The sequence below is a fragment of the Nuphar pumila genome, chromosome 16 (genome assembly GCF_984573655.1).
Source record: "Nuphar pumila chromosome 16, dmNupPumi1.hap1.1, whole genome shotgun sequence".
Taxonomy (NCBI): Eukaryota; Viridiplantae; Streptophyta; class Magnoliopsida; order Nymphaeales; family Nymphaeaceae; genus Nuphar; species Nuphar pumila.
Genome location: NC_143264.1, coordinates 61,908,791 through 61,980,879, shown reverse-complemented (window position 1 = coordinate 61,980,879; position 72,089 = coordinate 61,908,791). Strand labels below are relative to the sequence as shown.

The following is a 72,089-nucleotide window of genomic DNA, read 5'->3' as shown; positions in this document are numbered from 1 at the left end:
AAATTATTACATGCTCACATTAGACTTAAGTCTTAAATACAACTCTCCTCAATTTTAGGGATTGAATGCAAAACAATGTATGCAAGTGTATGCTTCTCTTCATTTTAATCTATCTCTTTAGGACTTGCATTAGAGCCATCTGATTTCTTGCATGTTGCACATATTTTGAAAACCTCCTTACCTATATTGTCCCGGTCTTCACGTTGCTGGGCTGTCTCACTGAACCATAGTTCGGGAGAGAGCCTCACAACTGGATTACTTATTTGGGTTCGCGCCCCCCTACCACGTACCTAAGGGCCATAGTCCGAGGTATATCGGTAGGTGCTCAAGGATGTTGGGAAGCCATTACCTTAGAACCGGAGGAATATTTCTATGCCACGTACTTCAAGCGTCAGCTTGAGTATATCGGCGTATCTTGATTGGAATCAGATGATCTGAACCCTAGAGTTAGGATTAAGGTCCTACAAAGCCATTTCAAATATTGCATTTAGAGTCAGCTTCTAGGGAGTGCTATTTGTGCATCCTTGTTTGATTGGTAAATTATGTAATGTTTTATATCTCCCCTATATATATTTCTAACCCTGGGTATACATTATTCAAAATCTTCTCTTTATTTTAAAACCTAGGTGTATTTTCCTTTTCTTCTCGTGATTTCTTCTAAATTCTTTTTGATCCTGTCTGCAATTCTTTAAAATTTTTCTTTTCTATATTCCATTCCTTACCCTCATTTACAATAAAAACATCTTTTGTCAGGATATGTCCTTTTCAAAATTTATCTTTATTTCATATTTTTTCTTGTATCTTTTTTCAGAAAAATAGTGCGGTTGTCACAAATTCTGGTGACAACCCGATCCCTCGTAATGGGATGTTTTCATTTTCAGATTATGATTTCCTCCTTTATTAAAATTTCTTCTTAGATCTTTTTTTCTAAAAGACCCATTTATACTCTTCAGAGAGCATCAACGCTATCAGTTAAGTCAGGCAAAGCTCAGAGATTACACTGCTCTAACATCCCAGTTATAAGCAGAAAGAGTAAGGAATGGATTCTCAAAAGTTTGTCAAAAGAGGGGTTCAGGACAGCAAAAGTGAGATCGATCCTGCGATATATCAATTATTCAAAAAGATGATGGTGGAGATATTATCTGAACAAGCTGAAGCCAATTGCGGAAAAGCTCCCAAAGAAGGAAAGACACCTGTCGCCTTCCCTCTGACTGAACACAGCCACATCAGTGCAGGAAACTCTAAAGCCAGCAGGATCATCCATCAAGGCAACCAGGGCAGCTACTTGGGAGAAAACAAAAGCCAGATTGGGAAATATTGTGAAAACCATAATAGACCTCTTCAATACAGTCCTCAGCAGAAAGGCAAGATGCAGGAAGAACCAAAGCGCAAGGATTGGAGCAAGGATCGAGATTTCACTCCTTTAGATCAACCGCTCGACACCATCCTCGAATATATGATGGCCAACAGATTACTCAGGCTCCAAAAAGCTGCCAGCCCTTCCACAGTCATGGGAAAATATATAGACCAGTTCTGCAGATACCATCAAGTAACAGGGCATGACACTGAGCATTGCTTCATCTTCAAGAATATCGTTCAGGATTGCCTCGATAAGAATCTCTTTGTCAAAAACGAAGAAGAAAGGCATCCAGATCTCCTAAACATGCAAGCTCAGTCCAGCTATCAGGCAGGGGTCAGCACTCAGTGGAAGTCAAGCAAGCCTAAGAAAGCAAAGCATGAAGGTTGGGGTTATGACCGATAGCTTACCCCCCTAGGCCAGCCAATCAAAGAAGTTCTCCAATACCTACTCGAGAAAGGCATGATCAAACTCCCAAAGCAGGATGATCCCTCTGTCACCAAGGGGAAATGGAAAGATCGCTTCTGCAAGTTTCATCAAGCAAGGGGGCATGACACAGAGCGCTGCTTCGTCCTCAAAAACATTGTGCAGGACTACATTGATAAAGAGCTTCTGGTACCAGAGGAAGGAGAAGGGCAGACTGCAGTTCCGCCCGAACCATTTTCATACTACTCAGAGAATTGAGAATGCCAAGAGTTTTTCGCTTTCATCCCTATTCTGTCAGTCGCTTTGTAGGGGCAAGTCAGCCCAGTCTTTGTGACTTCTTTCTAGTTAAAATACTTGTAAATATTCAGTTCTGTCATCAACTTTTGCTTATCAATGAAATGTCAATTTTCTTTATATCTTTGATATTCAATACTTTCTTCCTTTTGCTATATTGGGGCATTAAAATTTCTTTTTTTTGGGACAATCCTGACACCATTCATGAGAGAAATGATATTACCTATGAGGGTCTTTTCAAACCCCATGAAAATCTTAGTTCAAATATTTTATTATCACCTTTTTCAAAGATCAACCCTTGTGTTGATCCTATTTTTCTACAAATTTATTTTGAATCATGGCATTTCAAAGATCAACCCTTGTGTTGATCATATTGATTTCGAAATTATTGCATTTCAAAGATCGACCTTTGTGTTGATCATATTTTCTAAAAATTTGGTTTTCAAAACATTACATTTCCAAAAGATCAATCCCTTGTGTTGATCTCATTTTCTAAAAATCTGATTTCATTTCATTCAAAGATCAATCCCTTGTGTTGATCTCATTTTCCAAAAATTTGATTTCATTTCATTTAAGGATCAATCCCTTGTGTTGATCTCATTTTCCAAAAATTTGATTTTATTTCATTCAAAGATCAATCCCTTGTGTTGATCTCATTTTCCAAAATTTGATTTCATTACATTTAAAAATCAACCCTTGTGCTGATCTCATTTTCCAAAAATTTGATTTTATTGCATTCAAAAGATCAATCCTGGTGTTGATTATGTTTTCCAAAAAATGATTTCAAATCATTACATTCAAAGATCAACCCCCGTGTTGATCATATTTTCTAAAAAAATTGATTTCAAATCATTACATTCAAAGATCAACCCCCGTGTTGATCATATTTTCTAAAAAATTGATTTTGAATCATTGCATTCCAAATATCAACCCTCGGGTTGATCATATTTTTCTATAAATTGATTTTCAAATCATTGCTTCAAACAATTTAACCCTCATGATGATCTCTCATGAATGATCCCCTTTCAAAGATTAGCTCTCGTGGTTAATCCTTTCTTCCAAAATGATTTTTCTCATCATCTTCTCTCATTTTAAAAGATCCCACATGCAGGCAGGATCAAATTCTTTTCTCAAACCTTTTGTTTATCCATTTTTTTATCAGTTTTATCAATTTTTATTCATTTTATTATTATTTATCCATTTTATTTCGCCTTGATTCTTATTTTCAAAAATACCCTTTCAGGTTAAGGGATAAACCTGATGCCTCTTTCCCATGAGGTATTTCTTTTCCTTCTTTTTCTTTCTTTCTTCCCCCTTCAGGTTAAGGGATAAACCTGAAACCTCATCCTACGAGGTCTTTCTTTCTTCAGGATAAGGGATAGTCCTGAATGTCTTTCTCTTTTAAAGTTTCATTAATATCTGCTAAATCTTGTTCTTCATTCAATTTTATCAATTTTATTAAGTTTTAATTCTTCCAAATCTTTATCAAAGCCTTTTATCAGCTTTTGCTTAAATTTTATTTTCTTCCCATTCAGGATAAGGGATAATCCTGAAACCCCTCATAGGAGCAGCAATGCTACCTGTGAGAATTATTTCCATAAAAATTCCTTGATTCTTCTCTTTCGTCAAATCTCCCATCAATTTCTATCTCTTCTCATTTGTTCTTTTAAATTTTATTTTCTCTCCAATCAAGATAAGGGGGCAATCAGATCATTCAGTCCCCTAAATGGTCATTCTCAATCCCAGGTCCGGTCCTCGCACTGGCAAATTTCCAAAACTCAATCTCTTGTCAAAAACCCGAGTTTTCACTCGGGCTTCTCCCTTTATTCTTTCGTTCGAAGTTCTGAGTTCCGACCAGGACTTCCTTTTGAATCCAATCCTCGCATTGGAAATCCTTCATCTCTTTGGAAATCCGAGTTCCAACTTAGGTTTTTCTTCTATTATTTTCAGTCGAAGTTCTGAGTTTCGACCAGGACTTCCTTTTGAATCCAATCCTCGCATTGGAAATCCTTCATTTCTTTGGAAATCTGAGTTCCAGCTCGGGTTTTTCTTCTATTATTTTCAGTCGAAGTTCTGAGTTTCGACCAGGACTTCCTTTTGAATCCAATCCTCGCATTGGAAATCCTTCATCTCTTTGGAAATCCGAGTTCCAGCTCGGGTTTTTCTTCTATTATTTTCAGTCGAAGTTCTGAGTTCCGACCAGGACTTCCTTCTGAATCCAATCCTCGCATTGGAAATCCTTCATTTCTTTGGAAATCCGAGTTCCAGCTCGGGTTTTTCTTCTATTATTTTCATTCGAAGTTCCGAGTTCCGACTCGGACTTCCTTTTGAATCCAATCCTCGCATTGGAAATCCTTCATTTCTTTGGAAATCTGAGTTCCAGCTCGGGTTTTTCTTCTATTATTTTCAGTCGAAGTTCTGAGTTTCGACCAGGACTTCCTTTTGAATCCAATCCTCGCATTAGAAATCCTTCATCTCTTTGAAAATCCGAGTTCCAGCTCGGGTTTTTCTTCTATTATTTTCAGTCGAAGTTCTGAGTTCCGACCAGGACTTCCTTTTGAATCCAATCCTCGCATTGGAAATCCTTCATTTCTTTGGAAATCCGAGTTCTAGCTCGGGTTTTTCTTCTATTATTTTCAGTCGAAGTTCTGAGTTCCGACCAGGACTTCCTTCTGAATCCAATCCTCGCATTGGAAATCCATCATTTCTTTTCCGATTCTCAACTCGGGTTTTTCTTCTATTATTTTTCGTTCGAAGTTTTGAGTTCCGACCAGGACTTCCTTTTGAATCCAATCCTCGCATTGGAAATCCACCATTTCTTTTTCCCCTTCAGGTTAAGGGATAAACCTGATGCCTTTTGCTGACGAGATATTTCTTTCCTTCCTTCCCAGTTCAGGATAATGAGATAAATCCTGAAAACAGGCCACCACACAGTTAGGATGTGACGATCCATTGAATTCAGAATCTTTCATCAAAATTTTACTTTCTTAGCTCATCTTATTTCTCAAAATTCTCAATCATATGTTGAGCTCATTTGGAAAATTCGGTTCTCGCGCCGGTAACCTTCTAAATTCAGTGCTCTGATCAAATTCTTTCCTTTTACAAAAATTCAAGATCTGACTTAAATCTGATGTATTTCCAAAAGATCTAGCATCTCACTGGTCATGTATTTCCAAAAGATCCAACTTTCGTTGGTCATGTATTTCCAAAAGATTCAGCTTTTGCTGGTCATGTATTTCAAACGTTTCAGCTTTCCGCTGGTCATGTATTTCAAACGTTCCAGCTTCTGCTGGTCATGTATTTCAAAGGTTCCAGCTTTTGCTGGTCACGTATTTCCAAAATCAAAAGACTGCAACTCAAGGTCTCATCAAAATCTATATTGAATGATTATTTCACAAAGAATTCATGAAAACTTTGCCAATTTGCTAAAAGCATTTGTTGATTCTAAATATATTCTCCACGAAAAGAATTCTCTCAGATTACCTCCTGTATTTTCTTCCAAAAGGTGAAACTTTTTGCGAAAAGAGGTAAAATTCAAATATTTTCCTGTTGATCAACCAAAAGGATGTAAGAAATATCCTCGATATGATCAATAAAAGAAATCTTCAATGATGTTGAAAAGCCAGAAGCGAATTGATATTGATCTTGGCTATGGCGCGTGTTTTAAAATGACTTTCTGGCAATCAGACAGTGGAAATATCTGAAGCTATAAAAGAATCCACTCAACCCATATCTTCTCATTGTCGTTTAAAAAGTTGCAATCAAATATCCGCAAAAGGGATCTCTCAATTGTCGTCAAGATGAAGGCGAATTAAGCGAGTGGATCTCCGGGGCCAAAGAAGATTTGAAACATCTCCAAGATGACGGAGTTTGTGACAGATCCTTCCAGGGAAAGTTCGGATCACTGTCGAGATGAAGGCAGATGCGATGAACCTACCGACAAACCCTAAAAGATATTTGATTTCAGCTACATCTAAAAGACCTCTTTGAGCCAATATCATATAGAATCCCTGAGATAAAAGAAGGATCAGAACATCTCCAAGATGAAGGAGTTTGTGACGTACCCTTCCCTGAAAAAGAGAGAAAAAAGTCAGGACATCCAAATGAAGGATGATGTGAGAAACCCAGAAAGCCCAATGACTCAAAAAGAGTGCAAAAGATCATCATGGGAGGACACCCATATATCAAAATGCCAAAGTTGCCAAAAGTCATCTTTTCTCATGCAAAATTCTTTTATCAATATCTTTTCATTACTTGCTTTTATGAAATTAAGAATATTTTTTTTATTCTCATATTAGGGAAATGGATAGCTTCCTTGAAGAAAATCATCAGTGCTAAATTTTTGAATTTGACTCTTAAAACCGAGGAGTTAACCTCATTAGAGGAAATACTCTAAGTAAAAGAGGAAATATCTTTGTACATACATGCACATTTAGAAGCATCTGAATCTACTATGATTTTATCTTATTGGCAAAACTTCCTAGCTATTCCAAGAATTAAATAAACATTCAATATTCACTTTGATGCAACCTAGCGTTGTTTATATTTCCCAAAAAGGGTTGCCTCAGAAGTATTTCTTCCTGTCCCATCACGGTTTTCTCATTAACGAATTCCGTATGGATTACCCCCTCAGGATAAGGGTCAAACCTGAAATTTCTGCGAAAGATTCTTTGATTTCAAAAGCTATTTCAGTCTCAGCAATGAGACGCCCAATTTCTTCCCCTTTTCAAAGCTTTAGGGATTCTATATTTCCTCCTTTCGCAAAAACCCCTCTCGAATTTGTTCGTCCAAATTCCGAAGGTCCCATCGTGCTTTCTCCATTTTTGAGAAACCTGTATGATAGATTTCCCCCACTCAGGATAAGGGTCAAACCTGAACCACTTGCGAAAGATCATTTGATTTCAAAAGCTATTTTAGTCTCAGCAATGAGACGCCCAATTTCTTCCCCTTTTCAAAGCTTTAGGGACTCTATATTTCCTCCTTTCGCAAAAAAAAACCCCTCTCGGATTTGTTCGTCCAAATTCCGAAGGTCCTATCGTGCTTTCTCCATTTTTGAGAAACCTCTATGGTAGATTTCCCCCACTCAGGATAAGGGTCAAACCTAAACCACTTGCGAAAGATCATTTGATTTCAAAAGTTATTTCAGTCTCAGCAATGAGACGCCCAATTTCTTCCCCTTTTCAAAGCTTTAGGGACTCTATATTTCCTCCTTTCGCAAAAAAAACCCTCTCGGATTTGTTCATCCAAATTCCGAAGGTCCCATCGTGCTTTCTCCATTTTTGAGAAACTTGTATGGTAGATTTCCCCCACTCAGGATAAGGGTCAAACCTGAACCACTTGCGAAAGATCATTTGATTTCAAAAGCTATTTCAGTCTCAGCAATGAGACGCCCAATTTCTTCCCCTTTTCAAAGCTTTAGGGACTCTATATTTCCTCCTTTCGCAAAAACCCCTCTCGGATTTGTTCGTCCAAATTCCGAAGGTCCCATCGTGCTTTCTCCATCTTTGAGAAACTCATATGGTAGATTTCCTCTCCAGGTTAAGAGTTAACCCGGAACCTCGCTTTGCGAGGTATCTCTCTTGCAGGTTTGGGTTAAACCTGAGTCTTGTTCCAATGAGATTCCTCGTTTTGACGAGATGATTTCTTCCAGTCCCATCATAGCTCCTCCCATCAAGAAATTCATGCTTTGTATATCCATCGAGGATAGAATCCCACTTGAGCTTCATTTCACAAGACCTTTTCCAAAATGTCCCATCAAGGTACTCATGTATTCCTTTCCTCGTTTTCAAATTCATTTTTGATATATCTTCGACCCATCCAGGTTAAGGACTAAACCTGAATTGTTCCAAAAAGAGTATATTGTCTCACCTATGAGACCTGATCAAAATTTTGATTTCCCACCATTTCAGAATTTCCATCTAAAGTCCCATCACGATTTCCTCATTTTCTACTCAATCATATCATCTTCGAGGATTTCGTCTCCCCAAAACCATTCAGGATAAGGTTTCAAAGCCTGAAAAACCATATTTTCAAAATAATTCTTCCACACCCAGTTCAGACCTGCTGACTGGGGCATTTTTTAAAATTTGGAGTGTTGTCTTTGCCACTAAGCTCGGCTCTCAACCGGCTTAGTAGCAAAGAGGGGCATCTGTGAACACCCCAAATTTTTCAAAGTTTTGTAAAAATGGCCCTTTTGCCCCTGACTCTATTTTCTGAGAAGATCGAAACGATTTCAAAGCTAAATTTCAATTATTCTTCAGATTTCCTGGATTATAATTCACGTTGACATGTTCAAAATCAATTCCGGATCCGAATCCAGTGCTTTAAAACCATATTTCTTCAAAATCCGGATCAAAACCCATTTCTGAAGAAGTTTTCTCAAAATAGCTTTTAAATTCTCAGAAAAACTCCCTTTTTGTAAATATTTTACAAAAACACAAAAAAATAGTTTTGACCTTTGGTTTCTCGTAAAACTCTAGGATTTTTATTCTAAAAATACAAAAAATGAAAAATAACGCAAAAAAACAAAAAATTGAAAAAATTACGAGAAAAGCAAATGAGTTTAAGCTTTCTAAATCAATTTTGCTAAAAAAAAATCGTTTTAAAACCCTTTTTATGAAAAACTTTTTGAAGGAGCCTCTTTTTGGAAAAACCAAATTTTTTTTACAAATAAACCCCTCCAAACCCTTTCTTTCTTCTTCTCCTTTTCTCCCCTTTTCGGTTTCTCATTTACAAAACCCTTGAAACCCCTCTTCTCGGACGGCCTCCTCTCTCCATCACCCTCCATCTCCGAACCCCCTTTCTCCGCCATCGATGCCTAACGGCACCTACCTCTCGAACCTTCTCTTCCTCCTTAAAAGGGGATGCACGAAGCCCCATTAAAGGCATCCGTTCTCACCCCTCTATTTGGCATTCTTCTCCTTGCTTCTTTTTTATTTTTTTCGATCGATTGAAGAGAACCCAGTACGAAGCCAAGCAAGCCTGGTGCTCTCCTCTCATCGGCTGAAGGAATCGGATCACTCTTCACCCCCGCACCCCTTGTGAAGGAAACTCCGCCCACTCTTTCAGACTACCAGCATACCAGAAACTCTGCAGCTTCAGGTAAGCAACCATCACCCTCCTGCAACTTCCTGTGAAAATCCCTTTTCGGATCTATTTACATCTCTCAGTTTTAATGGGGCCTTATTTCGATCCTCTTTTCGTTTCTTTCTTTTTCTTTTTTTTAAAAGGAGCATCGACGTTGGGGTCGGCCTGCAGGTAGTAGGTGCGCCCCATCCATTGCGACATTAACAGGAATGATTTCATTCCCACATTTCATTCTCCTTCTTTTGTTTTATCTTTTTTTTTTTTCTTTGAATTTCAATAATTTAAACCTTTTTTTTTATCACCATGTACATTGGGGTTTCAATTTATGTGCAACTTTGTTTTGATTTCTGTTCCTTTTCTTTTTTCTCGCTTTCGATTTCTTAGTTGATTGCCTTTTTTTTATTATTCGATATATTTCACTCGTTTTGCATAAAATTTTGTTACATCTAAGTGTTCATTACACTTGAAAGTGTTCACGATCATTTCACTTTCCATTTCCTTTGTGATACCCCTCTCATCAGCATTTTTTTTGGGCGTTTTATTCTGTGCATTGATCTAAGATATCATCGGTTTACATGTGGTAATTCTGACCATATCTCATCTTTAATTCCCAGTTTCTGTATTTTACTTATCGTTGCATTTTGAATAGTCTGTTACCTTGCATAAATAGGTTTAATTGTCCTATTTCCTATTTAACCATTCATGATACAATATCTGCTGTAAGAATTTAGTTCACCGCGTTGCTCGTCATGGAAGTCTTCATCTGCTGAGGGTGGTTACTAAAATCACTTGGATTCCATTTGCTTTGTTTTTCCTTTTTGTCATTTTCTCTTTCATGATCATTTATCACAGGAAACATTCAGGACTGACCTATTTCTGTTGATGGCTCCCCCTTGTTCCATCGACCCTAATTGTTGCTCACTCTATCTTTAATCTAACATCAATATATGTGTAGTTGCATCCCTCAATGTCATACAGTATTACTAGTTGTCATCCCTGTGTTTGCATCCACCATTACAGTAATCAATGATAACTGGTTTATAACATCGTCACCCATATGTTCATTCAACATAAAAAAAAAAGGAGGTTAGGTAGATGAGTTCAGTATACGCCATTAAAGACTCATTGGATATTGGAGTCCACATTTTTTTTTATTGTCGTCCTAAGCACTCCTTGAACAAAATCTCAAGTTTATGAAAGACGGCAGTAGTAAATATCTATAAATCTTGGTGTTGAATTCATCTTTTTGTTATCTTATGGAGGTTCAACTGCTGTTCTGTTCATATCAGTTGTATCTTAGATTTACTAATATTTGTTCAAAATTAAGCAGAAATTACCATTGTGAAATTGGTGATTGCAACTGAATTTTGTGTATATATAACACATGCCCCTTTGTGTTAAACTGTTGAAATAAAGTAGGGTGCATGCAAGAATCACTCCCCTCCATGGTCTTTTTCTGCGTTAAGTGGTATCACACTCATTTAGCCGCAGGTATTGATCTCCAATTTATAATCTTCTCCACCGCAATACAGGTTAAGAAGGAGGGTATCTTTCTTTACCCCTTTGAGTAATGGCCCTCATGACCGCCATCAGGTTCGTGTTGTTATCATGTGCTACAGAATATAGAATTTCCTAAAAGTATTTATGCAAATGGAGACAAATAGTTTGCTCGCACTCGCTCTTCCCAATCAGTTTGTTTTCAAAGACAACTATATGTTGGAAAAGGGGAAGACGATTCCTTTGTCTCTTGGTTTTGACTCTTCCTCGACTTTTGAGTTTGAAGGATTGGATTATTTTCCCTTACTTTGTACAGAAATAGCATAAATGATAATTTTAGTCTTGATCATATCCTCGATAATTTTTTGGAAAGAATCCCGGCTCACATTGGGTAATTTCGCAACACTGTCTTAACATCAATCATGTACTTATGCTTGTGTACTGGGTCCTAACCAATAGACTAATTTATATATTGACTGTGTTCAAACATATTAGAAAGAATATCTCTGCCTGTATGACCTGTACAACTCAGTTTTGAGATGATCGCTTTTTCTTAACAGAGATCAAATGGAAACTTGAGATTTTCAGAGGATCCTGGAGGCGTGACAGTCTCAATCATGGTAAGGATACCAGCTCGAATTCCAAACCATCTTACTAAAGGCAAAGTTCATTGGTTGCTGTGAATATCTATTTCAAAGGCTAGTGTATGATACAATCACTAAAGCAAACACAGTGGGAGAGTAAAATAAAAATAAAAATGAGAAACCGAAGTCTTTGATGTATTTAACCTGTTGCAGTTGGTATATTATTTTATTGCTCTTTTGTCTAGGGCCATTGATGACTCCCTTTATGGCCGTGGTGTTTTGACGTTACCTGTCAAGAAACTCCAACTTGCGGTTGAAATATTATTATGCTGATCATTTACTAAATTCACGACTGCATTGGTTGCAGTTCTCTGCTATATTTGAAATTCTGTCAACTCCCCGTTACATAGCCCTTTTTCACACATTTACTCCTGCATTATTTTGACTTCACACATTGTGTATTATCTCATTTTGCTTTTCAATTTGTTCCCTTGTTCTTTCTGTTTGGTTCGTCTAACCTACATAATGATTGAACTATCCGAGAGTCTGCAGAAAAGGAAGGTTTTCACTCAATGATTTTAACTAGTTCAAAGTTATGCTGACAAAGATCAAGAACTATTGCTGTTATGCATGTTGCAATTGCTATATCCTTCTACATAGGACTGAACTGACATGAAGGCACCAACTCCAAAGGAATGCTGACATTTTAAAGAGCCAACTGGATTCAGGGCTGCATCTCAGATAATAGAGAGTCGTGTTCGTGAGTTTGACAAATTTGAATGCTTTCACAATCCTTTCATAGTCTTTTGCATCTACACCCCTGTACAACATTGTACCCATAGCAGGTTTGTACCATCTTCATTTATCATAACACTGCTCTGTCCCATTTCACCTTACATTGCAAATATAATGTCATTGTCCTCTTAACTACATCTCTGTACATCATTTTTTTGAATTCAGTATTTAATTGGTTGAGTATGTCAAACATTTTCATAATATAGGCCATTCATCTTCTTTAGCGTATTGTTATGCAAATATATGTCATATCACCCAAGTTTTCACAGTGAGGTTCTGTATATATACACCATATTGAAATTCCACTAGAGGGGGGGTGAATAGTGAAATATGATTATGATCGATAAAATAAAATAACTAAGTAATAAGGCACAACACATAAAACACAGAAGTTATACTGGTTCGGTCAATATCCAGACCTACATCCAGTCCCCAAGCAAACCACTTGAGATTTCCACTATAACATCCGAGTCACCGGATAAATAGTACAACACGCTCTTCCCAAGAGGTCTTCTTCTCTCAACAGAGAAGGGGCACACCCTCTTCCCAAGAGGTCTTCTTCTCTCAACAGAGAAGGGCAACACCCTCTTTCACAGAGGTCTACTTCTTTAAACAAAGAAGGAATACAGTGGATAAACAGAGTTATAATACTTCCTATAGAACCTTCAGAATGATATGAATGCACGAATGAAGGATTCTAAGAATGTTCTGTTTGTCACTCAGAGGATACTCTTTGTCAAAGAGCTGGACTTGACTTTTTCTCTTTTCTTTCTTTTTCTTTTTCTCTTTCTTTTTCAAGGCTCTCTTTTCAAATCACGAATAGAAATTTTTTCTCTTTGTAAGCTCACACGTCTATTTCATTCCTCTTGTTTGAATAGTTTATGTGTGTGTGTTTATATAGCTTATAAAAAGTAGTCGTTACATTTTGAAATTGTAACTTTTTGAAATGTGAAATGTTAGGTCATTTCAAAAACATCTTTTAGAGAAGTTCGAGAATGACTTTTTCCATAAAGGTGAAATAGAGGGTACACTAGTTGTTGTAATATTTTCAGGTAATACATATTTTATGTAAAAAGTCTATTTCTTACAATAGTACATTTGAACGTTGGGTTGTAGTTTTGTCTTTATTCTAATTAATGATTTGAGGTACATTAGTACTTCTTTACTTTAAATGAGTGTAAGTACTATGAGTGCTTTGAGATATTTATTTGTACATAGTCATGTCAAGTGTATTCTTTATGTAGTGTATTTCAAAATCTCCAGAGAGAATGAGGACCAAAAAGAAGGTCGACATTCTTTGGGAAGGATATTTAGAAAGGATTTGTTACAGAAGGCATTTAATGCTTTGTAGAGAGAATGATGACTTCAAGTAAGTCGACATTCTATGGTTATGAAAAAAGGTAACTAGAGTCCTTTCAAAACCATATTTTATTTGTTTTTCTTATGTGTAGCCGATTTATGTTTTTGTCTTCTTCTTGTATTAAGAAAACATTTCATTAGAGAAGATAACTAAAGTCTTTTCAAAAACATATTTTATTTGTTTTTCTTATGTAGTCGATTTTATGTTTTTGTCTTCTTCTTATATTAAAAAAAAAACATTTCATTAAAGAAGATAACTAAAGTCTTTTCAAAAACATATTTTATTTGTTTTTCATATGTAGCCGATTTTATGTTTTTGTCTTTTTCCTACATTCCTTTTTTTTTATGTTGTCTTGTATATAGTGTAAGGTACAATGATAAAATGTCTTTTTCATAAAAGGTTGTAAGAAGGTACAATTATTATATGACAAAATGTCTTTTTCATAAAAGGTTGTAAGAAGGTACACTTATTGGTTTTCAAAAAAGAAGCTTTTTGAAACTATCGTATACTTTTATGATATAGTATGTATAAATGAGTATGTAATATGCAAAATGCAAGTTCCTGAAGGTTCTGTTACATATGACTCTAAAGAAGAAAAAAATCTTTATCTTGAGGTAGCCGATTTCTTCATTTGAGCTTTAGGAAAGCATGGCTCATCAAGCTTTTTTTCTTCAAGGAGTATGATCGCACCATAGTTGTACTTGAACAGGAAGTCTCCATCCTTATTGGGTGAGATATCCTTGCATCAAATACTCGTTAGATTTAAGGCAAAACATATTCAGTCATAATATAACATTATTTCAAGAGAACATATTATCATATCATATAAAATCAAATAAGACAGTGTATCATATTATGTGACATCAAAACCGAGTTTCTCAACACATATATTACATTTTCTCATCATGTTGTCATGCAAACACATGGTATGTCATTTAAGACTCACACAACATGTTGTTGTATATTTTTTTTTATATATCACTTGAGATTTATATCCTGCCATTTGCATGTCATATACTGACACCTCACCCTGTATGGATATTCAGTATGGCTGAGCATTGACATTTCATTTCTCATGCATCTTTGCTCTAACTATGTATTTATATATCATTATGAAGGTACATTATCTATCTTGGCATAAGTATGTCACTTAGGATATATATATATATACTTCCAGTTGTTATGAAGGAGCATTTTTACAATATGGCCTAAGCATGTTATTCAAGCTATACATGTATAACTGCCAGTTGTTATGAGTGTGTCATTCAGGATATACCTGTGCATTCTTCATTTAACATGAACATAGTATTTAAGCATGTACATATGCATGTCATTACCCAACATTTCATAAGTCTCTTACACATTCACCCTTTCATTAACATACACATAGTTAGATCGATCATGATATCTTCCATTTCTCTGTATATTTTGTATCTTCATGATAATTCAGTTTCGCAGAAAACACAGGTTTCTTTTACAAATTAGGAATTTTGATTTCCACCCAAATGAATTAATTAGGTGCTAAATTTCACATTTATAGCTTAGATTAGAATGTATAAGCATGTATATTCTCTTCTTTCATATTATTTTCTCTTTTATTCCAAAAATGCACAAATAGGAACACGAATGACACGTGCACCGTTTAGTAAGAGGTAATTGATACTAAGTTGATGATCCACATCAATGGCCATAGTCAGGGTGTGGACAAAACTTAGCATTTTTATCTTTTACAAAATAACACTGGATCCACACTAGATCCATTTTTCAAAAGTCATCATATTTTCCTAAAATATTTTCTTCTTTTATCAGAATTTAACTTAAAATTAATTCAAAATATATGCCAATGGCCATAGTCAGGGTATATTGAGGGTTAATTTTATTTTAAATTCTATAAAAGCACCAAAAAGATATTTTATCCTTCATTTGAATTTAGATATGACTATTATATAATACACTCAATGACCATAGTCAGGGGTGTATTATATCATTAATCTTATTTAAATTCATTTGAAGAATGAAATATGATTTTCAAATCCAATTTCAAACTTATTCAAATTCATTCATCATTTAGGGTAGAATTGTACCATATTTTTCAAAATTCCTTTTCCAAAAACCCAAGTGATTATGAATATCCCTTCTTCAAAATTCTATTTCTATTTCCAGATCTACCTCAAATTCAAAGTCCAATTTAACTTTGAAATTTATTTGTATATTCAAGATTCAATTTCTAAAATTCACTTTTCCAAATTCAATTCAAACTTAGAAATTCTTGATTCATCCTTTAAAATTCCATATTCAAACTTCGAATTCAAAGACCAATTTGACTCTGAAATTCATATTCAAAACCAAAATCCATTCTAGGATCCAGAATTCCACTTCTACTTGGGATCTTAGACTTCAGATCCAAATTCATTCTTAGGATCCAGAATCCAATCCATCTTGGATCTCAGATTACAGATCCAAAATCCATTCCAGGGTCCAGAACCCAATTCTACTTTGGATCTTAGACTTCAGATCCAAATTTCATCTTGGATTCCAAATCTTGAATCCAATTCCATTTAAAACTTCAGATCCAAATTTCATCTTGGATTCCAAATCTTGAATCCAATTCCATTTAAAACTTCAGATTCAAACTTCATCTTGGATTCCAAATCTTGAATCCAATTCCATTTAAAATTTCAGATCCAAATTTCATCTTGATTCAAAATCTTGAATCCAATTCCATTTAAAATTCCAAATCCAAAATTTCACTTTAATTCCAATTCTTAAAACCAATTCCATTTCATTCCTGATTTCAAATCAAAGTTCCCATTTCAGATCCTAAATTCAAAATTCAACTTTGAACTCTATTCAGAATCCAGATCTTGGATTCGGATTTCATCTTGAAATTTCAACTTTTTCAAATTCCATTTCTCAATTTTATTCAGATTTCCCAATTCCATCTTTTCTTCTGATTCAATTCCATTTCTGACTTTGAAAATTTCCTTTCTTTTCTTTTTACCTCAAAACTTCAAAATCACTTTCCAAAATCCAGATTTATTTTTCCGAGCTCTTGATTATTCTAAAAACTTAGAACTTTAATCTTAAGTTCTAAGTTAGAAAACATTTCTTCACTTTATCGGATTCACTTGGGATTTCTTCAAAATATTTTCAAAAAGAGCATACATCTTTGCATTTGCACAAGCATGATTCATTGTGCATTTTAGACTTAGGATAAACACTTAGATAATTTCTTAGCAAAGCAAAAGGCATTAATTCGACTCTTGGTTCGATTACCCCTGGTAAAGGCGCCAGGAACGGTCGAACCTCGTACCGACGAGCGGATCCCGTCTCCCAGTTTTCCCGCAAATATTTCAAAAATGGAGGCGAGTTATTTCAAATATTTTTCAAAATTAAGGTCAAGTGAGACCCGCAAAAGAGTTCCTCTTCTCTTCTCTTCTCTTCTTTCTTTCTCTTCTCTCTTTTCTTTCCGTCTTTTATCTTTTCTCCCTTTAAAAAGGAGGAAAATAAGAGGTTGGAAAGGAAAAGAGAAGGAAGAGAGAGAATATTACGAGAGAAAAATTTTTGCGATGATCACAGATAGTAAAGATTAATATTGAACAATGACCATTTGTGTAGTTTGTCGAAGTGAACCATCACTCACAGAGTTGTATATTAGGCACCGCTTTTTTGTATGATCAGACTAAGGAATGCTTTGAGTGGTTGTTTAGAGTATTTACACAGGCAATGAATGAGAAGCAACCTGAAGTTGTACTTACATATGGTGATTATGTAATTGCGACTGCAGACTCATGTATGGCCAGATGCACATCATCGCCTATGTTTGTGGCATATCTTTCAAATTGTAGCAAAGAACATAGGACACATATTTAATCAGAAAATAAGATTTAACAACATGTTTATAAGGTGTGTACTTGAAAGCATAGATGGGGTCACCTTTATGTCTGATTGGGAGAAAATGATTCAGATATACGACCTTAAAGATTGTGTGTGGTTACAAAATTTATATTCAAAAAAAGAGAAGTAGGCATTGGCATATGGAAGACAATACTTTTTTTGCAGGTATGATAAGCACACAAAAAGTTGAATCTATGCATGCCATACTGAAGAAAACTTGTATTTATGTTTAACAATGTGTCATATCATGAAACAATATGAATTATTTTTAGACGGTCTTAGACAGAATGAGCTTGAACAAGATGTGAAATACTTCAATACATGCCCTGCAACTTTGGGCATGAAAATATTGATGTGATCTGCAGATCTATATACACTAACTGTATTTAAATGGATTAAGAAGGAGTCTATACAGGTCATGAATTACAATATAGAAGGACGTGTGCAAACCAAGAATATTCACAAATACCATATTATATGGGAGGGTGAAGAGCATTCAAAAAGGTAAGAAGCACATGTTACATATAATGTTGACAACAGAACACTTGAATACACGTGCAAAATGTATGAATTCAAAGGTATTTTATGTCATCATACATTAAAGACACTTAATCAAGAGAAGATACAAGAAATACCTGAGTCATATTTAATACGAAGATGGACAAGAAAAGTAAAGATTGACTGCTAGATACAGATAATGTCAGTCAATCTGGTGTTGATAAGAAGTACCACATAGCCTCTCGTTACCAACAACTATGTAGGTTACTTATGCATGTTGCAGATTTGATATCGAAAAATGAAGAAGTCTATGTATGCATGAGAAAAGTGTAAAGGGAGTTACTTGAAAACTTGCAGTTAATTAACCATCAGTTCGTTGTAGCTCATGAAGACCAGTCCAAGAAAATGTGAGTGAATATCGAAGGTGAAAATCATGCTTTCCTTGACCCGTATGAGAAGTTGCGCCGAAACGTAGACATCATCTTCAACAAGTCAGGAGTCAACGTTGTAGATTATGATAAAAAAAATTCACATAGCGAAGGGTATCAAAAGAAAACCTGCCTCTGATCGTAGTCGTCGAAGGACAAAGGGTGTACTAGAATTGGCTGATAAGAAAAGGTCTAAGAAACAACCAACCTCTAAGCAAAAGCAACCAAACCCTTCGCATGAACAGGTATGCAATACATTATATTGCTTCCCATATAAATTGCATTACGTGCAACTTATCAATATCTAACTTGTGTAATTTTTAACATGCAGCAATACCCTACAAACATGCACTACAACGTTCAAACCTTCAATTCTTCCGACCAGTTGTTCTGGAACGATAGCTTCAGTTTTACAAGTCTTTTGATATGTAATCAATGTTGGGAGGATGTTTGTATTTCTTGTAAAACTTAATATAGTGTCTTATATTGTTCTGTGTTATGATATGCTCAGTTCAATTCAAAAGTGAGTTATGGAACACAAAAATCGCGTACAAATTTTGTTTAATAATGCATTCTTCACATGTATAAATCATTGTAATATGTATCCTTCACATGTATAAATCATTGTCTCATCTAGCCTACAGAGCTACAATTTTGATATAGTAGGTAAATCGTCGTTGTTCAGTGCTTATACCATTAGTAAAAATTATTGACTCATCTAGCTTTCACATATACAAATCGTTATACATATATTGTAGTTAAATCGTTGTGTAAAAAGTTGTTTTGTAAATAAATTGTCTTAAAAGTAAAAAGTTGTTACATTTACTACCTGTGCACGATCGTTGTTAAATCGCTGTAGCTTAATGTTTACACTATTAGTAAATTGCTTCTATAGTAATTTATTTGGTATATAAATTGTTATATCATGTAGTGTCCTATCGTGATTTACATAATGACGTCTATGTCGGCCACAACTGGATGAAAATTGCACTATGCATGAGTATAAATCGTGGTAAAAGTGTACAAATAAATCATTGTCTCATCTACCCTTCACATATACACATCGTTGTACATATATTGTAGTTAAATCATTGCACAAAAAAGTTGTTCTGTAAATACATACTATTAAAAGTACCAAATAAATTTAATTAAATTATATATATTTCTCACAACCTACCCAATCCAATCACTCCCCCACCTAAACCCATAAATACAATTTGACGTGAAATTCAATGATACATATCGATTTACATTTTATACAAAAACAATATTTTAGTAACTGCGACAACGATATATCTTTGTTTGTCTCTGTGAATGATATCGATATGTAATATCACGATTTACTCATATTGGTTTGTAATTGTTACTTAAATCGATTTGTAAATCGCTATAGAACATATCATTGACATAGACAAAGCTCATAAAATCAAATCACGATAGGACAAATCGCTTTCACTTTATGTTTGTGGTTGTACATGTCATGATCAGACACTTCCTCTATGAAAAACAATTTGCTATCTGTTATAGAAAGAATTATATAATCATAGAATGTTACATTACATAATGAATTATAATTGGTTGCAAGCCAATCGATGTCAAGCAAATTGCGATAGCATATAGTCTTTATACGTACAAATCGTAATTTTTACGGTAAATTATTATGTAAATCGTGATAGGAATACCATAAAAGCAAATCATAATTTCCATTATACACAACGCTAATTGCTTTTACGATTTTTATTAACAAAGACCGAACATTACAATGATTTGTTTATAAGAGAATCAATATATGATGAAATAAGGGGTGATGACGTGTATAGTATTAGTTGTTGCGTTGCTTTGAATATACATGACGAAATCATATATAGTCTGTTTGAAACAAATATGCATATGTTAACATACATATCCATGGCATAAGTAAATATACAACTGATAGTGGTTTCATACATACAAAATTACTAATAGTGTTTCCTTCAGCAAATTCATCTTGCAGCCGGTTGATGATATCTTGGAGCTCTTTGCAGAGTTTTTTGGCACCTTTTTTTGTGGATGTTCCACTGACATTAGCAGAATATTTAATGAACAATATTGCAATTCCTTTCTACAGTACACAACACAAATTGAATATATGCCATAAAAGAGATAAATTTTGAAAAAACTCGTCATGATGTTTAGTCAAAGCCCGTAAAAGAAAATCATGATAGGACAAATCTTTTCTGCGTTATGTATGTGGCTATATATGTCATGATCGGACACTTCGTCTATGAAAAACAATTTTCGATCTGTTATAGAAATAATTATATAATCATAGAATGTTGCATTACATAATGAATTATAATTGATTGCACGCCCATCAGTATCAAGCAAATCGCGATAGCACATAGCCTTCATACGTAGAAATCATTTCAACCTTTTATCAATCATTGTGTAAATCACAATAGCAAGATCGTAAAATCAAATTATGATTTCAATTGTACACAACGCTAATCGCTTTTACGATTTTTATTTACAAAGGCCAAACATTACAACGATTTGTTTAGTGGCACTAGTGTTTTACGCTTGTTAAAAAAAAAATATATTATCCAGATTGTCCATCATCACCGACCTGACCCATTTTTTAGGTCTAAAACACTAATATATTTAACCTCTCTTCCTCTTTTCTTCGATATACTTTATGAGAAATATGCTATAGTCATGCGAGCTCCATCTTCTCTGCCTATTGTAATCCATACCTTATGTAGCTTCGTTAGCTCTGCCTCGAAGCTTTCTGCACTAGCCCACAGGCATGAATACATGCAAAGCCTTATATGTGCTCAATCTAAAACAAATGAGGGGACCATGACTGTGGCGTATTTGTCATGAAGTATATCGAAGTTTATGCAGAATACAATAATGACAAATATACTATAATCGTGTGGTTCCATCTTCTCTGCCTGTAGAAACATATCGATGATGATGGGATCCCATACATTCTGCAACTTCGTTAGCTCTGCCTCAAAGCTTTCTGCATTATCAGTGTTTCCTTCTGCAAATTCATCTTGCAGCTGCTTGATGTTATCTTGGAACTCTTTGTTGAGTTTTTGAGCACTTTTTTTGTGGATGTTCCACTAACATTAGCAGAATATTCAATAAACGATCTGTCGTATTATATTGCAATTCCTTTCTACAGTACACAAAATAAATCAAATATATGACATAAAAGATATAAATTTTGAAGAAACTCATAACACGGTTTAGAAAATATATGCTTGATTCACTATCGTTGGTCGTGTAGTTGTCAAAGTCTCCTTCCTCGCCATCGATACCCCCTTTGCGATGAAGCAGATTATATGTTCAACCCATGAACACATCGTTTATAAAGGAAATATTGGTTCATTTGTTACTTACTCATGAAGCAAAGCGAAGCAACAACCTCATGAACTTGTGTGATGTGTCATTCATTTATAAAGGAAACGTCGTTTCACATACTGCTCCTTTTCAAAAATTAAGTGCAAAGTATATAATTATATAAATAAATAAATTATATTGCACATTAATTAAAAATTGTTGCTTTATTTGCAAATCGCTATAGAAAATAAATTAAAAAATGTCATGTCAATTTGTTTATTGTTTTGATTTTATGCCTTTTATGAATCAGCAATTGTGTGTTACACTTATTGAAAAAGGATTTATACACTTATAGAATGTCACTTTATAAAAAGGTAAATTGATTTTTATTTATGAAGTTACCTCTATTTATAGTTTACTAAGTCTAAACATCGCATCGATTTGTTTATTATTTTTCTTTGTCGTCTTTTATAAATCAGTCATTGTGTAAATCGCTTTAGAACACATCGTTCACAAAGACAAAGCTTGTAAAGTAAAATCACGATAAGATAAATTGTTTCCGCTTTATGTCCGTGGCTTTAGGGTTTTAGGGTTTAGTGTTTAGGGTTTAGGGTTTTAGGGTTTAGGGATACATATCTACATATATATTTTTTAATTAATTTTATGTGGTTATCAAATGAAAATAAATTCTATTTATTTAAGATGATCCATTTGAAATTTAGATAGAACCAAAACTTAGAACCTAAATCCTAAACCCTTAAAACCCTAAACCCTAAACATTGAAACCTACAACCCGTAAAAGCCAAATACCTAAACCCTAAATCTAAACCCATAAAAGCCAAAACCTTAAACCCTAAGCCAGTACTTTACTAATTCTAAATGATACATCGATTTATACTGTTGAAGCAGTCATTGTATACATCATGATAGGACATATCATTGACATAGACAAATCCCGTAAAAGCAAATCAGACATTTCCTTTATGAAAAACAATTTGCAATCTATTATAGAAAGAATTATATAATCATAGAATGTTACATTACATAATGAATTATAATTGGTTGCAATCCAATTAGTGTCAAGCAAATCACGATAGCACGTAGCCTTCATACATACAAATTGTTTCAACCTTTAATCAATCATTATGCAAATCACTTACGCGGAATATAATGACCATAATCATGTTGTTTTGCCTCAATCATTGTGCAAATCGCTTACATAGAAAAGGAAACTAACAGTTGGAATTATCAATATGTGCTGCAAAAAAAAAAACTTTCAATCATTGTCATCATTATTTATGAAGTTACCTTGATTTATATCATTGAAGTTATATCAATTAGTACTTAACTATGTCTAAACATCATGTTGATTTGTTTATTAATTTTCTTTTCTACCTTTTATGAATCAGTCATTGTGTAAATCACTATAGGACATATCGTTCACATAGACAGAGTTTGTAAAAGCAAATGACTATAGAACATATAGTTCACAATGACGAAATCAAACAGGTCGTTTATAAAGGAAACATCAGTTTGTCAGTTACTTACTGATGAAGCAAAGCAAAGTAACACCCTCCTAAACTTGTGTGACATGTCATTCATTTATGAATCAGAATTGTATAAATTACGATAGGATATATCGTTTACATAGACAAAGCTCATAAAAGCAAATTACAATAGGACAAATATTGTTATACTATGAAACTTAAAAACTTGTGGTTGTAAGTCGATTTGTATTTGTCAACTTACCTAGATTTATACTTTACCAATAAACATTGTGTCGTTATAACAGATAGTGTCGCATAGCAATTTATACAAAGACGTCTGTATTGTTAAAGTTAATTCGATTTGTACTTTACTACGTCTAAACATCGTCTCAATTTGTTTATTATTTTTCTTTTCTACCTTTTATAAATCAGTCAATGTGTAAATCATGATGGTACGTATCGTTCACTTAGACAAAGCTTGTAAAGGCAAATCTCAATAGGATATTCAAACAGATTTGGTTCGATTATTTGATGGGTTTAGGTGGGATGGTTGTACAGATCGTGATAGAATACCTTCTATAAAAAACAAATCACAATCTCTTATATTACTAGTTGCAAGCCAATCAGTATCAAGCAAATCGCGATAGCACGTAGTCCTTATACGTATAAATCATTTCAACCTTTTATCAATGTTTGTGCAAATCATTTCAGCCATTTATCAATCATTGTGTAAATCACGATAGGAAGACATCTTGTAAAAGCAAATCATAATTTTCATTATACACAACGCTAAACTCTTGTTCGATTTTTATTTATGAAGGTCGATCATTATAATGATTTGTTCAGTGGCATTTGTGTGCTACACTTATTAAAATAGATTTATACACTTATAGAATGTCACGTTCTAGAAAAGAATTATAGAATTACAACAATGAATTATAGAATCCCAATAAATAATTATCAGGACGTCAATTTGTATTTATGAAGTTATCGCGACAATGATATCGATATATTTGTAAAACCCTAATATAGATCTGTGTAAAACCTTATTCTATGTAAAACCCTACCCTGCCTGACCCGACCCATTGTCCAGGTCTAAAACCTTGATGTATTTAACCCCCTCTTCCTCTTTTCTATGGCAGCGCAACTTTTTCTTCTTTTTTCTCCTTTGCCTTTGTCTTTTTCTTCTTCTTCCTTGTATTATTCTTTCTTCTTTTGTTCTTTTGTATTCCTTCTACCTATGTTTGATAGATGGGGTTTGAAGCTTATACAGAATATAATGACCACAATCATCCTTAATCATTGCCGCCATACCGAAGCAAGCACATATATTCTACATGATAGACAGAGGGTGATGCTGATGACCATCTATTTGATCTATTCCTACTGCCCAATCTTCCTAATATTCGATATACTTTAAGACAAGTATGCTACAGTGATGAGGGCTCCATAATTCTCTCTAAAGTAGTGCACAATAGTTTTTTATATACTCCATCGTTCGCAAACCATAGTTCACAGTTGGAAAAATATTTGCCAAATAGTGCAGTGGGCTGCCATTACTAATGAGCTTGTTTGCTTAGAGAGAATGTATCCTCAGCTGCACATAGAATCGCTTTGCAGCAGGAAATGAACTCGACGATCAATGATATAGATGTTTTGATGATCTCTTCTGTAAAAATGAGAGTATCTAAAAGATAGATATGTGTTTGACAGAAATGTCCTCCCGTAAATAGCTTTCCATAACTAGATTGCATTAGAAGCACATCACTATTTGGACGTGGGTTTCATACTGGTGATTATATTTGTCTTCTTTGATGATGATGGTCATGTATTGTATCTAAGCCAAACCATTGGTCATGATGTATTGTAAGTAAATACTAATATTTTTTGTAAATGAATATGGTTGTAAATCATGTGGATTTATAGTTATAAAGTTACCGCGACAACGATATGTCTTTGTTTGTCTTTGTGAACGAAATCGATTTGTATTTAAGAAGTTAACTCGATTTGTATCATTGAAGTTATCTCAATTTGTAGTTTACTAATTCTAAACGGGATGTTGATTTGTACCGTTGAATCAGTCATTGTGTAAATCGCTATAGAACATATCGTACAAATTGCTATAGCATGTAGCCTTCATACGTACAAATTGTTTTATCTTTTTATCATTTTTTATGCAAATCACGACAGGAAGACCATAAAAGCAAATCATAATTTCCACTATACACAACGCTAATCACTTTTACGATTTTCATTTACAAAGGGGGAACATAACAACGATTTGTTCACATAGACAAAGCTCGTAAAAGCAAATCACGATAGGATAAATATTGTTATTCTATGAAACTTAAAGAATATTGGTTGTAAGTCAATTTGTATTTAGTAAGTTACTTAGATTTGTAGTTCACCAATAAACATCGTGTCAATTAGATTTTCTTTATCTTTTTCACCTTTTATTAGTCATTGTGTAAATCGCGATAAGACAAATCCTTGTACATATACTGTATTTGAATTGTTATATAAGACAGTGTCCTATAGTGATTTACAAAATGACGTCCATATCAGAGACAAATCCAACTTATTGACATGTTAGTAAAATTGAAACTTTATTTCAACTCAGAGAGATTTACATAATTTGTATACACAGTCTTACAAAATTTGTATATACAGTCTATAAAATCTGTTAGAAATCTTTGTATATCATATTACTCCTGGGAGGGTCGCATTGTTCATTGCCTTCTAGGTATTCTTGATGCCTGAGTTTTTTTCTCTTTTGTAATTAGAAACTCTATCAATTTTTTGCATAGTTCTATGCGGAATTCAGGTATATCATCCTGCAACAAAAAGGTAATGTGACACCGATATATAAATTGAGTCCCCAATAATAGAGGATAATAAAACATGTTTAAGTGTAGAGAATACATCGTCGAAATCAGGTTCTCATTCATTGTATATTGCTTCAATATACTTCATTACAAATACGCTACAATCGACACCATTATTGTGTAAAGGTGCATCATGTGCTGAGCGAAGACTCCACTCGCCAATGTCGACACTCAAAACATCTCTGACGAATCCCTCTTGTGGTTAATGCAGAAGCAAGTAAATTTCGGGCTACCGTATAAGATACGATACACTTATAGATAAAAACTTACCAAATGCATAATGTCACGTTGTACACCAGTGTGAAAGTCCAATGAGTTGTAGCACCATATTTGTTTTTTTTCTTAAATCCATCATGTATAAGACCCAATGCTCAAAAGTTTGCTAGAGTATAGGAATCACTATCTGCAAATTGATACAATATCTTACAAATCGATAGTACAAATCATATTAGGACTGTTATGCCTAAACCTTGGGCAAGAGGTTGCTTCACTTACCTTTTCACTTAACCAAAAGTCTCCGCAATGATCATCGTTACCCTATCATGGTAGTCCATCTTGAAATCCAATGGAGTATGACATTCGACGGACGAAACTTTGTTGAACGAAACAATGATAATAGTAAGGTTAAAACACAAAGCAATGAGAGTAAATCAAAAAAGAAAAAAAACATATAAGAGAATCGATATACCATAAAATAAGGGGTGACGATGCATCTAGTATTGGTTGTTGTGTTGCTTTGAATATACATGACGAAATTGTATATAGTCTGTTTGCAACAAATATGCACGTGTTAACATACATACCCATGGCATACGTAAATATATAACTGGTAGTTGTTTCATATGTATAAAATTACTGATAGTGTTTTCTTCTGCAAATTCATCTTGCAGCCGATTGATGTTATCTTTGAGCTCTTTGTTGAGTTTTCGAGCATCGCTTTTTGTGGATGTTCCATTGATATTAGCAGAATATTCAATAAATGATATTGAAATTCCTTTCTACAGTACACAACACAAATCAAATATACACCATAAAAGAGAATTTTTTTGAAGAAACTCATCACGAGGTTTAGACAATATATGCCTGATTCGCCATTGTTGGTCGTGTAGTTGTCGTTGTCTCCTTCCTCATCATTGTTGGCCGTGTAGTTATCATCGTCTCCTTCCTCGCCATCGTTGTTCATGTAGCTATCGTCTCCATCGACATTGATACTCTCTTTGTGATGAAGCAGGTTATATGTTTGATTCACGAACATGACGTTTATAAAGAAAATGTTGGTTTGTCTGTTCTTTAATCACGAAACAAAGTGAAGCGACACCCTCCTGAACTTATGCAACGTGTCATTCATATATAAAGAAAACATTATTTCACATACCATCCATTTTAAAAAACCGTGCACAAATAAATTGCATTGCACATTAATTAAATTAAAAAATATTGTTTCATCTGCCTTTTACAAAACTAGTCAATGCGATAGGACGTATCAAGAAAATCATGATAGAACGTATCATTACAGTGAAATTGATTTGCAACTAAGTCTCGATTTGTAGTTTACTAAGTCTAAACATTAGGTCAATTTGTTTATTGTTTTTCTTTTTCGCCTTTTATGAATCAGTCATTGTGTAAATCGTGATGGGACATATCGTTCACATTGACAAGACTCATAATAGCAAATCGTGATAGGACAAATATTGTTATGTTATGAAACTTAAAGTCTTTTGGTTATAAGTCAATTTATATTTATCAAGTTACCTAGATTTATAGCTTACCAATAAACATTGTGTCGATTTGTTTTTTCTTTCTCTTTTTCATCTTTTAACAGTCATTGTATAAATTGTGATAGGACAAATCGTTAACATAAACAAAGCCCATCAACGCAAATCACGAATGGACAAATTGTTACAGTAAAATCGATTTGCAATTATTACTTAAATCAGTATCAAGTTATAAATCGATTTGTATTTATGAAGTTACCTCAATTTTTACTTTATCTAGTCTAAACATCGTCTTGATTTGTTTATTCTTTCTACATTTTATTAATTAGTCATTGTGTAAATCATGATAGGATATCTCATTCACATAGATAAAGCTCGTCAACATAAATCCCGATTGTGTGATGGGTTTAGGTAGGAGGTGATTGGATTGGGTTGGTTATGAGACCCATTTAGCTCTCATGAAATCCAAACCCAATCTACATCCTAAACCCTAAACACCAAAACCTATATCCTAAACCCTAAAACCCTAAACCCTACAACATAAACCCCTAAACACTAAATCCCAAACCCTAAACCCTAAACCCCTAAACACCAAAACCTACAACCTAAACCCTAAAACCCTAAACCCTAAACCCGTAAAAACCAAAAACCTAAAATCTAAACCCGAAAACCCTAAACTCTAAACCCTAAACCCTAAACACCAAAACCTACATCCTAAACCCTAAAACCCCAAACCCTAAATTCTAAATCACTAAACCCTAAACTCGTAAAAACCAAAAACCTTAAACCTAAAACCTAAACCCCAAACCTCAAAACCTAAACCCTAAAACCCTAAATCCTAAAACCTAAAACCTAAAACATAAAACATAATACCCTAAACCCTAAAAACCAAAACCTACATCCTAAACCCTAAACCCGTAAAACCTAAAACCCTAAAACCTAAACCCCAAAACCTAAACCCTAAACCCTAAATCCTACAACATAAAACCCTAAACACCAAAACCTACATCCTAAACCCTAAACACTAAACCCTAAACCCTAAACCCTAAACCCTAAATTCTAAATCCCTAAACCCATAAAAACCTAAACCCTAAACCCTAAAACATAAAACTCTAAACCCTAAACACCAAAACCTAAACCCTAAACCCTAAATTATATACCATAAACCCTAAAACATAAAACCCTAAACCCTAAACACCAAAACCTACATCCTAAACCCTAAAACCCTAAACCCTAAATCCCTAAAACCGTAAAACCCAAAAACCTAAACCCTAAACCCTAAACCCTAAATTCTAAATCTCTAAACCCTAAACCCGTAAAACCCAAAAACCTTAAACCTAAACCCTAAAATCCTAAACCCTAAACCCAAATCCCTACAACATAAAACCCTAAACCCTAAATCCTAAACCCCTAAAACCCTAAACCCTAAACCTTAAATTCTATAAAAAATAGGTGTACAGATTGTGATAGAACACCTTCTATAAAAAAATAAACCGAGATCGCTTATAGAACAGGTTGCAAGCCAAACTATATCAAGCAAATTGCCATAGCACGTAGCCTTTATACGTACAAATCATTTCAGCCTTTTATCAATGTTTGTGCAAATAGTTTCAGCCTTTTATCAATCAATGTGTAAATTACAATAGAAACACAGCTCATAAATGCAAATCATAATTTTCACAGTACACAATGCTAAACATTTGTTCAATTTTTATTTATGAAGGTCGATAATTACAATTATTTGTTCAGTGGCATTTGTTTGCTACACTTATTAAAATAGATTTATACACTTATAGAATGTCACATTATAGAAAAGAATTATAGAATTATAACAAAGAATTATAGAATCCCGACAGATAATTATCAGGACGTCGATTTGTATTTATGAAGTTATTGCGACAACGATATGACTTTGTTTATCTTTGTGAACGATATCGATATGTTTGTAAAACCCTAATATAGATTTGTGTAAAACCTTATTTTATGCAAAACCCTACCCTACCTGACCCGACACGTTGTCTAGGTCTAAAACTCTCTATTATTTAACCTCTCTTCCTCTTTTCTACCCGACCTAATGATATGCAACTTCTTTTTTCTCCTTTGCCTTCTTCTTCTTCTTCTTTTCCATCTTTTTCTTCTTCTTTGTATTTTTCTTTCTTCTTTGTTTTTCTGTGTTTCTTCTACCTATGCTTGATAGATGGGGTTTGATGTTGATAACGTAGTTGTTTTACGCCATGAGGAAAGATCTGTATAATCTTCGATGATGATTATGGTGGTTATCTTTTGTGTATACATCGTTATATTCATGACACATATGACTATGACGTATTTGTCGTAAAGTATATCAAAGCTTACGCAAAATATAACAACCATAATCATCCGCAATCATTGCTGCCATACCGGAGCAATCCACTACAAGAAACCTGTGGATTAGCAACGACCTAAATCCGTCGCTAATCCATCGCTAAACAGTTTAGCGACGGCTTAGCGATGGATAGAGGCCATCGCGAATTTTTGCTCGCTAATTGGCGAAAAACTTATCTGTCGTTAATTCCGTCGCAAATTTGCTACAGATTAGCGACGGACATTATCCGTCGCTAATCTGTCGCTAAATTTAAAAAAAAAAATAAAAAAAAAATTGATCCCTGTCGGGCGGTATTCCGACAGCAATAAGCCGGACTTATACCGCACCCGACAGGCATTTCACAGACTTGTATCGTCCTTCGTGAATCGGTGCTCTCCGGCATCGTCGTCCTCCGTGAATCGGCGTCGCCTTCCTCCAACAATCGCTCAGCCTCGTCGCCATCCACCGTGAAACGGCGTCCTCCAAACTCGTCGCCGTCCTCCGTCGTCACCGTCGCCGTCCTTCGACGTCGTCGCTGTCCTCCGACGTCGTCACCGTCCTCTGGTGTCGCCGTCCTTCGTGAAACGACGTCCTCCGAAGTCATCGCCGTCCTCCATCGTCGCTGTCCTTTATCGTCGTCGTCCTCCATCGTCGTCGTCCTCCGGCGTCGCCGTCCTCCGTCGTCGCCGTCCTTCGTCGTCGCCGTCCTTCGTCGTTGCCATCCTCCGTTGTCGCCGTCCTCCGTCGCCGGCGTCGCCATCCTCCAACAATCTGCCTCATCGCCGTCATGCTCTCCAGCGCGCTCTTTGACGGGGAGAGAGCGGTTTAAATCGCGCGGTCGATTTAAATTTCGAACGAGGAGAGAGGGAAAATTTCGCGCTCAGTTTAAATCGAAAATTAGCGAGGGATTTAGCGAGGGAATTTTTTCGTCGCTAATTAGCGACGGATTAGCGACGGAAAAATTCCCTCGCTAAATCCCTTGCTAAAATGGTTTTCTTGTACTGAGAATTAACGACGAAAAATTGTTGTCGTTAATCTATCGCTAATTAGCGATGGATTAGCGATGAAACAACTTTCATCGCTAATCCGTCGCTAATTAGCGACGGATTCATGAAAAAAGTTTTCTCTAGCTAATTTGTCGCTAATTTGTCGCTAATTTGTCGCTAATTTGCGACGGAAAAAATCCGTCGCAAATTTCCGTCGCTAATTAACAATTTTCTTGTAGTGATCATAGATATTTTGCATCGATATATTCATGCTTGTTGGAATCCATACCATATGCAGCTTTGTCAGCTTTGCCTCAATGCTTTCTGCACTAGCAAGTTGGATTTCATGTGCACCTGGATTGTATTCGAAGCACATCACTATTTGGACATGGGGATGATGCTGATGATGATATCTGTTTTCTTTGATGGTGATGGTCATGTATTGTATCTAAGTCAAACCATTGGTCATGATGTATCATTGAAGTTACCTTAATTTGTACTTTGCTAAGTCTAAACATTGTGTCGATTTGTTTATTGTTTTTCTTTTTCGCCTTTTATGAATCAGTCATTGTGTAAATCATGATAGGACATATTGTTCACATATACAAATCTCATAAAATTAATTCATGATAGAACAATTGGTATCAAGCAAATCGCGATAGCATGTATCATTACATTAAAATTGATTTGCAATTAAGTCACGATTTGTAGTTTACTAAGTCTAAACATCGTGTCGATTTGTTTATTATTTTTCTTTTCTGCCTTTTATGAATTAGTCATTGTGTAAATCGTGATAGAACATATCGTTCACATAGACATAGCTCGTAAAAGCAAATCACAATAGGAAAAATATTATTATATTATGAAACTTAAACAATTATAGTTCTAAGTCAATTTGTATTTATCAAGTTATCTAGATTTGTACTTCACCAATAAACATCGTGTCAATTTGTTTTTTCTTTCTACTTTTTTCTTTTTATCAATCATTGTGTAAATCACGATAAGACAAATCGTTGGACATATACTTTATTTGAATCGTTATACTAGATATTGTCCTAGAGTGATTTACATAATGATGTCTGTATCGTTGAAGTTAACTTGATTTGTTCTTTACTAAGTCTAAACATCGTGTTGATTTATTTATTTTTCTTTTTCACCATTTATGAATCAGTCATTATGTAAATCATGATGGAACATATCGTTCGCTTAGACAAAGCTCGTAAAGGAAAATCACAATAGGACATTCAAACAGATTTGGTTTGATTGTTTTATGGGTTTTGGTGGGATGGCTATACAGATCATGATGGAACACCTTCTATAAAAAACAAATCGCGATCTTTTATATAACTAGTTGCAAGGCAATCAAAATCAAGCAAATTGTGATAGTACGTAGTCTTTATACATATAAATTGTTTCAGCCTTTTATCAATGTTTGTGTAAATCATGATATGAAGATAGCTCGTAAAAGCAGTTCATAATTTGTGCAGTACACGACGCTAAATGCTTCTTTGATTTTTTTTATGAAGGTCGAACATTACAACAATTTGTTCAGTGGCACTTGTGTGTTATGCTTATTAAAAAAAGAATTATACATTTATAGAATGTTGTGTTATAAAAAAGAATTATAGAATTACAATAAAGAATTATAGAATTACAATAAATAAATATCAGGATAAAAGAATCATATAATGTTTATTCAGTGGCACTTGACGACTCAGATGGACTATGACATACAAATTGTCTCTTTCTTTTTCTTGGTGGACTCTCTTTTCTCGGTGGCCTCTTGGTTCCCTCGATCTTATTATAAATACTAGTCATCATCTCTATCAGTGTATCATATTGTGATCGCATTTGTCTCCTCATATTTCTCACCTGCTTCCGTAACTCCTTATTTTTCCTCTCCAACATCTGTAACCTTGTGGCGGAGACTACCTTCTTTTTAGTGAGTTGTGTTCGCTCCTCATCGTGTACTACAACTGAGAGAATCATTGTTATAGCCGGAGGGACACGATGGGCGTGTTTTCTATACTGGGAGATGACATGATGAGGGATAGGAGGGACGCATGGGTTCCCAACATTTCTACGTTGGTTATTCTCAATCTCCAGATTTCGATGCATGAGTTTCCAATATTTTTTAAAATAGTTGGGGTCATATTGTCGTTCTTTATAATCATATGTTATGTCATGAACACCTCATTTATTCCAGCTATCCAATTGTTTTCTAAAGCGTTCGTGCCAATTCACATTCCTGGCCCCACCACTATTCATCTTTTTTCTTACTTCCACAGGATGCTTTGGGGTAGACTGTCCCAAGCCAGCTTGTAGGAGAACTCGACTACCATGCTGCAACTCGGCTTTATAATTACTAAACAGTCAAATATCGCAGCCAAACAGTCTCGCAGCCTGAGCAACAACCTCTTGGTCCTCGCCCTCTCCATCTCCATACAGTCTCCACACAACCTATACATTGGAGATTATGGTTTAGGTATAGACATAATTATTTATGGTAATGAATGCTAAATATTAAAATGATTTATAATAATGAGTGCTAAATATATTACAACAACTGTTACTAATGAGAGTTTTGTATTAAAATGATTTACACTAATGAATGCTACATATTACAACGATTTATAATAACGAATGCTACATATTACAATGATTTATAATAACAAATGATAATGCTTTGTACTAATGAAAAAAATCCTGCAAGGATCATTACTTAAGAATGCTAACGATTACAATGATTTACATACGATAATAATTTGTACTACAGAAAACAAAATTCTGCAACGATCATTACTTAAGAATGCTAACGATTACAATGATTTACACTAATAAAAGTTAAATGCTAGAGCGATAATGATTTGTACTAAGGAATACAAAATCCTGCAACGATCATTACTTAAGAATGTTACACATTAGAATGATTTGTACTAGCAAGGACAAAATCTTGCAGCGATGATTACTTAAGAATGCTAAACATTTCAATGATTTATACTAATGAATGATAAATATTGAAACGATTATAAACGATTTTAAACCATTTACCTCATTTAATTACAGACCATCTAAAATGAACTTAGCATTATCTTTCTTGACATTTATTTTAGACCACCGATCGATCTTTGAAAAGCCATAAATTGCAGGGTCACACTGAGGATGCAAGGCGACAATATGTGCCCACAACCAGGCCTACAAAATTAATATATTCGTAGGACTGTAACCTTCAACGATCTTAGTCTATAACTACAAAATATGTAATAAACAATTACCTAGACAAATGGCCAAAACCCTGCGATGGTTTTTGTACCCTTACTCGCACGATAAAGTTGACTGTATAAGTGTGCAAGTATAGCAGCACCCTATGCATAGTTGTCGACTTTATCTAAGTCTTCCAAGAATTGCAGCCACAGGTAACTTATCCTCGAACTAGACAAATTAGAAAATAAAGTAAGTCCAAAAAAATAAAAAAGGAAGCCACGCAACTCTTGGTCAGCTCTTTCAGATGCATATGTAGCAGATCGAACTTCCCATTTATTACAGAAAGAATAAACTTTTATTGATGTAGAATTGCATCAACCAGAAATACATTGACTTCAGTCCTCCATCGACATTCCTAGAAGGGTCGTGTACTTGTCCCTTGCATTATAGTTTGAATCCCATAATAGGATAGCACTTTTATAACACTTAAGGCTTGTAATTTGTGCCACATCTTCTAGGGTCATGGTGATCTCAAAAGAATCAAACTGGAATGTGTTCGTCTTATGATTTCATTTATTTACCAGGTGGGTCATAGTGTTCCAACATATTTCAAAATAATGCTGGTTAAGAAGGCTGCCGAAGTGTATATTTCATAATTGATCCTTTTGATATTCACTCAGTTGTCCATACTATGACAGAACTACAGACCACTAATACCGACCTCTGAGCTTTTCACCTAGTGCTCTACTTTTCTTATGACCTCCCTTTAACACAAAATAGCATATTATTCGTATCAAATCAAAATTAGTTTCATTTATACTTTTATACATCGTTGTACACAGTAATCGCTATAAATAATAATCGTTGCACACTCACTATCACAATAATCGTTATACATAGTAATCGCTATGCATAATCATACCTATAACAGTAAAGCATTTACAGTAATCGCTATCATAGTAATTGCTATACATAGTAATCGCTATCACAGTAATTGCTATACATAATAATATCTATCACAGTAAATTGTTCTCAATAATTGCCATACATAGTAATTGCTATCACATTAATCGCTATACATAGTAATCTCTGTCACAGTAATCGCTATATATAATAATACCTATCACAATAAATCATGATAGACATGATCGATTTACGTACCTTGGTCACACTTTTCTCCACTTTATCCCCTCCCTCCATCCTTTGTCTTTCTTCTTCCTTCCTTCACTCCTTCACCTTCCTCCTTTGCTTTTCAATTTTTTTCTTTCTTTCCATTTCCTTCTCCTTCTTTTGCCTTTCCTTCTTTTCCTCCTTCTGCTTCTTCCTTTCCCTTTCCTTCTCTTCCTCATTCTGCTTCTTTCTTTCTCTTTCCTTATTTTCCTCGTCCTCCTCCTTCCTTTGCCTTTCCTTCTTTTCCTCGTTCTCCTTCTCCTTCCTTTGCCTTTCCTTCTCTTCTTTTTTCTCCTTCGCCTTCTTCTTCTCATTCCTTCGTCATTCCTTCTCTTTCTTATCCTGATTCTTCTTTTTTTGCCTTTCCTCTTCTATCTTCATCATTTGCATTTTCTTCTCTTCCTCCTCCTTTTTCTTCTTTAATTGTCTTTTCTTCTCTTCCTCTTTTTCCTTATTCTTTCTTTGCCTTTCCCTCTTCTCCTCCTTCTTCTTCATTTGCCTTTTCTTCCTTTGCTTTTCATTCTCCTTCGCCTTCTTCCTTTACCTTTCCCTCTCATCTGTCTTTTTCCTTTGCCTTTCCCTCTCATCCTCTTCCTCCTCCTTTTTCATTTGCTTTTCATTCTTCTCATTCTTCTTCCTTTGCCTTTTCTTCTCTTTATCCTCCTCCTTCTACTTCATCTTTAGTTTTTTCCCCATGCTTCCTTTGCTCTTTAGCCTCAATATCTGATGGATAATACTCCACATTATACAATTTCAACGCTTTGTCCTTGTTTTTATCATTCTCAATCTTCATTATATTTTTGTACATTTCATAATACTCATATAGATGGGACTGACAAATAATTTCTCTAATAGTCATCTCATTGAATGGTGGGGGATTTCTTGTCTGACGAGCTTTAGACATTGCTAACCTTCACAACACATAAATTTAACCGCATCATTATATGTTACAACCGCCTCCCCAAATATATAATAATACAAATTATCCTATTCGTTAAACAATCACCAACATTACAAATCGTCGCAATATTTGGCTTCATAAGTAAACATCATTGTAAGATTTAACAAACTTAAGTACAAATCGATGTAACTTCATAAATACACATCGCTACTACTTTAAATATATAAATCGTTGTTGCTTCAAACTTACAAATCTTTGTACAAATTGCAACCCTCATAAGTACATATCGTTGTAACATTTGGGCTTCATACGTAAACATTATTGTACGATTTATCAAACTTAAGTACAAATCATGGTAATTTCATTAAATCGTTATTGCTTCAAACGTATAAATCGCTACTGCATTAAATGTATAAATCATTGTTGCATTCCAACATACAAATCATTGTAGAAATTTAGCATTTATAAGTATATATCATTGAAATTTTTGGCCTTTATAAGAATAAAATGTGCTAACTATTTTTCGACACCCAGAAGGTGGATAGGTACAAATTGATTTGTTTCAGTTTGAAAATAAGTGTTATTTAGCATAAATAGTACAACCAATTGTAAGATTTAGCATTCAAATTTACAAATCAATTTGTTTGCATAACGAAACTTTACACAAAACTCACTGAAATGATACGAGTTTTGGTAATCTGATAGTAGAGGAGAAACACCTAGAAGGTAGACGCAACCTATGGTGACAATGAAGTTGCCACTGCGTAGACGACGGCAAAGGATGCTCCGACGACAACAGATGACGACAAAGGGTGCTCTAGTGGTAGCATACGACGACAAAGGTTGCTCCGGCAACAGCAGATGACGATAAAGGGTGCTTCGACGATAGCAAATGACGGCAAAGGGTGCTCTGGTGGCAGCATACGACGACAAAGGGTACTCCGATGGCAGCAGATGATGACAAAGGGTGTGTCGTCAAAGAGAGCTCCTGTTATAGCAGATGGTGCAAAAGTTTACTGCTTAGGGCAAAAACGGTACGTTTGGACTTTGAAGAGTTAACATCATCCTTGACTTTCTAGATGGAGGACATTTTTATCCTTTTCTCGAACCATCGTTTTTCTTTTTTGGATGAACATTTTTATCATTTTCTCAAACTTTCGTTTCATGGCGAGAATACTGGGAAAGGGTACTTAAGTCTTTGCAATTGCATCAGACTTCGATGCTAAGTGATGCTGACACACACGGGGATATGAGCCCCACGTGCTTATATACATGGCGCTCATTCAGACCCTCGAACATGCACTGTAGCAAACAATGCATCTTGGGGGGGGGCATATAAACTGCATCGGCTGTTCATTCTTAGCTCAAACTCCCATGGAAATAATTTTTTTTTTCGAAAGAGAAAGCTGGGGTTAGGCAGATACACTACCAGTTTATTAATTCAGTTTACAAAGCGGGAGGGGGGGATCCAGTCAGGATCCAAATCACACCATACATGATACCCACCTGTGGTGATGACCTTAGTCAAAGCTTGGTTCAAAATCTGATAACAGACCTCCACAATGTGTGGTGACTCCATTGCTTCCTCACCGTGGGTAGTATCCAGGGGCAGCTTAAGAGAAGTTGAGGCCCTGGAGACCCGTATTTCTCCATTTTTTTTTTCATTGGAGGGCACAGAAGCACATGCATGTGCCATGTTTTATTGGAGGCCCTCAGCATGTGACATATAAGGGTTATATATATATATATATATATTAATTTAAGGACTTGGGCGGTGGCCTCAAATATCAAAGAGGCCACCGTAGCCTTTTGTTCCTCACAACTTTTCGTGCATTAAATTAACAGGATGCTTCTGAGAAGAGAAATTTCATTAAAAGACAGACCTTTTGCCTATAATTCTGAAAAAAAGCTTCTCCTTTCTAGAATTTTTGATATTGACCCATATTTCTGCCATTTGTCAAAAAAAAACCTGCCATGAACTGCCCTTATTCAGTCACTTGACTACAGCTAAATGTTTTAAATAACAAAAATACTCCTCGTCCCTTCTCTTTACTGAGTGTCCCCATCTCTCCTCTTCACCAAAGTATTTAAAAGGTTCACATATTTCTTTATTAAGGGTAAAATAAACACTTTACAAACTTTTACACATTTTCCCACTATTTTATCTAATCCATCTTAATCTAAGATCCTTGTCCAACACTTTTTGAGATCATTAGGTAAGGATTTGAGATTTATGAAAGGTTGGTACATGACTATTTCATCTAGCAAAAGGTGGATCCGAACTAGGAAATTTTCCCAAGGAATAAATTCTAGATTTGAGGAGTTAAGGCTATTAGTGAGAAGATCCCGATCCAACCGATGAGTCCAGCCTCGATCAGGAAGAGACATAATAGAATGAGTCCTACAAGAAAATCAGAGAAGAAACTCAAGATGATGAGGCATGTGGGTTTCCTCATAGAATTAAGATGCTCACACACGGACTCCACAATCCAGGAGTCCACTCTACATGTGGCATCAATTCTGAAGAAGGATCTAGAGATAATGTAAAAGATATTCATCTTCTAATCAATAAGGATTCTTGTATTGTGTGGGGTCATATGTTAACAAGTCCTGCAAAAGTACATAGATAATCTCTCTCTCTCTCTTTAAATAGTGGAAGGCTCCACCGTATGATTCATTGAGTGGAGTAATCACATTGTGGATGTAGGTATAATACTGAACCACGTTAAAATCATGTTTAGCAAAATTTGTTACGATCAAGCTGAACCACTCTAACTTTCTTCTATGGAGAACCCAACTTCTTGGCTTGGTTTAGATCGAGGACATGAGTGGCTTTATTGATGGATACATACCTGTGCTACCTCCAACAATCAACGGTAATCAAAGTAATCCAGAGTTCGTAGTCTGGCAAAAATCTTGTCATATGTTGAGAGGGTGGATCGCAGGCACACTATCTGAAAAGGTGTTCGGACTGGTCATGGGTTTCGAGACATCATCAGAGGTATGGAACACTCTAGTAAAATTGTTTGCTCATGTTTCTAAAGAACGTGAGTTCTTTCTAACTAAAAGGCTCCAATCATACTAAAAAAAGAATTTATCGATTACCGATTGTGTTCAAGGATTCAAAAAGATTTGAGATGAGCTTGCTGTCATAGGCAAACTCTGCAAGGGCATGAGACAATGCGCTCTATACACACGTTTGAAGAAGGCATGAATCAAAACACTACCTTTGTTGGGTAAAGAATGAACAACCAACGATATTGTTTCAATAGGAGGAAGCAGTTCAATTCCAAAGGGCGTGGCTTCATGCAGGCTGGCCAGGTTAAAAGTCGATCTAATCAGAATTCAGATGAATCCAAAACAAATAATCGTAGTCCTAATCAAACGACAACTAAATCTGGTCAAGATAAAGAGAAATGTGTATTGTGTCAGATCTGCCATCAACTCAACCACGGTGCTCTAAATTGCTGGCATTGATCCAATCATGCTTACCAAGCAGAAGATGTACCCCAAACTCTTGAGGCAATGAAACTTGCTAATAGTCAGGATCAAGTCGGTTCCTGAATATAGGAGTTACTTCACATGTCACTACGGATTCAGGTAATCTCAAATCTTTCTCCAATTATTATGGCTCGAAAAAAAATCATGATAAGCAATGGTGCTAAGCTTGATGTAACTCATGTCGAGTCAGCTAAGGTAGGAGAAGCTAATCAGTCTCTAAGATTAAATAATGTTTTGGCTGTTCTCAAAATAGAAAAGATTTAGTCTCTGTGAGTCAATTAACTTCTAACATGCCCTATATATTTGAACTCTCATAGAATGGTTTTGTTATTAAGGACAAGAGGACACACAAAAGTAGTGGCAACGAGAAGTAGAATTGGCAAACTCTATGGCTTTGCCAGTTTGTTGAATAAAGATGGGGGTGTGAATAAGGTGTTCGATCTTCTCATTGAGATTTAGAGACACCAGTTGAGATATATGGCATCAACGATTTGGGCATGCGCATGCACGAGTAGTTGACTTTCTTTTTAAAAATAATTTTATTTCAATAAAAATAAAGCTTATTAAAAGTTTCATATGTGCAAGTTGTCAAATGGGAAAAATGTGTTGTTTGCCTTTTCTACCTATTGAGGATAATTGCAAAGAAAGTTTTGAGAAAATTCATTGTGACATGTGAGTGCCTACTCCAGTCATGTCCCACCAAAAAATCGGACTTTATGTTGTGTTTGTTGATGAATATTCTCGGTATGCATGTGTGTTTCCTGTTAGACACAAATCTGATTTGTTTGTTAAATTTGTTTAACTTCACAAAACCATTCGTACTCAGTTCGGGAAAGAAGTAAAAATTGTTCAAACCAATCAAGGTCAATGTCAAAATTGTGGACTCGACTTCTCTCAAAACTGTTCAAACACAGTCAATCAGTAGACAAAACCACACGTCAACTCTATGACACACCTGGGCACTCGGCTAAATAGTGCCAACAATATCCACATGTATTTCAATCTAGACCTCTTCAAGCATATAACATATGCACTATGACATATGGAGATGATAGCTGGTTGCCAAATTCAAGAACCTCCCACCAAGTGACTAACGACTTGGCAAATCTCTTTGTTCAGTCAGAATATCATGGAACTGATTCGGTAAAAGTTGATAATGGCTCAGGTTTGAATATAAAACATGTTGGATCCTCTTGCATATCTGGTTAAGAATATCCTCTCATGCTTAATAAAATTTTGCATGTTCCTTATATAAAGAGAAATATCAGATTCTCAAGGAAAGAAGCAAGTATGCAATGGTGGGAGAAAGAACCTTATTGAAAAGATGATATCAGCGATTGAGACATCCATCCCTTAGTTCGGCAAGAGTCATAATCTTTCATTTTTGTTTGCTTCCATTAATGTTTTTGGACCATTAGATATACTTTATTTTGATATCTGAGGTCCTACACCCATTATTTTTTATGATAGTTTTCAATATTATATTCATTTTGCTTATGTTTATTCAAAATACACTTGGATTTATATGTTGAAAAATAAATCGGATGCCTTGTTTATTTTCCAAAAAATTAAAGTGTATGTTGAGAATCTGATAGAACAACAAATCAAGTTCCTTCACATCAATTGGGGTGGCGAATACAGAGTTATAGCTCCGTACCTTGATTCATGTGGCACAGGCCACTAGATTCCTTGTCCCTGCACGCATAAGCAGAATAGGAATATTGAGTGAAAACATCATATTGTGGACACAATCCTTACTCTGATGGCCCAATTTGGTGTGGGTCAAAATTATTGGTTGTACGCTATGCAGACAACAGTTTACTTTATCAATCGGCTCTTGTCACCAACCATTGTTAAAAAGTGTCCTCTTGAGGTATTACTTAAGAAATCTTCTGATTGTAAATACCTCAGAATCTTTGGATGTGGTTGTTATCCATGTCAAAACCCATAGACAAATCACAAAATGGATTTCAAAGTCCACCAGATGTATGTTTCTGGGTTACAGTAATAAGCACAAGGGGTACTACTACCTTGATCTTACAACCAAGAAAAAATTTGTTTCCCAACATGTTTTGTTTAATGAATCCTGCTTCCCATGCAAAAAACTCTCACATACAGAGAAAACAACAGGTGGACCAACCAACCAATTTCGCTGATACCCGTGAGTGGACCAGTAGCCTTAAACCCAAACTCTAGCCCACCTATTGCCCAACTGTCAGACTCACCTACTGCCGACCTTCCCTCTCGCTTAATCTAACCCGCCTCTCCTCCTACCGTGCCCCCTTCATAAGGCCCTATATGGCCTCAAACAAGCTCCTCGGGCTTGGCAGTGTGGGTTTTGGCAGGTCCAAGTCTGACTTCTTTCTTTTTGTATTCAACAATAGCTCCCTCATTATATTTATTATCATTTATGTTTGACATTCTTGTTATCAGGAATTCATCATGTCGGATCCGGACCTTAATTTATTGTCTCAATAAGGCTTTTGCACTAAAGGATTTGGGCCTCCTAAATTTCTTTTTAGGAGTTGAAGCAGTGTTTCACTCCCATAGGTTACTTCTTACTCAGAAGAAATATGCCTTGGATTTTGCTTTCTCAAACAAATATGTTAGGTGCCAAACCGGTTTTTATGCATCTCATCATCAATATAAGGCTCTTTGGTCTTACAGGTGATGTCTTTGAGAATCCCACCTTGTACTGCAGTGTTGTCGGTGCCCTGGAATATTTGACACTCGCCTGTCCTGACTTGGCCTTTTCGGTAAATAAGGTATGTCAGTTTATGCATCATCTTACTCAAGATCATTGGATTGGGGTCAAGCGGATTCTGCAATATTTAAAAGGTACCATTCATTATGGGCTTCTATTCGCTCTTTCTTCTTCCCCAGATTGGGTCGGGTGCCCTGATTATCGTAAATCAACTGCTGCCTACATTGCCTTCATTGGATGCAATTTAATTTTTTAGCGCTCTCAAAAGCAGTCCGTCTTTGCTCAGTCAAGCAAAGAAGTTGAATATTGTGCTCTTGCTAATGCTACTGCAGAAGTCATGTGGGTTGGCTACCTCATGCGTGAACTTGGGTTTTCACCAACAACTCCAACAATTTGGTGCAACAATCTCAGTGCCACTTATCTCTATGTCAATACTATTATGCACTCCGAAAGCAAACACATTGAGCTGGATATCCACTTCGTATGTGATATGGTTACCAAAGGATAACTCGTGTTTGTTACCTTTATATAGATGAACAAATTGCTGACCTCCTCACCATGCCCCTCTCCTCTACTCGGTTTGGTCTCTTGGGATCCAAGCTCATCATGCAATAGAGCCCGTTGAGCTTGGGGGGGAAAGTTAGAGGATCTGTTTTGGATTTACAGGATGCAGATCCATAGGTCCATCGACCCACCTTGGATGACGTGCTCAATGAAGAAGGAGCTCATTCGTTGGAAGCATCTAGAGAAGCCCACACGGTTGGAGAGTCCAAGAGTGACAAGGAGGAACAAATGATTGAAGAGTCCAAAATTATCAAGGCATCTAAAGGGAATCCAATATTGGAAGACTCAATGTGTCAAGAATCAAGACTCTAACATGTTACCTAAAGCAACAAGGGAACTATAGTTGAATTGTTGAATAGGTAAACTAATAAATACATCTTAAGGGAAAACACCTACACAATTTTTTTGAGTGTGGGTGAACTATCTGTAGACATCGGTTTATTGACCGAACCACGTTAAACAGTATGTTTCATTATCTTTTATGTTCCTTGAGAGAGAGATTTAACTTTTGTAAACTGTTTTCAATATTACAAAGATAAAATAATCCCGCTGCAGCCTTGAAACTATTCACATCCCTCTCCAGAACTGATTATCATTCACATAATAAGACTTTTAATCCCAGGCTCCTCTCTGTTGCAGTTCAATGATGCTACATCATAACAAAGATGAATTCTACTCCCTCCTTCCCATAATTCAAACTGAAACTAAGCCAGCGGTATAAACAAAAAGAGTGTAGACCTGTCACACTACTGGTATCGTTCAAGTGCCTTCCATACCTCGGACCCCAAATTGGGCCTACACCTCCGATTCATCTCACAGCACTGCAGCGCCAAACTAGCCAGTTTGGTAGCCTCATTGGTGTTCCATTTTCCAGCACCATGGTCTAATACTTGATACACTCTTCTATCATTCAATGCAGTTTCAACATGCTTCACCAACCCAAACCCGGGTTTTCGGGTCAGTAACTGCAAGATAATGATGCCAAATGCATAAACATCAGACTTCACGGTTAGCTCGCAAGTGGTCATGAATTCAGGGTCCATATACTCCAAGGTGCCCTTCGGATCTGTGTGCTTACAAACAGTAGCAGCAGTCTCCCGTTGTGGTTCGGGCAGGAACCTACAGATCCCGAAATCTGCTATCTTGGCTCTGTTGTTGGCATCAAGAAGTATGTTAGCAGGCTTCAAGTCACCATGGACCATTGCATGGGGCCTGACAGAGTGAAGAAACAGCAGACCTAAGCAAATATCTGCAGCAATTCGAAGTCGGTCCCGGCACGAAAGTGGTTCCTCCCCGTTGCAGCCAAAGAGACGATCTTCTAAGCTGCCATTCTCAACAAGCTCATAGACAAGACATCGCTCTTCAGAGCAAGCGCCGATGAGCGCAACCAGGTGTGGATGCCTCACTCTGGTTAGAGCATCTATCTGAAATTTCAGACATATCTTTGTTATCATTATAAATTACATAATCAAGCTTGTCACCTTAAACTTAAGTCCAGAGAGATGCAAACAAACAAGAATAGGATACTATTACCAACAAAACCTCAAGCATCTACTGCAGAGAAACTTAAAAAAATCAAACCTTGGCCATTAAGCTTGCAACAATACATGAGCTAAAATTTTGTCTAGTAATCAGTCTGTCCTAACCAACACAATAAGCCATAAAAAATAATGCCGATAAAGACTTTGATGGCATTCGCTTTTGGGCACAATACCAAGATTAGCCGTGAATTAGAAAATATGACAAATCTGGCCAATTGATTTTTTTCTTCATGATTTTGCCCTTTTATTGCCTGAAAAATTAGGTGCCTTGGTCAAACCACTTGTCTAAATTATCTCTTGAAAAAATCATGCACCATGTAAGTTGTCACCTAAAAAAAATCAGGTGACATGTTAAGTTGTCTCTTGAAAAAATCAGGTGCTATGATTTCAACTAAGGCGCTTGATTTTTTAGGCGATAAAGGATCAAAACAGACAAGAAAAAGTACCTTGACCATATTTGATATTTTCTTGTTTGCTGCTAGTTATGGTATTGTGCGAAAATTAAGGGCCATCTACTTCATTGTCCTAAAATAATATGGTCTATACTGAGTTCGTACTCAAATTGGTTAAGACAGGCCAATTACTCTCTCTCTCTCTCTCTCTCTCTCTCTCTCTCTCTCTCTCTCTCTCTCTCTCTCTCTCTCCATACACACACAAGTGTGTGTGTCATGGTTTCAGCGAAATCCAAGCCAAGTCCATTGATGTTTGTGAGCAGGTCAGGTGCATCTTAGAAAAGAAAATACTCTTTGTATTGCAGTTGTCTGATGGCACCTGCTTTGCAAAATTTGAATCTTAATTTAAGAAAAAGGTTGTGTTAAAACGCCTGGGTACCCCCAAAACACCTGATCCCGTCTCTTGGGAAGTAAGCTGGGGCTTTTAAAGGACACTTTGACAAAAGTTCAAAGGCATATCAGATATAATCAAAAGTTACTATTTACCTCTTGCAGGAACTGAGCTAGCCCCCGTGTGCTCTCAGGATTGAGCCTCTTGATAGCAACCATGGTGTAACGGAGTCTCCCTCTGTACACTGCTCCGAACCCTCCTTCCCCAATCTTCATCTTCTCGTCGAACCCATTGGTGGCCTGCTGCAGCTCACTGAGCTTGAATTCGAGAAAATTCGAGATCCCAGGCCTTCCTCTTTCGACGTTAGCGAGAGCGAGCTGTGCTTCCTGAAGCAGCTTCTGAGTGTCAACTGCACTAGCATTTTGGCTCTGGAGCGAGAGGTTCGTGTTTGATAGCTCGGTGACTTTTCGGTGCAGTGCAGCATTCTCGGTTGATAGGTAGGCAGATCGTCCACTTTGCTCCAGCAGCTCCTCCACTCGTCTTTGGAGTGAGGTGTTCTCATTCATTAGCTCATCAATTCTTCTGTGCAGCAAATCATTCTTAGCTGATAGCTGGGCCATTTTATCATCTATTTCCTAGAGAGAGAATTTTGCTAGGATTAGTTGGTCATATTAAATTAAAAACTTGAAAAATTCCCAGTTCATATTTGTAGTTTTACCTCAGTATAAACAGCATCAGTATCATTATCATTACCATCATCATCATCTTCATCCCTTGTAAGGGTGGATGCATCCGAAGGACCAGCACCATTCTCACTTGAAAAGACAGAAGAAACACCAGAATCATTTCTCACCAAGTCTGAAATTGCACCTGCTTGTGACTTACCCCAAGGTGCAGGGAAGCTTATATAAGGCTTAAGCTTGAACTTGTTCTCCACAGGAGGCCGGGGCTCCTTCTCAGATTGAATTCTCCTAGGAGTGTTCTTGTTCAATTTTAGGGTGTTTGAAGCCTCTCGAGTGCAAATATGGTTTCCATTGCAGATGAACCATATCCAGCATGAAGAAGGGGCCTTAGAGCTCACATACCGTGCCTTGTCGGACATGGGTTCGGACATTAGCCTGCGTGACATATGAGTATCTCAATTGATGTCTATCCATCCTAATGCATGAGATTTTTAAGCCTACTTAGGACTTTAAAAGTTCTTACTTGTTGAAGCTTCTGTCAGCAGCTGCTCCCATCACAAGCATTTTAATGTTATACTGATCCACCAACTCAACAATGCTGCCTCCGATATCTTTAGACTCCAATATTAACTTCTCAGCCTTTACCTGCAAAAACAAAATCGTTGTTAACCAAACACAAAAGCTATAGAGAAAAGGAACCAAAGAAAGACGGAGAAAATGGCAGTATGAGAAGTGAAATGGTCTGGGTTTGTGTTGATGCATACACCAACTTCCTAGTAACCAGATATAGAACTAATGTTTCTTACAGAAAAATGCCATATTAAACATAGATTTTGCATTTGGATGGAAACAGACGATTTCTAGTGAGGATCAGTTTGTGCACATTTCATTGGTAATGGGAATCATGGGGTTGGCTTCCGCATTACCAAACCCCGAATATTTGGATATGACTGTTGAAAGAGTTAGATACCACATTCTGCTCTATGAGCAATGTCCTTGTTTTATCCCGCATTTCTGGATAAGTTGGTGAAACCCCACATCCCAAGAAACGGCAAAAGTAAAATAAACAGATGGTTTCAAAGCTTATGCTTAGCCCTTTGTATGTCACATGAAAGATCCACGCTTACTATACAAAGTTAAGACATTTACCTTCGCTACATCACATATGTGCAAGTATTGTTGGATTGCTTCCTCCATCTTCACACGCTCCTTCTGTCTAAATGTGTTTACTTCCTGTTTAGCAACACTTGAACAGGGGATCTTCCCTCCCACTGCAAGGAGAAAGTATTTGAGTGAATCTCTCTCACGCAGGTGACACACACACACACACACATTATAATCATAGTAATAGATCCCGTTCTCTGGCAAAGGAAAACCTTACTAGATTTAAAAAGAAGTTGATAAACAAGGAAAATCTTGGTATATGCATATAGTGATGAATATCTTCTGTCAGAAAAAAAAGGAGACACAGTAATGCATAACTGCGATATTTTGAAAATAATGATTTTGTCACAATATTTTCAAAAACCAACATAGTCCTGCAAATATGTGTTGTTCTGAAAACATCCAAAATTAATACGATAATGATACTTCTTAATCTTGGTATTTTCTTCTAATTATTTTTAACATTTCTATACCCTTTTATTTTCCCAAGATCTTTTAGAAAACAAAATGCCAAAAATTTTGCCTTGCCAAGAAAATCCCAGTACCTGGATTTGCAACATTAATATAATTCTGCATATGTGATATATTTCTATATACAGAAAAAAATAAAATAAAAGCCTGCAACATGTTGAAAAAGGAGATGTTTGAGTCTATCACGATTTTATCGAGAATTTCTTATTTTCTGACTTTCTCACATGCATGCAAGCGTTCAAGCAGGTGCATTGTATTCTAGATATATACAGAAAGGAAGGAGAATTCATGTGGAACAAGAGTCATTACTTGGACCGGGCATCCTATCCGGTGTCGTATGAATGTGGAGAATTACCAACTCTGCTTCTTTGAAAGTCATGAGTGCATATTTCAAATTTCTTTCGTTTTCTTTTACTTTGCTTCCTAAAGCAATGTATACTTTCCCTTGAGAAGTGCCTCTTTCTTCAACCTCAATCTTTCTCTCCATCTCAAATTTTACTGTCTCACAATCCTCAAAGTTCTTCAACTGTAACAGAAACAAGCAAGCACCTAATATCACACACACATACAAGCCATCAGAATTTCATTTACCCGTTGCTAAACAGAGCATATGAGAAACGCAATTGGAAATGCTCTTGAAGTTTTTTAATTATATGTAAACATAAAGTTGGAATTCTACTATAATCAAATTGTGCTAATTTTAAACCAAATTCAAATCGTTATGTGTTCGGGGTCAAATTCAACACGTTAACTGATTAACACTGATCCCTTCAGTAGGGGTGTCAACGGCTCTGGTTTACCCAGACCCAACCCGAACCAAACCCTATAGGGTCGTGATAAATAAGAAGACCCGTACCGGACATGCCCTACAATTACTCTCAAATTTGCTACAACTAGGAAAGAAGAATGAAAGTAGATACCTGAGACACTTGAAGAGGGTCCAATGTTGACAGAAGTGGCACTGTCTAATTACCCAAGAAATATCATGTTCAAATCTATTGAAGATTGGCAGACTGGTTCCCTGGTAAACATGAAAAGATAAAACCTAATTCAATTGAAAGTGCTACATGCATAGAAATAAAAAGAAATCCATTAGAGCACATAAAAAGGTTTTCAAATGCAACCACTGATCCACAAGGGCAACATCATAAGTTGTTAAACTACACTGTGCAACAGAATGCAATTGACCAACGTAACCTACATAATCACTCATCCCTTTGTATGGGGATTTGACCAATCACCAAGAGGGAGCTCACCCTCTTCACACACACACACACCCAGAGAGAGAGTGAGAGAGGTGCAATTAGAAAATGATTTTTGAAGAAAACGGCTGAGTTGCATAATTTGCAGGGAAGATAAGCACCAAAAAGGCGCCTAAAGAAGAAGGGGGAAAGAAATAAAGGAACCTCTTGTATTGGCTTTCTGCTTACCTCAAACACCTGCAATTTCTCTTCTTTCTCCTTTTTCCCACAAATGTTGTCCGGCGCATCTCTCCCTCTCAGTATCATATGGGTGGCGCTTTTTTCATACCTATGTAATGCTGCACTGGTGGAAATTTCAACGATCCATCCCGTCTTCTTCTCCCTCTCCTTCCGTTGATTTTCCATCGGTCTTCTGGTGTGTCTATTTCATTATTCAACGTCACCACCTTCCTGAGTTACACGACCAATGGATGTTAATCTTTGGGGTGTTAACGGGTCGGATCTGGTTCTGTCCCAGGTGAATCCGAATCCAGATATGTTTTGAGGTTTGGGTACCAGATCCAGACCTGGTTCCTATCGGTCTTCTATACGCAAAACCATACACGGACTTTATAGGGATTACATGAACTGGAACAGATCCACACCATGTAAAATAATATTTTTTTATCTTTTTATATTGAAAAAATCACCTATCTTAATCGGAAATCGGATCGGACCAAGGTCTGGTATGAAATTTCACAAACCATACCCAGCTTCATATACTAATAATTGGACCTTTTGGTCTGACCCAAATATTAATGAGACCTTTTTTTATTATTACCAAACCCTGACCCTATACGGTTTGGTGCGGGTCAGTCAAACCCAAGCTTTAAGTGCCTGGGTAGGTGAGGTGAGGTGAGGCAGCCAATCATATCACAGTATTTAATGTGAGGCTTGCAATTTTGTTGCTATGTGTCAATTCCATGCAATGCTGTCATGTGATTGGCTAGGATCAGTTTCACTCATTCCTGCCCCCCCCCCCCTTATCTTCGTGTCCCTTTTAAATTTTATAATTCTGAACCTGTTTTGATCGAATATAACGATTTATTTAACATGGTCAATTTAATATGAAACGCCTTTGGACCACATTTTTTTATCAAAAAAATGATTTTTTTAAATAGCAAGATTTGTGTTATTGTCAATCATTGAATTTTGAATCGTTAAAAAATCCTGAACGTCGAATTTCAACGATTTAAACTTTTATCTTCACTAAATGAATGATGTACATCACATCTATCGAGTTAGATTTGCCAAAAAAAACAACTTGCACCAATGAAATCTCAAAAAAAAGGGGTATGATATATCTTCGTCAGAAGCAGATCAGGTCATGCTGAACATGAGCGTTTTTGCTCAACATCGTGGTCGTCTGTAGGGTGGCAATCGGGTCGGGTTGACGGGTCAGCATACCTCAACCCGAACCCGACCCGTTTAATAAACGGGTAACCCGACACGACCCGCCAACCCATTTAATAAATGGGTTGGGTTGGGTAAACGGGTTTTCAGGTTCGCGAGTCAGGTTGGCGGGTTGACGGATCGGGTTGGCAGGTAGTCAGGTTGGCGGGGCGGGTTGGCAGACGGGTTGGCGGGTCGGGTTAGCGGGTTGACCCACCTGCCTAACCCGTTTATTGAACGGGTCAGCCGGGTTGACGGGTTGGCATACCCCCAACCCGAACCCGACCTGTTCAATAAACAGGTTACGCGGGTCGACCCGTTTATTAAACGGGTTGGCTTAAGCCCAACCCGAACCCGCCTAAGAGGCGGGTTGGCAGGTCGTGTCAGAAATTGCCACCCCTAGTCGTCTGTTTGCATTTTGGATGAATGCCACTTAGCATATAACTGTTTTGTCAACTTTTTAGCATAAATAGAATGACCACGATGTCGGCACGAGTAAAAACGCTCATGTCCAGCATGACCTGATCTGCTTCCTTCTTTTGTTAGGGTTCTTGTGGTTGGCTGTGAGACCCTTTTCCAGTGATCTCAACATACAGCCACCATTCTTGCACTGCAATGTATACATGAAGATTATAAAAAATTGTGATCGGGAGTCTCGGATGCACTGATGGCATTGCACAGATTTGGGCCTATTGTTCAAATATGATGATTGGTCACATAATGTATGGAACACTACAGTTAAGCTGCGTTTTTAAGAGGCCTAACTTCATATATTTTTAGGGTAGCTCAGGATGTAGAGCAGGCGCTATTCATACGTAGGGATGTAAACGTGAAAGATCAGGTGCAACATGATTGCACAAATATTTGTGAATTAAGCGCACCTGATCACCCTCCTTCTTGGGGACAGGGCCTCTCAGTTGTGGGGCTAAGGCCTGATGAAGGGCAATTAGGTGCTTAATGCACAAATAAACGTGCAATCATATTGCACCCGATCCCGACTCGATGTAAATGGTTCGGATTGGCTTCTGTCAGATTTGATTAGTCAGACATTGCCTAAACAGATTTGGATTCAGATTCAGAGTCGGACTCGGACTCATACTAAATCTGTTTTTTTTTTTTTACGTGAAATCAGATTTGGATATTCATCAAAGGCTAATATTTGTCGGATTCGGTAGCAAAAAAACTAAGACCGTATACGGTCCAATTATAATCAGATATGGTTTTGGCGTATCGAATCTAACTAAACCATGTCAGTTTAGGTTGGATATTGGATAAACTTCGATCCATTGAATATTCATAAGCCACTGCCAAACGAAGCCTATGATGATGGATTGGTGATGAGAGCTATGGTAGCTGTAGTGATGTAAATTGGTGAAGATTCAATTCGGATGGAGGTTCACTGAACCCGATGTGATCAGATGTGACCTAGTCAGAACTGAAGATGGATTCGGATACAGATGGAAAAAACTACTATCAAAGCCAAATCTGATTAGCTATTTAAGCTACGTGCATTATACAGATTTAGATGTTTAGTTGGTGAATTATGATATGGATTCGATTTCACAAATAAAACTCCAAACACAATCCAGCCCATTCTGTCGCTTTACCAAATCCACCTAAGGCCTCTGTTTGGGAGTCTGGCGTGGAGGGCATCAGATGAGATTTGTAAAATCCCAAACACCCTCTCCTGTTTGGAATCTAGAATATGTGAAATACTTGGTGATGGGATGGGATGGGATTTGGCAGCAACCATCTCGTCGAAGCCCTCAGGCATCTCCTAGGTAGGGCTGCTAAACAAACAGAGCTTATGACTCGGCGCGGTTTGGATTGTTGTAAACTCGTTTGTGATCGGTTCGTACAACTAATAAGCCAAGCCACGAGTAGCTCGTTCAACTTAAACGAGTCGAGCCCGAACACAGGGTGTTAAGCTCGTGTGAGCTCGTATAGATAAAGTATGTATATATTTTATGTGTAATATATAAAGAGAAGAATGCATAGAATATAAATACAAAGAGACAGATATATATATATATATATAGTTGTTCCTAATTAATAATTAACATATTTGTTTTGGCTTGTCTCATTCAGGCACTAGCCGAGCCATGAGCTGAGTCAACTAGTAAACAAGTCAAGCCCAAACATGCCCTGTTTGGTTCGTTTGGCTCGTTTACTAGCCCCACTCCCAGGTATTTTGCTTCCATCTCTAAAAATTGATACTATACAGTAACATTTGTGTGGTCATAGTAGAATTGATCGAGAATTAAACAGAAACTATAGTTTTTAATAAAAATTTGAGTAATATTTTTTGAAAAAATAGATCTATCAAAGCCATAGTTTATCGGAAGCTTCTTGCTATATGAGAAGCTTGCTTCCGAAGTAGGAAACTCTTCCCTTACTCAAAAAGAAGAGAAGCTTTTGAAAATAGGCTTTCAAAATATGAGAAACTTGATTCCTTTAGTGAGAAAGCTTGCTTATTCCTCATTTCTCAAATTGATTATCTTTCACTTCCTTAATGTTTCTCACTTTTGTCACTCTTCACTTGCTTCTCCCTCACTTCTTGCATTTTTTTATATTAAAAAATAAAAAATTTGTTATAACAATATTGCATGTTGGTTTTATATAGTTTTATATTTGTATTTACATCATTTCCTATTTACTTCTGTCAACACTTTATAATACTTTCTATGTGCTTCCTTTTCATTTTTCATAAGCATGCATAATTGTTTCACAATCGTATCATGCTTCCCACATCATACTACTTTTTAACAGTCGCATCATTGCTTCTGCTTTCCTTCTAGTATTAATTTTGTTTCCTGATGACCATGATCAAAACCATTTTTTTCAAAATCCTCATCTAAGCGATGCCCTAGTTTCTTTCAATCTGAATGTATATGCAATTTCTATGATACAATCATAGTGTAATCTGACAATGACATGAGAGTCCTCCATGGGTCCTCACTTGTGGTATGGATCAAGGATTAAAATGGATGTGGGCCATGACATACTGAGAGCTAATATGAATTTGACTTGGGTTCAAAACAATAGGTTCTTAATCAAGTTATAGTCTTAGCATATATATTACCAAATTCACTAAAAATAGAATTCTGCACGATCTTTTATATAAAATGATAAACAGGTTGGATTAGATTGAGTTTGTCAAAAATCATAACCGTCAAGATGCAAAGTTATCGGATGACATGATTCTCGGACCTGATTTCAGTTTCAGCTATCCTTGAGAATCCAAAATTATCTCAAAATTTAAATCTGTGTTTCCATTTTCGTTCTTATCATTTTGTTGTTTACTTATATATTGTATACGTCGGATAAAGTGTGCATTCACAGCCACTCTTCTCTGTTCTCTACTTCATCGGCTCTTTTGACATGGTATCAGAGCACAATCCTGAAGCAGCCTTCGTTGGGTAATCGCCTGAAACCGGAGCAACATCCAGTGGCGCAACAGGAGGTTTAACCAGTTTCCTTGGTGGATAGGGAATCAATTGAAGCCTTATTTGAGAGGTATATTTTGTCTATTTAAATATGAAGATGGCAGGCAACAACGTCGAAATAAACTCTTAATCTCAAAGCAAAGAAACTGCGAAAGACAACCCATATTACGTCCATCACTCGGACAACCCAGGTACCATGTTCGTTTCTCATTGTTTAACAAAAGATAACTGTCCCACATGGCAGATTGCTATGATCATGACATTGAACGCCAAAAATAAAATGGGATTTGTCGATGAACCCAAAACCAGATTTGCCATCACCTTTAGTTGCAGCCTGGAATCAGTGCAACAACCTTGTTCAGTCTTGGATTTTAAATGCCATACATAAGGATCTTGCTGCAATTGTCATCTATGCACAATCTGCGGCCGAAGTGTGGGTCGAGTTGAGTGAACGATTCACTCAAGTTGATGCACCATGAGTGTACCAGATTCAACGTCAAATTTTAAATTGTAGACAAGGGAAACATTCGATTGTTGTATATTACAGCAAGATCAAAGCGTTGTGGGACGAACTCACTTCCTACACATCCTTACCTGTATATACTTGTGGTGCTATGAAGAAAGTGTATGAATTACAACAACGTGATCAATTAATTCAATTCCTAATGGACTTAAATGAAAGCTATAATCAAGTCTGAAGCCAAATTCTATTGATGGAGTCATTGCCTACCATGGTCAAAGCCTATTCTCTTCTAATACAGGAAGAAAGACATAAGGAGCTGAACGTGGTGACACCAGTAACAGACTCTATTGCTGCCAATATCTCCTTACCAAATAATTATAGGGAGCATCAAGGACGAGAATGAGGGAAACCTCGAATGAAATGCAAACATTGTGGTAAATTGGGACATATAAAGCAAAATGTTATTTTTTAGTGGGGTTCCCAAGTAGGCCAAATTCTTCTAATGCTCATTCAAAGCCCAAGGTCAATGCCACTACATCGGCAAACACAAACCAGACCATAAGCAAACCTAACATCAATCAAGTGAGCCCCAAACTACTCAAGCAAATTGTTGAACTCATGACCAAGGCAAACCAAGGTAAAACCGAACCACTTGCGAATATATCAGGCATGACCTTAAACTAGTCTTATTGTCTTGTTTCAAACAAACTTTGAATTTTAAACACCGGAGCCACCGACCATATATGAAACAATTCGACAATGATAGATTCGCCAAAAAAATTCCTCCATCTATCCGTCGGCCTCTCTAATGGAACCCATGCTAATGTCACCTACACAAAAACCGTAACTATCACTCCCAGTCTCATCCTCAAAGATGTTCTATGTGTACTAGAATTCCAATTCAACCTTGTTTTCATACCCAAGTTGTGTACTGACTCCAAATGTGATGCAATATTTAATGATGATTCTTGTATCTTGCAAGACCAACACTCAACGATTACGATTGGAACGGGTAAATTGCAAGGTGGTTTATATATCCTTGAGCAAGCCGATCAAGTCATCAACTCTTCCATCATCGATAAGTCAAGTTTATGGCATTGTCGCCTCGGACATTCATCAAATTCTAGAACCACTTCTCTACTTGATACCAATTTCATTTAACGCTTTAAGCACATAGACAATTGTCATGTTTGCCATCTAGCTAAAGATTTTTTACCTCTCTTTCCTAGCAGTGGAGTTTCCACCTCTAAAGCTTTTCATTTGATTCATTGTGATGTATGAGGAGGATATAAAATTGCATCCCTTAATGGTGCCCATTACTTTGTAACAATCGTTGACGATTTTTCAAGAGCCATTTGGGTTTATTTAATGAAGTACAAAAATGAAACCTTTTCCATCATTAAGACTTTTGTGAACCTTATTGAAAATCAATTTGGAGTAAGAATAAAGAAAATACGAAGTGACAACGAGACTGAGTTTTTTTCACATGAAATGCAGTTGTTTTTAAATGAAATGGGGATAGAACATCAACATAGTTGTGTTGCCACACCCCAACAAAATGAAGTAGTAGAACGCAAACATCCCGACCTTTTGAACACTGCCCATGCTCTTCTTTTTCAAAGCGGTCTATCCATTAAATTTTGGGGAGAAAGCATCATGACTGCAGTTTTTCTTCTCAATCGATTACCAACTAATGTGATTTCAAACAAGGTCCCTTATGAAATTTTATATAATTATCCTCCAAAATATGAACACCTCCAGGTTTTTGGTTGCCTTTGCTATGCCTACAATATTCATAAAACCAATACGTTTGATAAAAGAGTTCAAAAATGCATATTCATAGGTTACCCATTTGGCCAAAGTGCATACAAATTATATGTCTTAGAAGACCACGTCGTTTTTACCGGCCGAGATGTTCGTTTTTATGAAAATAATTTTCCATACCAAGAAAATAATGGGCCCCAAAAGGGTGAATCTCACATTGTTCTTCCTTTACTTTTCGACGAACAAATTACTTCCAATCCATATCCAGATGCAGGCATCAATACCAACCACAGCCATATACTCATCGAACCTCCAACTCAACCCATAAATTTTGAGCATGCACCTGAACCTACCCATTCTCCAACCCCGGTTCAACTCATTCGTTGATCCACACGGCATCATCATCCACCTACCCATCTCAAGGATTACCACTGCCTTGCTCTCTTACCCGAAACCAACATCAATCACAAGAGTATTGTTCCTTGCAAAAAAAAAGGAACACATTATCCGATTGTTTCATGTCTGGATGGACATAGGTACTCTTCAAAACATTGTTGCTTTCTCACCAACCTAATTAAGGATTTTGAGTCATCCACTTTCTACCAAGCCACACAAGATGATAAGTGGCAAAACACCATGCAAGCTGAGATTCGAGTATTAAAAGAAAACAATACTTGGACCCTCATGCATAAGAATAGAGAATAGTCGACTTTGGATTGTAGGAAGCCCACGCTGATAAGAAAGTCCGAAAGCTTGGCAAACCAGTTTCATGAAGATTGCTTGAGCCCATATATGAATTTTTTTAGTCGACACAGAATGTTCTCCCCCTGTCGACTGAAACCTGGTGGAAGAGTCATATAGACTTCTTCTTGGAGGTTGCCATGTAGAAAGGCATTATTGACATCAACCTGATAAAGATGGCGACAAGGGCTAGAATGCAGCGAATGGTGGTGACCTTAGCCACAAGAGCAAATGTTTCATTATAGTCGATGCCCTCTGTTTGTGTATAGCCCTTAGCAATGAGGCATGCCTTGTAGCGTTCAACAGATCCGTCAGAGTGGTACTTGATCTTGTATACCCATTTGCTGAAAATTTTTCTTAGTAATATACGTTGATGACATCGTCATTATAGGGAATATCGCATCTAAAAGAACTCATCAATGAGCATTTTTTATTAAAAGACTTGAGCAAACTCAAATATTTTCTAGGAATTGAAGTTACCAAATCCAAGGATGGCATATTCCTTTCCCAAAGAAAATATACACTTGACATCTTAGAAAGTAACCAAGTGAGTTTCCCATGGAACAAAATTTGAAACTCGACAATGAAAATGGAGAAACTCTCAAAGACCCTACGTCATACAGAACAATAGTGAGCAAACTCATATATTTGACCATTATACGACCATATATAGTTCACTTGATTTATATCTTGAGCCAGTTCATGAATGAGCCCAGGATTTCTCACCAAGATGCCATGTACAGACTCCTCAAATACTTAAAGGGAACCATATCACACGGAATCATGATGTCATCACAAAGCAAGGTCAATATAACAGGTTTTTCTGACTCTGATTGCGATTTTTGCCCAATGACCTGACGATCCACTACGGGTTACTGTGTTATGATTGATAAAAGCCCTATATCCTAGAAGACCAAGAAGTAGACCACTGTGTCAAAATCATCAGCCGAAGCGGAGTATAGAGCAATGGCATTGGCATGTTGCGAATTAACATGAATTTGGTACTTGCTTAAAGACTTGGGTATTGGACACAAAGGACCAATTAATCTATGTTGTGATAATCAAGCAACAATGCACATATCAGCAAATACAGTTTTTCATGAACGAACCAAACACATTGAGATAGATTGTCATCATATTAGAGAAAAATTCAGGCAGGAGAGATTTGCACTACCTTTGTACGATTAAAGGATCAAATTGTTGATATTTTTACCAAGTCCCTTGGACAAGAGCAATCCGGCCATCTAATACGCAAGTTGGCCCTCATCGACATAGGAGCACCAACTTGAGGGAGAGTGTCAGAAATGATAACCGTCAAGATGCAAAGTTATTGGATGATGTGATTCTCGGACCTGATTTCAGTTTCAACTATCCTTGAGAATCCAAAATTATCGTAGAATTCAAATATGCGTTTCCATTTTAGTTTTTATCATTTTGTTGTTTACTTATATATTGTAACAGAATACTGTATATAAGGACATGGTTATACGCTAAATAAAGTGTGCATTCAGAGTCACTCTTCTTTGTTCTCTGCTTCATCGGCTCTTTTGACAGAGTTCTTATTTAGAATTGGAAATATGAGAACTACCTTGTGAACCGCAAATTTCATAGATTTTTTTTTCTTTTTCTATTAAATATTTAATAACCATATGGTTGTGATCTACATGTTTGGTTTTATGAGGACCACTGTCCGTGGACATGGGCAGGAGTCTAAACATTTATCCTTACATAATTACTCAAAATCTCAGCATTACCTGATCGAAATTCAGAGATCATTGCATTCAAATCAGCGGATACTATGAGAATGTAACAGCAACTCTAATAACAGTAATATTGGATGTGGAAATCGAGTTAATATCCCATCAAACTTTGTTTCACATGGTGAACATATCAGCTTCTTATAACCTGCTCTTGAGACGATCATGGATTCATAACCTAAAGGCAGTTTACTTCACCTATCATCAGTGTGTCAAGATCCCTTGAAAGGATCAGGTCATGGTAATCTTTGTTGATGATCCAATGGTTTGACTGGCTCAACCCATAATCTCTAGACTGGACATATCAGTGGATATCCCTTCCATGTGTGAAAGGAAAGACTTCATAGACAAGATTTTTTTTAAAGACTTCAAAATCAATGACTTATAATCTTTGCAAATATTCAATTATCCAAAAAATTGTATTTTTTTCATTGAAAATACACGGTCCAACAGTTTATTCCTAGCAAATTCACCATGTCGAACACATCTAGATGGTCGGATTTGTAAAAAAATATTAAAAATGCCTGTTCACACGGTAGTTCTCATATTCTAGTGACTCCTGTCAATACCAGGCTACATATGTTGGGGATCCATCCCACATATATATAGCCTGGTTTCCAAATAACTTTTGATGGAAATGCTAAATTTGGAAAAATCTAAATCTTAGATTTTGAGAAATTCGTTTAATTAATTATGATTTGTTTGTCAAACATAGGGTCCCAAATAAAACCCAGGCGGAAATTTGTCAATGTCATTAATTTGTGCTGGTTTTGAATCTCATGCTCAAGATTACACAAGGTTCGGACCCAATCTCAATGTGATTAGCTAGGGATACCATACACAATGACAGCCAGCAAAGAAACAAAATACACATACAAATAGGACATGAGGAGGGCACGAAAATTTTAATTTTTAATCAACAAAAATTTATTATTTAATATTTTACTGTTAAAATTATATATTTATTGAAATAATCTTAAAATTATTAAAAAATTTAAAAACAAGGACCGTATGTGTCAGCCTCTAGTCTATGCAACATAGTCAAGAAGGCAGTTAGGAGCTAATAGTTTAGGTTTAGTTGATTTTTGAAAAAGATGTCATTTTTTTTATGAAGTGAGGCTGGCATGCTGCTGATGATCATCCATGTCAACATTTCTCAAGATGGACACCACACCCATCTCGAGAAATGCCAAGATGAGTGGCATGCAGCACTGCTGATGACCATCCATGTCAATGTTTCTCGAGATAGACACCACTCTCATCTCAAGAAATGCCAAGATGAGTGGCTGTCAATTCAATCAGGTCGCTGCATGCCCATCCACCATGCATCTAAATTAATTTTACTTTAGTGAGATCTATTCGGGTCTTAAATGAATTCAGAATTCTTCTATATCCAGTTTAAACCCTAATATGCATCTAAACCTCAAACTCATTTGAGTTGACCCGAATTAAACTCATTTGAGTTGACCCGAATCATTTGAAAATCCAAATCTTGATAACTTAAGATCCAATGTGATTACTTGGACCATTCGAATTTGGATGTGTATGAATTGATTATTTTGGATCTTTATTGAGGTCCAGATCCAAATACCTACACTACAAGAAAATATGGAATTAGCGACGGAATAATTTCATCGCTAACTAGTGACAGATTAACAAGAGAAACAAATCAGTCGCTCAAATGAATAATATTTACGAAAATAGCGACAGAATAGATTCCGTCGCAAACGTCATCGCTAATTAGCAACGGATTTTGCGACGGAAGGTTTTGTCATAATAGTCGCACCATTTAGCGACGTATTTTGCGACAGAATCTATTCTATCGCAATTTAGCGACAAATTTGGTGATGGAATAGATTCCATCTCTATTTTCGTATTTTGATTTACGACGGCATAGCGACGACATAATTCTGTCGCTAAATGTCGCGTAAATCCCTAATCTCAGCCCTCTTTCTCTTTTCTTGTTTCGCTGCCTCTTCCACTGCTCCCGCCCGCTGCCCTCTCCCTCCTGCCGCCCTCTTCCTCCCACCGCTCGTCGGCCTCTCTCCAGCCCCCACCGTCCACCGCTCCCCGTCAGCCTCCCGTCGTCGCCCGACGATGCGCAAGTAAACGTTTCTGTCGGTAGGGGGTCGACCCCCCTGCATTTTCGGTAGGGGGTCGACCCCCTACCGAAAGGGTCGACCCCCTGCATTTTCGGTAGGGGATCGACCCCCTGCATTTTCGGTAGGGGGTCGACCCCCTACGTTTCCGACAAGGGGTCGACCCCCTATGTTTCCGGCAAGGGGTCGACCCCCTGCATTTTCGGCATCAAGGGGTCGACCCCCCTGCGTTTTCGACAGTAGGAGGTCGACCCCCGTGCGTTTCCGGCAGCAGGGGGTCACCCCCCTGCGTTTCCGGAAGGGGGTCGACCCCCTGCGTTTCTGGCAGCAGGGTGCAGGGGGTCGCCCCCCTGCATTTCCGGCAGGCAGGGGGTCGACCCCCTGCGTTTCCGACAGCAGAGGGTCGACCCCCCTGCGTTTTCGGTAGCAGGGGGTCGCCCCTTTGCGTTTCCGGCAGGCTGGGGGTCGCCCCCTGCATTTCCGGCAGGCAGGGGGTCGCCCCCCCCTACATTTCCGGCAGGCTGGGGGTCGCCCCCCTGCGTTCTGTGAAACTGCATCGTTCTGTGAAACTGCGAATGACTCATTAAATTAGTTACAGTTTGTTTGATGGTTCCTGCTACTCGGATAACTCTAATAAAGCTAGAGCTAATACGTGCACCAAAGCCCAACTTCTGGAAGGGTCGCATTTTTTAGATAAAAGGCCTATGCAAGATTTTTTCATTTGCCTCAGTTTTTTTTTCGGTAGATGGTGACTTCATTTTAACACAGTGTTTTTTACAGATTTCTCAACGAAACTCGCTTGTGCCTCGCCACCCGTGGTAAGTAAGTAACAAAAACAATGCAAATCGGGTAAATATCCGTGGTGAGTAAGTGATGCAAGTGCATCACATGTTATTTAATTTATTGGATGTAACACTTTATTGTTCACACACTCACTTAGTTGTTGATATCTAGGACTGCTTTGTTGGAGTTCAGAGATCATGTTGAGCATAATTTTAATGTATGAGAATAGAAGTGTTTTTATTTTTTGAGTACGGATTCCATGCTAGGCATGGTAGTAGTTAGCAGGATATTTAAGTGTGTTTGCTGCAGGTACATGTTTGACATTTGTTTGATATGAATGATTTTGATGTATTGCAATGTTTGATGTGATTGTATTCATGCTTGCATGTAGTTACTTTCAATTTAATTATGACTTCCATGTGAAATTATATAATGAAAGCATGCTTCAAATGAATGTATCATGTCATGAATAGTTTGCACATGAAAATATTAAGTTATCAATGCATGCATCATAATTCTTGTGATTGTATGACATCATATATTGCATGATAATTTTGATATTTTCTTTATCATAGCATTCTGATGGTTCTCTTTTAGCTGGTTAGGATACTATTCGTAACAGCATACGACAAAATAAGTGCAAACCGTGAATGGATGTACCGTAGGATAGTGGACAATGAGTTATCGCATGAGTATATGGATGGTGTTAAAAGTTTTATTGAATTTGCAACGGCAAGTGTCAGTATAGTGGATCCCACAGGTCAAATTAGGTGTCCCAGCAAGATTTGTAGGAATAATCGATTTGTAGAACCTCATGGCGTTAGACATCACCTATACAGGAAGGGTTTTGTGAGTGATTATCAGAATTGGATCTTTCATGGAGAAAAATTTAAAAACAATTTTGATGCACGGGTGAATGTGGTGCACGATAATCCATATATAAATTTGATATTTGATGTCGCAGGAACAGAACTAGGTTCTTCTATGAGTCCTAGTGATGTAAGAACTGTAGTAGATGAAGAATCATCAAACGATGCAGCTAGTAGATTTTATGATTTACTTAGAGATGCTGATGAGCCACTTTGGAACGGTTGCGAGAGTCACACTATCTTGTCTGCAGTTCTTCAACTAATGAATTTGAAATCCGAGTATAATTTGAGTCAATCATGTTTTGACCATTTGTGCATGATTGTGAAGAGTATGTTGCTTAAAGATGAGAAATTACCACAAAATTTCTATCGTGCAAAAGTTATCGTCAACGCTCTAGGTATGGGGTATAAAAAGATTGATGCATGTCCAAAACACTGCATGTTGTATTTCAAGGATTAGAAAAACAACATATCATGCCCTTCATGTGGGCATCCTCGGTTCAAGCCAAAGATAAGAGGCAATGGTAGCACGAGATCAAAAGAAGTTTTATACAAGTTGCTCCGTTATTTTCCTATCACTCTTAGATTGCAATAGTTGTATATGTCTTCAAGGACAGCTAAACACATGAGATGGCATGCAAATAAAGTTCGACACGATGAAGACAAGATCACGCATCATGTTGACGCTAAAGCTTGGAAGCACTTTGATCGTACTCATCAGAACTTCACAATGGAAGTGAGAAAGTCTATGTACAGATGAATTTAATCCATTTGGGGGTAGATCAACTCAATACTCATGCTGGCCAGTATTTGTAACTCCATATAACCTTTCACCAAGCTTGTGTATGAAGCGTCCAAATTTTTTCTTGTCTCTGTTGATCCCTAGTCTGACCTCACCTGGCCAAAATCTCGATGTATATTTAAGGTCATTGATTGATGAACTAAAAGTATTATGGGATGACGGTGTTACCACGTATGATGCCCACAAAAAACAAAATTTCAATATGAAGGTCGCTGCTATATGGACAATTAGTGACTTCCCTGCATATGGTATGTTATCTGGTTGAAGCACACATGGGAGGTTGACATGTTCGTACTGCATGGAGAATACCAAAGCTTTTAGATTGACGCATGGAAGGAAGCCTTGCTGGTTTGAGTGTCATCATCGATTTCTACCTAGCGACCATCCGTTCCGACGACAAAGGAATGCGTTTAGAGCAGACATAACTGAAATGGAAGGTCTATCCACAAGATTGTCTGGCATATAGATTCTAAGAAGATTGTGATACTTTCCAGATGTATTAACAGATGCCCGCAGTCCTACACCCTTCCGTGGATTTGAGAAGGATCACAATTGGACAAAGAAATCTATTTTTTGGGAACTACCATATTGGCCGACTTTATTGATACGACATAATTTGGATATGATGCATGTGGAGAAAAATGTGTTTGATAATGTGTTCAATATAGTAATGAATGTTAAAGGAAAAATGAAGGATAATCTAAAGGCCCGTATGGATTTAAAAGTAATATGTAAAAGACCAGAATTGGAACTCAAAGAGTATAATGGCAAAGTACTGAAATCAAAGGCAAAGTACGTGCTTGGACCTGATCAAATAAATCATGTATGTCAATGGTTGAGACAATTGAGATTTCCAGATGGATATGTCTCTAACATTGCTCGAGCTGCAAAGATTGACGATGGACAGTTATATGGGTTGAAGAGCCATGATTGTCATATCTTTATGCAACGATTGATACCCCTAGCATTCCATGATACGTTAGACAAACCTATATGGAGGGTATTGTCTGAGTTGAGTGAATTTTTTAGAACATTGTGTGCATCAGAAGTCGTAGTATTTGATGTAAAGAATCTCGAGGACTCTGTCATCACCAATGTTTGTCTGCTAGAAAAGATGTTTTCGTCAGCATTTTTCGATGTTATAAAACATTTGATCATACATTTGCCATATAAACTAAGGGTTGGTAGCCCTGTGCAATATCGATGGATGTACCCATTTGAAAGGTATATGTTTTCTTATATTTGTCTCTTCAATGACAGATATTTCAAATTTGAAATATATATTTTTAACAGTTGTATGTTTGACCTCAAAAAAAGGTTCGTAATAAAGCAAGAGTAGAAGGCTCTATTTGTAAGGCGTACACTTTAGAAGATATTTCAAATTTCTCATCTATGTACTTTGATCCTCAAATTCCAACACGTTACACATGTCTGTCTCGTAACGATGATGGAGAACAAGTAACTGTAGCTGACAAGCTATCGATATTTCAACCACTTGGGCATGCATTTGGTAGTTGTCGATCAAGGCTCTTGACAGATCGAGAGCAAGACGCATCACACATCTATATTTTTTTTAATTGCTCAGTGATCGACCCATACATCGAGTAAGTATATGTAGACGCAGCACAATTAAAAATCTTTTTATGTTTTATACATGCATACATGGTTTGGTAATCTAAGTATTTGTGGTTTGCAGACGATTTGATCTGGAGTTGCGAAGAGAAGTTTCACATCTCACTGATGCAGAAGTACAAAAAGAACATAAAACTAAGTTTGTGGAGTGGTTGAAACAGTTGGTAAGGACACTAACATAAATTGTGTACTTGTAAATAACACTAAGTTACTTAATTGGTCGTGATCACAATCATTGTTTATGTTTGTGCGTAGGTCCGCCAAGGTGATGTTAAAGATCAAGGAATATGTGATTTAGAAAATGGTTCAACCAAAGTTGTGCAATGTTACAACAGGTATATTGTAAATGGTTATCAATTCCATACAAAAGATTACGGTATAAACAAATCAATGATGAATAGTGGCGTGTGTGTCAAGGGTAGCAGCTACGGTGAAAATGAACATGATTATTACGGTGTTATAGAGAAAATAATGGAGTTGACTTACTTAGGCATAAATAATATGGTAACTTTATTCAAGTGTCATTGGTTTGATCCAACTGCAACAAGACTCGACAAATCCTCAGGCATTATGGAGGTGAATCATAAATCAAGGTTTGCAGTATATGAACCATTCGTATTAGCCTCGCAAGCTCAACAAGTTTATTATACTTCATATCCGAGTACAAAAAAATCAGATAGAAATGAATGGTGGGCAGTTTGCAAGGTGAAGTCCAAACTATACCCTGAGTATGATCAGTTACAAGAAGACAAGTTAGCTTAAGACAGTGATTACTATCAATCAGATGATATCTCTGACTTCTCTTATGGTCACGATGTTGCGCATGATATGCATGTCATATCTCCATTGGCCGATGAAACATTCATAGAAGAATGTGATCCAAATGATATACCAAGTGGATGGGCAAACAATGAAGAAGAAGAGGAGGAAGAAGAAGAAGAAGAAGAATATGAAAGTCAAACAAGTGATGAAGAAGAATTCTCAAGCTAGTGAGCAAAATCTTGTAATACAAACCTCTATTTGAATGTATTGCAATACTTGTTGTGAATGATTTGAATTATTTGAATGTATTGTAATACTTGATACGAATTATTTGAATATATTGCAATACTTGATGTGAATGATTTGAATTATTTGAATGTATTGTAATACTTGATGCGAATTATTTGAATGTATTGCAATACTTGATGTGAATGATTTGAATGTATTGTAATACTTGATGCGAATGATTTGAATGTATTGCAATACTTAATGTGAATGATTTGAATTATTTGAATGTATTATAATATTTGATGTGAATCATTTGAATGTACTGCAATACTTGATGTGAATGATTTGAATGTATTGCAATACTTGATGTGAATGATTTGAATTATTTGAATGTATTGTAATACTTGATGCAAATCATTTGAATCTATTTCAATACTTGATGCGAATGATTTGAATGTATTGTAATACTTGATGCGAATGATTTGAATGTATTGCAATACTTGCTATGAATGATTTGAATTATTTGAATGTATTGTAATACTTGATGTGAATTATTTGAATGTATTGTATGTCATTTTTTATTTGTTAGAATATGGTTCGTGGAGCTTATAGTGGTCGTTCATTCAGTAGTAGTCAGGCCCAGCCTTCATCTTCATGGGCTCCTGTGATAGGTATATCATTTAACTAATTGGATGCTTGATTAGTTAAAATGAGCATTCTGAGAATTTCTAACGTATTTTTTTACAGATGATGTTTCGCCTGTACATGACTCACCTACACCAGTTGATCACACAAGTCAGGAGCCAACACATGATACAGGGTCTTCTCAGTCTGGCACAAGTAGACTCATTCGAATAGTGTATATCGATAATCGACCGTAAGTATTTCATTTTCACTTATTGCATATCTTATAAATATTTTATATTGATATTTACTATGTACCAATTCATATGCAGCACGAGGTTTGAGTCACAAGAAGTAGTACGCGATATTAGGAATTCACTTCTTCAACATCTACCAGGATCGGTCGCTCAATGAAAAGAGTATCCAAAAGAAGTGATAGACAGATTATGGTCCTCATTCACAGTATACAGTTGTTTGTCATAGTTAATGTGTTTCATATTTAATTTTTTTTTATAGTCATGTTCACTAACTTTTTGAAAATATATATAAGCTTCGAATTGCTTCGCGACTACAGTGGAGGAACATGATGCAAGAAAAGTGTGGCAGAAGGTGGTTGTCAATCGATTTGCAGACATGTTGCACAATATAAAGACTGCAGCAAAAAAAGCATCTGACGGAATAGATGATCCACTGCAGTGGAAGGGCCATGACCTTATTACTATCAGAAGAGATTATTGGAAGGGAATGTGCGACAAGTGGGTGGGGGATGCATTTCGAAATCGCTCTGCGAAGGCTGCATAAAATTGAGCGAAAATGCCTGAAGCCCATCTACACACAGGTGGATCTAAGACTTTTGGGAGTCACCTGAAGAAAATGATAACTCATTAATATATAATATTAATTTTATAAGTATTGTTGCAAACCTGTTAACTAAATCTTTTAGCATTTAACTTCGCATGAAGCAGAAAAATGAGGCATTGTACCATATAAGAATGTGTTTGTTGAAACACATAAACGAAAGACCACGGGAGACTTCGTATCAGAGAAGGCGAGAACGACAACGGTATGTATTTATTCTATTAATAATTATCGCAATATACAAGTTATCATAAACATTATAATTATTAATGCATAGTGTAAACATTATTTTGTAGGAGGCATATGAGCAACATATGGTAGAGCGATATGGCGATGACTCTACTTAGCTTCCATCATTTGATCCTGCAGCATGGGTGACTGCAGTAGGTGAACCCAAAAAGGGTCGTGTGTTCAGGTTTGAGAGTAATATGAACACCTCACCTGTCATTGCTTCCTCCAGTCACGACCCACAGACTTCTTCCATCGACATAATCTCCAGGCAGCATCCTATTTTTTTCGGTGATGAAGTACGTCAGATCGTTAAGGACACAATGTGTAAATACTTCCATGAAACCATCGTCGACGTTCTCCGATCTGAGTTCAACAGTTTTTTGCTGAACAGGAGAACTTTGATTGCAGGTGCCTCTCAAGTATGAAAGTCTCATGCAATATATTGCATGTCGTTAGATTTCATGTAACTTTGATTGCCTTAACTTAGGTGCATTGGATTTTGTTTATTTCAATATATAGAGTTTTTTTTACTGCCTTAGAACACATATGAGCATGCTATAATCACATATTCAGTTTTTTAACTACCTTAGAGCATATATGAGCATGATAAAATCACATATACAGCTTTTTGCCTGCCTTAGACCACATATGAGCATGGTAGAATCACATATAGAGTTTTTCTGACTACTTTAGAACATATATGAGCATGATAGAATCACATATAAAGTTTTTTGCCTGCCTTAGAGCACATATGAGCATGCTATAATCACATATTCAGTTTTTTGACTGCCTTAGAACACATATGAGCATGATAAAATCACATATACAACTTTTTGCCAGCCTTAGAGCACATATAAGCATGGTAGAATCACATATAGAGTTTTTCTGACTGCCTTAGCACACATATGAGCAAGATAAAATCACATATATAACTTTTTACCTGCCTTATGGCACATATGAGCATGGTAGAATCACATATAGAGTTTTTCTGACTGCCTTAGAACACATATGAGTATGATAGAATCACATATAAAGTTTTTTGTCTGCCTTAGTGCACATATGAGCATGGTAGAATCATATATAGAGTTTTTCGGACTTCCTTAGAACACATATGAGCATGATAGAATCACATATAAAGTTTTTTGCGTGCTTTAGAGCACATATGCGCATGATAGAATCACATATAGAGTTTTTTTTACTGCTTTAAAATACATTTGAGCATGCTATAATCACATATTCAGTTTTTTGACTGCCTTAAAACACATATGAGCATGCTATAATCACATATTCAGTTTTTTGACTGCCTTAGAACACATATGAGCATGATAAAATCACATATACAGCTTTTTGTCTGCTTTAGAGCACATATGAGCATGGTAGAATCATATATAGTGTTTTTCTGACTACCTTAGAACACATATAAGCATGCTATAATCACATATTCAGTTTTTCTGACTGCCTTAGAACACATATGAGCATGTTATAATCACATATTCAGTTTTTTGACTACCTTAGTACACATATGAGCATGCTATAATCACATGTTCAGTTTTTTGACTACCTTAGAACACATATGAGCATGATAAAATCACATATACAGCTTTTTGTCTGATTTAGAGCACATATGAGCATGGTAGAATCATATATAGTATTTTTCTGACTACCTTAGAACACATATAAGCATGCTATAATCACATATTCAGTTTTTCTGACTGCCTTAGAACACATATGAGCATGTTATAATCACATATTCAGTTTTTTGACTACCTTAGTACACATATGAGCATGCTATAATCACATGTTCAGTTTTTTGACTGCCTTAGAACATATATGAGCATGATAAAATCACATATACATCTTTTTGCCTGCCTTAGTGCACATATGAGCATGGTAGAATCACATATAGAGTTTTTCTGACTGCCTTAGAACACATATGAGCATGCTATAATCACATATTCAGCTTTTTGACTGCCTTAGAACACATCATTCATGATATAATCACATATAGAGTTTTTTGTCTGCCTTTGAGCACATATGAGCATGATAGAATCACATATAGAGTTTTTTTTATTTTAATATATTTTGTTTATCAATACTGACCTTTCGTTTTTTATGTAGGTTACTGGCGATAATCAGCGTAGCGGAGCTGAAGGGACAGATCAAGGCAATAAACAAGAAGACGCACAAAATCTTGGCGATGATTAGATTAATGTGTTGAATTTGTTCTACTTTTTTTTTGTTTCGAAAATGTAATTGTTGAATTATAAATAATTAAAACTTGTGAATTTTAAAGTGGAACGATTAATTGTTTTAGTTTCCTTTTATATGTAATTTTATGTGTACTTTGTATTTTATTCACAGGAAATATAAATTGTAGCGCGAAAATTTTTTCTCGATATTTAGTTTTCAAATATATATTTTTTTAATTTTTTTCCTTGTTTGCAACGGATTAGCGACGGATATATCTGTTGCTAGATGTATAAGTTAGCGATGGATTAGCAACGGTTGTAAAGCCGTCGCCAAATTGAGGTCACTGTTTAGTAACGACGGCTTTGCGACAGACATTGTCGTTCGTTTTTCCGTTGCAACTTAGCGACGGAACTGACGACAGATATATGTCGTCGCTTATTAACGTTGAAAAATTCGCGATAGAAGATATCCGTCGCTAAGCCGGTTAGCGATGGATTAGCGACGGAATTAAGTCGTCGCTAATCCAATGATTTGTTATAGTGCTAATACATGTGATACGATATCTCTGAAACCTCCACAAAGCATCATCACCCATATCAATCAACTCTAGATTATTGAGCTCATCGTTCTCGTCCTCACTGTCAATAAAGTACAGGTTCGCTACCTTACACATGTGGTCTTTGATCCACACCTTATAACTTATGCTTCGTTTGGCCTAAAAAGGGTTTGGCGTAACGGAAGGAAGACAGGTAGTAAGGCTTCCATTTAAACCATTGATTTTTCACACCTTATAAAAAGCCTATTCACCAATCCTCATGAAATCAAGCATTTAAATCACATCTATATTTAATCAAAGAAAAACCCTCATAAAATATAAAGTGCATCTACCAAGATTATTTGTCGTATTTCATTTTCTTTCCCATCGTTCATGAAGGATGATGCCACCGAATCCTCAATAATTCTTTATAAATAATAAAGATACTGTGTCATTACATCACAACAGACCCAGACGGTCCATGCACGGGCGTGTTATTATATGTCACAAAAGGCACGTACGGACACGAACCATGTCTTGACGCGAGTTTGCAATAAGAGACGAGGACACACACTTTTTTATTATTTTAATTAATTAAAAATGTTGTTTGATATTGTAATATATAAACATATATTTATGATTGAAAAAATAATATTACTAAAACTATTAAAAATAATAAAATATTGTCTGTAATATGTCATGAGCGTTTCATCGGCCATGTCCCCTAACACGGCAAAAAATAACGTGACTAAGTTAATTACAAACTTGATGCAAGAGTTAGAATGGATCAATTCAAGCTTGCCTGGACACGGGTCTAGTGGTCTCTTTTGAAGCATGCACGGTTCGACTGAGCGCCGCGTGGCGCTCAGTCGGGTGTATGAGGCACCATACACCACTGTACGCCAGCCTGCAGGCTGTACGGTACACCCGACTGAGCACCACGCGGTGCTCAGTCAGGACCCGAACATGCACTGTAGCTACAGTGCATATTTGGGGGAGAACACACAACACCCTCTCTGGTAAATGAGCCCAACTAACCGAACAAGGCATGTTCAGAATTGGCTCCTGTTCCTGTTTAGCTGAGCGGAACTTGGGCTCGGCTCATCCCTGAATGAGACGAGCCCAACATGAGCTGGCTCGTGTAAAGACATTTTGTGTTATTACATTATATATATATATATATATATATATATATATATATATATATATATATATATATATATATATATAATTTTTTATAAATTGCACTTAATAGTCCATATTATATGTATATAGTTTTTATTCATCATTCTTTTTTATTTAGATTTTATGCATTATTTCTTTTATATATTACACAAATTATATATTATCCATACAAATATATATATTTTATCTGTACGAGCACTATCAAGCAAAGTTGAGCTGAATACCTTGTGTTTGGGCTCCACTCGTTTAAGCTAAATCATCAGTTTTTGGCTTGGCTCGCCAACCATACGAACCTATCATGAACGAGTCGAGTCACGAGCTGCTCTGTTCATTTACCAGCCCTAGAGGGAGGTGTTTATTGTTCAAACGTAGATTAATAAAAATGTTGCATTTATTTAGGACGATTGGGAAAATCTTGGCCTCATGTAACTGGGGTTAGGCTCAGCCTTCTTAATGATGTGTAACAAATTTTAGATAGAAATGTTTAATTATTCAAGTAAATATAGGACAACCAAGTCGTTGTAGTATAGTGGTGAGTATTCCCGCCTGTCACGCGGGTGACCCGGGTTCGATCCCCGGCAACGGCGCTTTTCTGTTTTTTTTTTTTAATTTCCAAAATTGTACGTTCCTCGAAAAATATACTTTGAATAAAATTATCCGTCTATTTTAATGTAGCTCTTGTATCTGAAGCCGGAAAGAAAAAGAAAGTTTCTTTATAACTTGAAGGGCTTTATTCTTGTGATGCGTCACAATCATTGTTACAAAGATGGTTATCGGGATTTTCTCGAAGTTCATCATACATTAAAAAATATCTAATTTTTGGAGAATTTTGAAG

The 72,089-nt window shown here is 36.5% G+C and overlaps 1 protein-coding gene and 1 non-coding gene across 3 annotated transcripts; one reads left to right on the top strand and one right to left on the bottom strand.

Moving 5' to 3' along the window:
- Positions 1-43,510: 43,510 nt before the first annotated feature.
- On the bottom strand, positions 43,511-49,246 carry LOC149813335 (U-box domain-containing protein 33-like). Of its 2 annotated transcripts, none has more exons than XM_089991599.1 (8): positions 49,083-49,246; positions 48,573-48,673; positions 47,962-48,178; positions 47,167-47,288; positions 46,541-46,662; positions 46,053-46,452; positions 45,490-45,969; positions 43,511-44,434 (listed from the first exon to the last, which is right to left on the bottom strand). In XM_089991599.1, exons 3-8 carry the CDS (start codon positions 48,137-48,139, stop codon positions 43,757-43,759), a joined length of 1,980 nt encoding a protein of 659 aa, XP_089847725.1. In that variant the 5' UTR covers positions 48,140-48,178; positions 48,573-48,673; positions 49,083-49,246; the 3' UTR covers positions 43,511-43,756. The 2 variants fall into 2 exon arrangements, with proteins under 2 accessions (XP_089847725.1, XP_089847726.1); XM_089991600.1 differs by having other exon boundaries at positions 47,962-48,201; positions 49,083-49,163.
- A 22,523-nt stretch (positions 49,247-71,769) lies between these two features.
- Positions 71,770-71,841, top strand: TRNAD-GUC (transfer RNA aspartic acid (anticodon GUC)). Its single transcript has one exon. It is a non-coding gene; the product is annotated as a tRNA-Asp (tRNA).
- Positions 71,842-72,089: the final 248 nt, after the last annotated feature.

What these genes read in the sequence shown, in the direction of transcription:
- LOC149813335 (XM_089991599.1), bottom strand. Translation starts at nt 48,139, where the DNA reads ATGGAGAGAAAGATTGAGGTTGAAGAAAGAGGCACTTCTCAAGGGAAA. An exon ending in ACATATGTGATGTAGCGAAG is followed by an intron (nt 46,663 to 47,166) that starts GTAAATGTCTTA and finishes TTGTTTTTGCAG; the next exon opens with GTAAAGGCTGAGAAGTTAAT. An exon ending in GCTGACAGAAGCTTCAACAA is followed by an intron (nt 46,453 to 46,540) that starts GTAAGAACTTTT and finishes TATGTCACGCAG; the next exon opens with GCTAATGTCCGAACCCATGT.